We start from the raw sequence: 70,451 nt of genomic DNA, 5'->3' as shown, positions 1-70,451 counted from the left end.
TGATCATATTTTATAATTCAATTTTCATGACTTTATATGATATTATGCGACTGCATAAAAAAATTGAGAAGACGTGTTCAATTTTTTTCTGACTCTGTTTATAATCATTATGCTGTTTGTATGTTATCTGCTGCTGGCTTTATAAATTTTTGCACTGAAGATTAAATTCTTTAATTATTAATGAACAAGTTATCATGTTTTTCAAACAGATGGTTTTATTTTCTTGCACTGATGTTAATTTCTTATGGTTATGGTTTCAGCCTTGAAATATTCGACTGCAGTGCCTGTGATTTTTCTCTCTGCCCTTAAATATCACGTCTTCCCTGATAAGTGGACAAACTTTTATAGGCCTCTCTGGCTTCTGTCAGGGGTTGTGAACTCGTCATACTCCTTCTACTGGGATGTAAACCGAGATTGGGACCTAGGGTATGCCAGTGTTTCTCCTACTATGCACTTTTAATAGTGTCTTTTGAGTTATGCTCCTCACTGTAGAGATGTAGGTTGTACTGTCAATATTGTTTTTATATTTTAGCCAGACACCTTAAGAAATAAAAGAAATTATTATTTTTTAGAAGTGAGGCTGGTAGTTTTTTGGATTTGACGAGTGTCGTTTGACTTGCTATGATCTAATTTTTACTTTCTCTTTTCACAGTGGCTTCACTCGAATATTCAAGTTTAACAAGCCACATCTGTTCTCTCATATGTTACATGGAAGAAGATGGGTAAGTCTTGCTGTATGAGAATAGCTTCAGTTCAGCAATACTTTTTCCCTTGGAATTTATCTTTATATTGCTTTTTCAAGGTAAACAGTGGGGGAGCGAAGTTACACCGAAATGATTTTAAAGAGATCAAAATATTAACATTTATGGGACTCGGGCCCTTCAAGAAAAAAATATTGTGTATGAAGGCCAAGTATGTATTACAAAGCACGAAAATACGAAGATAATGATTTTGCAATTATAAAATTTTAAATAGGCCACGGAATCCTCAATTCACAATAAGCCACCCATTCTTGTAGGAAAAATCAATTCAACCACTAATGATAACTCTTCGTATGCGTATAATCTTATTAATGTGATTCTAGCCAGTTTACTGAAATTATGTAAACCCACATGGTAATAAAAAGAAAGTAATAGGGGAGAACTGAAACAAAGAACAGATTGTTTTCTCAGTGTGCTGAAGTGGTTTACATATACAGGTTTACTTTTGGGTGATTGGAAGCAATTTGATTTTGCGTTGCACGTGGACATATAAGCTGTCTGCCCATCTTCGTCATAATTACCTCACGGTGTTCATAATTGCTGCTTTGGAGATTTTCCGCCGCTTCCAGTGGATCTTCTTCCGTGTTGAAAATGAGTGGAACAAGATGAATTCCAAATCACACTCGCATCTCTCAGCCAAAGAAATCCCAAACGATGAAGAGGACTTACTTCATTCCATTAACTAGAGTGTATAGGCTAGATAGAGTATGATGCCTAATACTATGGCAGTATCATACAAGATATATTTCAAATATTTTGACGATAGGGGATCTCCATTCCTTACGACCACTGGCTTGGCTACCCCTGGTATTAAATGTCATTCTTTGTTAACCAAAAATGAAAAACAGTTCATTCTTACTGTGCTCCAGCAATATCTTATTCCATACTACAACGGTTTTATCATGTATAGCAATACTTCTGGTTGATAGCATCGTTGTTTTTATGGACCCGTAGCACCCCCAATATGTTGGGTGTTCATAAGAGTGAAAAGAAAATGTGATATCGTAAAACAATCCTTAAATATATAATAATATTATTATTACTGTTCTCTCTGGGTTAAAAGATGGCTGCATCACGGATCCTTAACCTACTCTACAAGCCAACACTAGCAAAACATGATTTTGCCCATGCCTTTTGGCCAGTAGCTATCATTTAACTATTATGAAGTAGCTGAATTAACATTATTTAGTCACTGCTTCGACATTTATGCTTATAAAAGTTCCTGCAAAGGGGCCTAGTATTTTGCAGTGTACGAAGATAGACCTCCAGTTTTGTTTTCACACGAACCAAGCGAGTAAAGTTTATGTTGCCAGGCTGTATTCTCGTGCATGGCTTGTTTTTATCCTCTGAAAGCCCAAGGGTGGGGTGGGGTCCCTCGATAAAGAATATTAGTGGCTCGAGTTTACAAGGTAAAGGATGCTAAACTTTCAATCGCAATCCTAATATTTGGTTTGTGATAGAGCCACACACGTCAGGTATACAGTCTGAGTGGTTTCCCCTAATTGGATAACGAACAGGTTTGCAACTAACGCCCCCCTTTAGTCTTTAACCACTCAAATAGTAGCCATGGGCATCTGCAATATAAGAACCTCTGGTGAAACCACCAAGAGATGGCCTAAATGTTAACAGCAGGTGAATACAGCAGCAACCATGGTCGGCAGCTGCTGCCGGAAACAAGTTTGTCCGAGCTGAACTTGCCCAGAGTTCTCTTTGTCCTGTCTTCCATGTTAGAGAAGCTGGTAGCTCGGAATGAAAAGCTTGTGGATGTCCTCAACCAGCAGCTAGATGGACTGGCCTGTGGCTCAGTAAGACTTGGTAACAGCTTGAATACTTTTCATGGCGTAAGAGCACCAAGCATAAGCATACCTAAGTACTTGGAGAGGATCTACAAGTACACTAACTGTAGCCCCTCGTGTTTTGTGGTTGGCTATGTGTACATAGACAGGCTCACACATAGACACCCCGATTCCCTTGTCACATCCTTGAATGTGCACAGGCTGCTAGTTACCAGTGTCATGGTCGCTTCCAAGATGCTGGATGACGAGTGAGTCCCTGCTCCATTTCTCCTTATTCACATTTACTTACGATATGATTTCATGCAACGTTTGCGTTTCTTCATATTGTGAGAAATTAAAGATAAGCGATTCCAGACAGTCTTTTAAATTAAAACATTGATGTTATGGATTTTCCTTAGGATGTGGTGTTTTGCAACACAGCTGAATAAATTGAAGATGAGTTTTAGTTTAACGAATTTCACTTGTCTTGTTATATAGTTTAATATCTTACACTTTCATGAATCCTTGAATTAGACAATAGACAATAGCTTTATTGTCTTTATTCCGGTTGTCTGCTATTGTGCCTTATTCTTTGCTTCTGTGAGTTGTAGACACTACAACAACGGCGTTTATGCTCGAGTAGGAGGAGTGAGCAATGCTGAATTGAACAAGCTTGAGTTAGAGCTACTGTTTCTGTTGGATTTTAGAGTTGTTGTAAGCTCTGGTGTATTTGAGAGCTACTGCTTTCACTTAGAAAAAGAGATGGCTGTGAATGGCACAGGCATAAAGATTGAAAGGGCATTGACACCAAAGGCTATGGAAGACCTTGAGGCTGAAATATCCATTGAAGATAAACAAAGCCCTTCCCCACCTCAAATTGTACACTGACATCATCGCTGGTTGTTTCTGGTCAATTTTGGGTCCCATATCCTTCTTTGTCCTTCCCTTCTTCTTCACACCCTCCCACTAATTGGATCATTCATGGCCCAATTTCGTTTCTTCTATCTCATGTCCATGTCAAAGCTTCTCATACCTTTTGCCTCCTGCAAAAAAAAAAAAAATAACAGTACCATATCAGTCATACCAACTGTATCAATACAGTTATCTTACTTTTTCTCTCTTTTTCATTTCTAAAGAAGCTTGTTCTTCTTCAAAGAACAAATATGTTAGCATAAGATTCTTAATTAAAATTTATTGAAAAATACAAATTTTAGTGATACTTATTTTCTATAATTTCAGTTTCACAGTTTTTAATAGTAAAAAAGTTGTACTGTTAACATATCCTGATCGAAAAATTTGAATGTTCAGTACATTTTGACAGAGTTGAAACCTAATATTGTATGGGATCAAATTAGGAAGTTCTTACATGTTCCAACGTTTTTATTATCGGATTTCTTTTAATTAGTTAACAAAGATGTTGAATGGTTGAAAAAGAGATCTTGAAGTTGAATTTGAGTTGAATCAGAATTTCAAATATCAAATTAATATATCGCTTGAACGAGAATTAAACTAAAATTATTTGGTCACATACTATAAATTACAATAGATAATTTGAAGAGTGCAATTATTACTCTATCAATTAGACATATAAAGGTCATTTGAGTAGTTTAAATATAATGTAATTTAGGTTGAATTCAACTTAAGAAGAAAATTCAAACCTGTTAGACCCGACCCGTTTCGAATTCATAAAAAAGTGAAAACTAATTTCATATTTCATTCCATAATATTCATCATAAATTTAAAATATTTTTTTGTTTAAAAACTTTTATTTAAGGCATCTTTAATTACAATATAATAATATATATTTAAAAATATTTACTTATTATAAAATTTAAAATTTATTTTATGTAATGTACAAACCAAAATACTATTTACCTTAATAGTACAATAATGTAAATAACTATTTTATTTATACATTCACTAAATAAGACAATAGTGAAATTTTACATCCCATAGTAGTTTTACGCCTAATAAATGAAAGGAAAAAATTTTAAAAACAAGATAATCTTTTTGATATATTATAAGTTTGAGTTTAAAATCATTTAGGCGTCCCTATTTTCGTGAGTTTAAAATCATTTAGGCGTTCCTATTTTCGTAAGTATTTCCAAGCCTTCTTTTAAACCTTTCCAATTGAGTCCTTATAAGTGCTAATTTCAAACAAATTAGCCCCTGCCGTTAAAAATCGTTAACAGTGTTAAAATTGTGCAGAGGTGGGTAGATGAAGTGGTTAAAATTCTCCTTTTGAGGTGTTAAAATTGTGCAGAGGTGTTAAAATTGTGCAGAGGTGACATGGTTAAAATTCTCCTTTTGAAGTGTTAAAATTGTGCAGAGGTGTTAAAATTGTGCAGAGGAGAATGGGAAATATTTGAACACCTCTGCACAATTTTAACATCTCTGCACAATTTTAACACCTCAAAAGGAGAATTTTAACCACTTCATCTACTCACCTCTGCACAATTTTAACACTGTTAACGATTTTTAACGGCAGGGGCTAATTTGTTTGAAATTAGCACTTATAAGAACTCAATTGGGAAGGTTTAAAAGAAGGAGACCAAATTGAGAATACCTTACAAAAATAAGGACGCCTAAATGGTTTTAACCTAAGTTTGGACAATGATACTTTGATAACATTTTTTGACAATATTTTAATATTATGTGTTATTCTGTGATTGGTTCAAAATTATACTACAATCAATTATGATAATCATAAACATAGAATGACACGTAAATGATGTTAAAATATTGTAAAAAAATGTTGTATATCCTATAAATTTTATGTGAAGTAGATTGTTTTTGTCTTCTTTGGTCTTATTAACTCATTATTGTCAAAAAGTTTTTTTGTTTTGTATGCTTCAACTTCAAAATAAATGTGCCGAAATTTAAAGACAAATTTAAACCGTTTCCGTTGCGTTTCACTCACACACTTGTTTTTTTTCTTTTAATTATAAAATATTTTATTTTATTTTATAGCGGCAAGTAATTCATCCAATTTATAAAAGAGAGTGTTTTACCACTTCAGGAATATAATATAGGGATCAAACTAATATATTTCTATCTTCAAATAATCTTACCTTTTATATACTTCTTGCATAGTTTCGACAACTTATAGGAATTGGTGACTGTCCCTACACATCTTTTCAGTGTGTTTTGTCTTCACTCACACATATTCTGAGAAAACTTCCCAGAAGGTCATCCTCTCATTCCGGTGTATGTTTGATTCTTCTATGTGCCCCTTCCACTAGAAGTCTCTCAGGAGCCGTCTTTATCTGTGCCTCTTGCACCGGCGATTCTTCCCGCCCTCATCAGTGCCCAAGTGTCACATGCCCACCAGCTTCCGCTTGGTTTATCCTCGAACCACATCGTACTGGGAGAGGCTATGCTCTGATACCACTTGTAACGCCCCAACAACTTATAGGGATTGTTGACTGTCCCCACACATTAATACGAGGCTTTCCAGTGTGTTTTGTCCTCACTCACACACTTTCCAAAAAAAGTTCCTAGAAGGTCACCCATCCCAAATTACTCAAGGATAAGCACGCTTATCCATGAAGTGCTTATGGATTAGACTACCGAAAAGTAGATGCATTTATTGATATGAGTAACAAAATCAATTTCTTTAAGTTATCCTTCAAACTGTATAGTCTCATACCTATACAATCTTTAAATTCCTCTCGTTCCAATGTCTATTCGATTCGATGTATGTTCGATTCTTTCATATATCCCTTCACTGGAAGCCAGGAGTCGCTCCTTAAATTACACTTCCAATTTTATAACAATTAGATTAAAGTTTCAATAAATAATAACTCAATCAAAATTTTGGGAAGAGCTGAGTTTTTTAAAATCCATCATCACTGGTATAGTAAAAATTCATTCTCTTAAAACTGTTATTATTATTTTTTTTGTTTTAGGATACGATTTTTTGGTTTAGTTAAGAAGTAGAAATAATTGTTATACTTACATAAAACTATATAAAACAATTCATGTTTAAAAGATAGCTATAAATACAATGAAAATCAATGAGTTTCACATGTTATCAAATAATTAAAAAATATAGTATACACAAGCTCTCAAATAATTTTGGAAATGAATTTTGAAATCAACATTATAAAAATCCTCAAGTTCTCGTATAAAATGCAGTTGCATGGAATCAAAATCACTTAATTAATTTCACGTTTTCAAAGTTTTATATATTTTTAATTAAATATTAAATATGTTTTCTTAATTAATTTTTTTAATTTTTTTCATACTTTTATTAACTAAATATTCAAAATTTGTATATTTTTAACAAAATATATATCATTTAATTTTTGTATTAATAAGTGATTGTTATTTTATTTAGAATCAAATATATTTTATTTATTAAATAAAAATAATAATGTCTATTCATTTTTAAAGTTTCACACTAAAATGTATTTAAATTTTAACATGGATAAATTTTAATTTCACTTGTAAATTAGAAATTAAAGATATTTTTAACTCTTTTATTTATTTATTTTCAAACATTAAAATTTTGATAATATAATATTATATAATTAATGATATTATAACTAATATATAATAATATTTTTTTAGTATTTTTATTAAAAATACATAAATATTGACGAGACAATAGTTTAATTATGTAAGTTAATTAATAGGAAAATTAAATAATAAATTTTAATTAAAAAATATAAAAAGTTAAGTATTTAATATGCCAAAAAGTTTAATAAAATTTCCTTTAAAAATACTAAATTTTACTGTAAACTTAAAAGTTCACTAAATAAATTAAAATTGTATCCCAATAAATAAGAAGTCTCCTGTAAGAAAAAAAAAAAATATATGTTAATTTAATCCATTTCATTTCCAATAAATAAATGAGAAATGTGAGCATGTAATTTGGTAATTGTTGCCAAACAACGTAACATTAAATTGTGAAATTTGGAGCAAATCGGTAAGCTCTGACGGCAGCTTATAGCGGTCGTTGACGCAGAGAAATAATCTGTTTGGGTTTGGCTTTCCAACATACATTCCTTCTTTTCTCGGCAAAATCCTCACACTGATCGCCGCTCAGCAATTGGACTTTCCCTCCGATTTCAGCATTCCGGCGACGGCGAGCCATGGCTACCGGCGGCAACGGTGACACCTCCAAGCAGGAGCTCATCCACCTTATCAAACGCTTCGGAGCTTATGTCACTTTCAAGATCTCCAATTTTTTCCCTGTCTCTCTCCAGAACCTCGTATTTCTATTCTCCCTTTCTCTCTCCCTCTCTGTCTCTCTCTGTACTCGCTTCCTTTCTTTAAGCTCAATTTTACTCTTTTTAAAATTCATTGATCGGCCCGTCTTTCGATTGGATCTGATTTGATTTTAAAATCTTATCCTTTTGCTAATTGTCGCTTGCCTAATTCGTAATTATTCGTTCCTGCTTTTCTTGTATTCATACTTTGTTTGAAGTTTCGATTTGGGTGCTTCCTTTGACCCTTTATCGTTGAATGAATGGGTGTGATCCGGGATTGTGTAATTATCAATTCTAGCTCTCAAAATTTTTTATCTGTGATAAAGCTCAACTGGGTTTTCTTTACCTAGTTTATTTATTGTTGAGTGTGGGTAGAAAGGGATGGTTTTTATGTTTTTGTCAAAATTGAAAGAAAAAAATAAAGTTTCTTCTGAAGCATCATAATAGGTTTGTTAAAATCGGTACTTTGGGTGCTTAAAAATAGAGTAGGGGAGATGAAAATGATTAGTATCTGGTGCTACTTATCTATTTCAGTGAAGGTGTATGGTATAAATGATCAAATTATTGTTTTGGCATTTGTTTTGAGCATGTCTTTTCCAATAATTTGGGCAATACTATGCTTGGTATTAGGATATACGCTCTTTTGGGGCAGTTGCTGGTCTTGCTGTTGCAATTGTTTTCACATGGAGGCTGTTGAGATCTCCTTCTGGGACTCAACGGAGGCAACAAAAACGGCAAGGTGCTTCATCTAGCAATCCTGGAGTCGCTACACATTCTAATTTGTCGGCAGTTCCTTCAAATGCTTGTTCACCCTCAGATGATTCAAGGGCACAAAATGTTGTTGACGAGTTCTTCCAGCCAGACAAGGTAAATGATTTTATGGCTTTCAATTTCGCAGTTGTGACAATGTATAAATGCTTTTGAATTAATGCAAAGACAAGTTTGGATGAGTTGGTAGCTTTAGGGTGGATGGCAATTCTGAGCTTGCTTCTTCTTCAACTTTTTCAGCCAACCTTGGGGCAGATTGTTAGACAGAAGTTGAGTGAAGGAAGAAAGGTAATGAAATATGCTTTTTCTGTTATTCTTGTGGACTAATAATGCCATGCACAGTTTTTTGTTGTTATGGGCATATAGAAATCAATGTTTCTTGTGATGCTAAGAAATATCTATCTTGGACAACCACTTAGATCTTAATATAATGAAAGCTTAACAAATCTGTCACAGCCTTACAGATTAGATTTGAATGACATTTACATGGGTTGGGCAATCACTTTTTGAAGTTCTGAGTGTGAATTAAAAAGGTTTTGGAAGATTGCTGTAAATTGTTTTTGTTGTTATTGCTATCCATTCTTACATAAACACCAACTGAATGAGAGGAGGACGTCAAGTGCTTTAGCCATTTTTATTAAATGTGTGCCCCCTGTCACTTTCTATTCTCCCTTGGATTGATAATCAAATGGCTTAATTATTGTGTGTGATTTGCATAAGGGGTTCTCAATATGCAGTCTATGTTAAGGTGGAGGTGGGCTAGTGATGGCATCAAATTACTCCGAAATAACACCTTGTTGATGGAATGAGCATTATTACTTATCAACAGTCTTTCAATTTTACTTTTGAAGTTCAATGGTTGTGATAATCTCCTTACTGAATTGTCAACACAAAACATATACTCTTTAATTTAATCTAAAATTTTAGGTTGCAAATAAAACTATTAGAAATAGAAGCTATTTCTTATGTTTACTTTCAGGTGAAAAATTTGTTCTTTATGCAACATTTTTTGTTATAATTTGGTTGACTCGTGATGAAATGAGGACATTTGTTATGCATTAGTGTTGTTAGTTATTAAATGTTGGCATGTGACTAATGCTTCCCGACTGTTATGGCCATTGCGTGTATGTACTATGTAGGTAACTTGTCGTCTTCTTGGAGTGATCCTCGAGGAAAGTAGTCCAGAGGAACTGCAGGTGATGAAATTGCCCCTTTTATTTATTATACTTTTGTTTTATGACATCAATGCGCAGAAAGATACTAATGTGATTCATTCGGTTCTTGGCAGAAACAAGCCACAGTGAAATCCTCTGTGCTAGAAGTATTATTGGAAATAACAAAATTTTGCGATTTATATCTCATGGAACGAGTTCTGGATGACGAAAGTGAGGTGTGTCATTTGTCAGCTTATACCAGTACCGCAATGTCTCTTATCCGTTGAATATAATGACATTAACACTTCACATTATATGCTGAAAACCTTCTTACTCTCTTGAAATGTTCTTTACAACCAAATGATTTTATAAAAGTGAGCAAAAATGTTGTATAGTTTGCTTGGGCCAACATCATTCATTTTAGTCCTCAATTTCAAATGAAGATTATTTTACCTATAAATTAAAATGTAATTTTCTGCAGCCAGTTCTTAAATTTTGTTCAGAAGATTATTTTTCCTATAAATTGAAATGTAATTTTCTGCTATGAGTTCTTAAATTTTTCGTATAGAAGATTATTTGAAATATCCACACAATGGTTATTAATATTATTTTTTATTTCTAAAATAACGCAATATATTGCTACTTTATGTGAAGGATTTTTATTTTTCTATTCGCTTGAGGGTTTTAAGGTCAGAAGGTAAAATGACTTACTTACATTTGTAGAAACTAAAGTGGGGTTAACTCTTATTTACATCATGTCATCATGCTAATGTTAAGTTGTTGAGATGGTACATATCTTATTGATGTTAGTGTTGGGTGCAAACTAAATTTTTTCTTAGCATGCTTTTGGATCCGCGGAAGTACTATTCATGTGGATTGATTTGTGGGTGAGACACTTGTTTGTTTCAGTGTATTTGCGAAGATTTAAGGGTGTGGAAAAGCAGTGATGTGAGTTTTTCATATCCTTGCTCAAATGCAAAGTTTTGCAAGGAAAGTCACCACAGCACCATATAATAACGAAAATATCCTTGCAGAGGCAATGGTTGATGGCAGAGGTTGAAAAAGAAACCAAAGAAGTTGAAAAAGAAAAACTAAAACGAAAAACCTGAATATAAAACTGAAAATAAAGCTGAATATAAAACTGAATAAAATAATAATAATTTGTTAATTTTAAATAACAACTTTAATTTCATTTTAATATAATTTTCACTATTTATATTTAAATCATATCTATCCTCAAGGATAAAATGGTAATCTTCTAATGTTGTCCATTAAAACATTTTTTTTAATCTATTAACTTCCATTTCAAATTCACTTAAATCACCGTCATCTTTTCCTTAATTCAAACAATCCTACCTTCACCTTTTTATTTTCAAATTCACTCTCCCAAATCTGTCTTAAAATCCAAGCACACCATTAGTTCTAATATCTCTCTTGCCACCTTGTAGTTTGCCTTATTGTTAAAATGTTTACACTTTATATCTTGATTATTTTTGCAGAAAAGAGTTCTTGTAGCATTGGAAGAGGCAGGGATATTCACTTCAGGTGGTTTGGTGAAGGACAAGGTATGAGAACGAGCATGAAGCAGTTACACTATTTTTTTTTTCTTTGTGAAACTTAATTACTTTCTTCTGTGGTATTTTTGGGCTCTGTCTCAACCATTTTTCTATATGAACAAATATTTTCCATTATGTGAACATCCTTTTGTATGCAATACCCATGTTGATGGACAGTATAGGAGTATCTTATTCATTTTTATTCAAAATGTATTAAAATTATCTTACAGAAATCTCCTCTCTGATTAAAATTTGTATTGGCAAACATCTTGACTAGATATGTTCTAAGGGACATCTATGCTAATCTAAAGAGTACACTTTGAGAGAGAACCTTTAGTTTTCTGATCTTTTCCCTGAAGAAGTTTGATTAATGTTGAGAAGGCTAAAGATAAATGGGAAAATATGATTCGGGGTCATACGATGCTTATTATCAGTTTTCTTCAAGAGGTCCATGAAGCCCTAATTTCTGAAACCATTTGTTGGGACCGTTTCTTCTTCCTCCCTTCAGAAGTTCTGAGTTAGTTCAAAAATCAAGAAAAAGGAGGACTCAAATGTTGAAAATTAGTAGCACAAATGGACATCGAGAAGTCCAGATTTGTAGCACACAATTGTCTTCTGGATATATCTTATGAATAATTTCAGTATCCATTAATTGAATTTAATGCTTAGTATCTACCTTGGATTTGCGTTTCTTAATAACTTTTATGTACTCTAGTTTGATCTCTGGCAACTCCATGCAGGTTTTGTTCTGCAGCACAGAGAATGGACGGTCATCTTTTGTTAGGCAATTGGAACCTGACTGGCATATTGATTCAAATCCTGAAATTGTCTCTCAATTAGCTGTATGTTGCTATATATATATATACATCTCAACTTTATCCATCAAGTCAATTTAATTTAGACTCTGATCAGTGATACTATTATTATTGTTGTTGAAGCAACAGTATCACCATGCTTAATTTTATCCTCTAACTATCAACAACGAATTATGTTGCAGAGGTTTATCAAGTATCAACTTCATGTATCTCCTTATAAAGCCGAAAGAACTGCTGCAAATGTGTTCAGTGCTCCATCTCTGGAACAGTTCTTTGGATCCATATGACTCTAAAACCACTAAAGATCAAATGTTATTCATAAATATTTCCTAGTTTGTCCCTCCGTGCATCTTGGTTATCACATTTATAAGTTCTTTTTTTCAGTTTTTTCTAGATGTATGAGAACAAAGTTAGATTTTTTTTTATTGAAGATTTAAGGTTCTCGTTCTAGTTAGGTGAAAGACCTTATGAAGATGCTTTCAAGAAGTTTAATATTTTTTATCTTTAGTTTGAAATTTGTGCCTTACATTGTATACCATCCAGACATTTTAAATCGGCAAGGCGGCAAGTTTCACTGGATGTTTGTATTTTATCATGTTTCATTACGAGATACCATCATGAATGATATCGGTAATTATCCTCCCAATGTCAGAGTGGCTATGAAAGAAGTTTGTTGATTCTTGGTTGTACACTTATGAAATTTATGCATAGTTGGTAACCAGAACAAACCTCATGACCAATACAAATCAATGGCGTGGCTCAAATAATACCATAGTTTATTTGATATCATTAAAATAAACTACACTGGCCAATGAATATACATAGTTTATGAAGCATATTTTTAAACTGTTTATTGTCAAAAGAAATCTTAACTTTGAACATAAAGTGGTCTTCATTAGCTCCCATTTACAAAAACGTGAGTCCTCAACTTCCATTTTTGTTCCTTCTTAAGAATTGTCAAAATGGGCTACTTGATCTAGTTCATCATGGATTGGTTATTTAGTAAGTCAATTTAATTTGGTTTACTTATTAGTGAGTTCAAAAAATTTGAACTAAGCTTGGTTTATCACAGATGAATGGATTAATCAGATTGACTCACTTAATTACAAGTTCAAATCTAGTTTAGTCCACTATGATCAAATGAACGTGTAAAGAAGCACGGTCGAAGCAACACTATCGCCATGGAAGTTGTTAGATATATTATCTTTAATTTATATTTATCTTTTATTTTTAATTTGTTTGTTCATATTTCTTATTTGTATTTTGAACTTAATTCATATTTCTTCTATTATAAATAGAGGACATGTGTATATATAAAAGGAGATTAATCCCATACATAATTTTCATTATCTTTAACATGGTATCGAGCCATGTTGTCTAAGTCTTTTTCTACTCTGTTTTTGTTGTCGTCGGTGGCCAATGCCATCGACGGCCTTAAAAATCTTATCTTTTTTGAAATACATCAATGAGTAATTTTGTCTCTCTTAGCCTCAAGATCAAGCTTGTAGTGCTTGACCTGGCCCTTCTTCAGTATTTTTGACAACAAGTTTCTTTTGTCTCGTATCATCTATCTGGTGTCGTCGGCTGCCACCACCGTCGACCGTTGGTCGCCATCGTCCACCTCCGATTGTCGCCTTTCGTCGGCCATCCACCGTCGGTCGTCGTCCACCGTTGTCTGCATCAACATAATTTAGTTAAGCGACCAACAGATCTAGATTGCCTCCTCGAGCGACGACCATCCCCGCTAATGCCAAAGACTAGTTCTCATCCACGCGCTCCACTACCGGCCTTCGAACTCGTCGGCCACCGTCACAGTTTCGTCTAGTGACCAAACATGTCAGAGTCAGAACTAGTTTCGTCTGGACGCGTGTTTGTCATGTGTCGCCTTCTTGGTGTTGGAATGACACTGCGTCGTGCTGGACCTTCATATCTTCCTCCATAACAACATCTTCGTTTTCTTTCCTTCTCACTAGATTCATCACTAGCTCAGCCTCAGATTCTCCTCAAGGTGTGTCAGCCATAGATTCCACCCATCGTACCTCGTGTTTCCACTTCATCTCATTAGTGAGGGAGTAGTGGCCAATCAAGTCGTGTTGTTGTTGTTCGTGCCTCTTCTGAAGGGCTTTCTACACCACCAATGGTTTCGGTGGTTGTAATTCAGACTTAAGGTTTGGATCCTAAGTCCTTTTCTTCTTGTTCAGATATAAATATTTTCACAAGAAACTGAATCCTTACTCTTGCGAGGGATAAACTGGTAGATGACTCTAGAAAGCCATTTTTTTGTTCTCAACAATGATGTTCAGTAGACCGCTCTTGACACCACCACGTCACTTCTTTCTTCGGTTGTTGATCGTTGTTGGTCACTTTCTTTTTGGGCTGGAGTCTAGTTTGTTTAACACGTACATCTTGTGATATAGTGCTAAGTATCACCATTTAGGAGTATTCAACAGAACCTTTGGACTTGTCTTTGGCATTTTAATGTCATCATAAGTCCCAATCTTTGTTCCTCAAATCTGTCATCCTTATGCTTTGTAAGTTGTAGTAGTTATGATGCTCCTGTTGGGTGTCATTTATTTACAAGTCTCCAAGGACAGTCGGTGGTTAACACCAAGGAATCTCAACACCAAGTCACCAACCCTTTGTCAGATCTAATTTTAGGTCCTTTGATGAATAAAGAAGACTATTATGATCTTCCACTTTCACGATTTGTCATCAGCGCGCCGTCATTTTCGTCGTTCGTTGTGAGAGGGAGAATGTTTCCAGCCACTGCAGGCCCCACTAGTCAGAAATGGTAGTCCCTGCAGTTTTGTCGCTTTCAGCCACTGTAGGCCCCATACTTACTTGATGGCAATCCAGTCCCTGCAATTTGTCGTTCTCTACCATTGTTGGTCATCATCCACTTTTATGGAAATCTCCTTTGTCAAAGTCATCCTACTTGAAGTTTCATGGTGCTAGTTGAAGTTTCGCAGTTGTCCACCACTATCCAATTCGTAAGTTGTTGTTTGTGATTGCACATCTGTTTGCTGCACACTCTTGAAGACAAATCATATATTTCAAATTGAGTTTATTAATTTCAAGCTTGGTTCATACAATTTGTATGCTCCAGCTTGAGGAGGAGTGTTAGATATATTATATTTAGTTTATATGTATCTTTTATCTTTAGTTAGTTTGTTTGTATTTCTTATTTGTATTTTGGGCATAGTTCATATTTCTTCTATTATAAATAGAAGACCTATGCATATATACAAGGAGATTAATCTCAAACATAATTTTCATTATCTTCAACATGGTATCAGTGCTATGGTTAGAGCCTATCCTAACGATATTTGTTGTTTGTTGAGCATATTGTTTCACTCGTTATCGGACCACCAATTAATGTCTAGTCTCACACTCGAGAAGTATATACCTTGGCGTGAGGAGGGTGTGTTGGAAGTACCACATCAACTAGAGATAAGGCCAATTTAGAGTATATAAGTGGGTGCAAACCTCAGCTTATAAGCCAATTTTGTGGGATTGAGTTAGACTTAAAGTCCACTTCTTAACAGAAACAACAATCGAAAAGAGAGCATACGAAGGAGCATCCAAAGGAACACTATTTGCTTCAAATTTGCAAAGGATCACTAATGGAGGAGCATGCAAAGGAACACAATTCGCTTCAAATCTACAAATAAGCATGCTCGGCGAGCACTGTGCTTCAAATCAAATCAACGAGAACATTTATGGTTTTCATTTTTTTAATATAATTTAATATTTAGAATTTTTAGGTGAATTAGTAAGTCAAACTCTTAGTGCCTCAGGTTCATTTTTAATCCTATCAAAATTGTATTTTTTTTTTAGCATAACCAACTCGAACCCATAATGATTGTACATTTTAACCCATTTTGATAACTCTACCTTCTTCTTCCACTTCTATCTATGTTTTCCACCTAAAGCATTTTAATTATTAAATCTCCCTTATTTAAATTAGTGGTAACCTTGAAAGAAAATAATAAAAGAAATAAAAACTTAACAAATCATACTTTGCACTTTTTCAAATTGCATTAGTTGGTTTACAATTAGGTCTTAATCCTGTTGATACATGATATCTAAGTATGAAACAACCCTTTCGATAATATTACTATACACAATAATAATAAATAAGTATTTTCACATTATTAAATTATATCTTTTATTATTTATGTCTTAGATGTGTTAAGTAATAAAGCTATAAATAAGAATAAAGGAAAACAAAAATATATTCCGGTACTATATTAAAATAGTAAAATTTAAATTTAAGAAAATAAAAAATTTAAATTTTATAAAACCAGTAAAATAAAAAATTGTTTCTATTAAGAAAATGTAAATAAATAATATGTCCTAAATAAGAAAAACATTTACTAAATTTTATATTTGATTTCATAAAAATAATCACCTTTCTATATGAAGAACAAGCTCAACCTTGAACATAATATTTATAATTTAAACTTATAATTTATATATTGTTTTGGGTATGGGTCGAGGTCAATGGTTTAAGCTGTGGTAAGTTGTTAAAAATTTGAATATTGTCCTAAAATCTAAGTATCAGGGCGAACCGACCTCCCAAACCATTCAGAGGGTACTTGTAGAAGATACTTCAATACCAAAGTTAGCTCAACATTGGTAGTTATGAATTAATAGCACAGTAAATGCAAATCACCTACCTTTTTGCCTCAAACCTCTGTTTATAAGTTTCAGAATAAGCTTTTAATTAACACTAGTCTAATTACGACCCAATTGTTGGTAATCATACTTTATCTTTAAGTTGATCAACATTAAGGTTAATGTGGCCTTACCGATAACTGATAATCCAAGATATGGTTAATCGCTCGATTTGTGGCTGTCGAACCCTCTCATGTATAGATCTTTTCCGATGGAAATGAAACGAGCAATATTTTTGGCATTGGGTGGGCTTATGACTTTGCCTCCTTATTGTTTCCTCATCAAGGTCTTGATTTTCTTCCTCTAGTCCTCCCATTCGGCTACAAATGTGGACAAGCACTCCATTGTTGGCTTCGTTAACACTTTCCTTATCACCATAGACAATTTCCCATTCTCCTTGTCGCTCACAAGCTTGGACATCATGTCTGCCCTTGATAATTTTTTTTAGCTTTGTTGAAGTACTAGAGGAGTTTATCATCCTTGATTTAGAATGTTCCATTCATTTGTTTGACCACTACCTAGGAGTCTGTTTAAAATCTACTCAATATGCTCTCAAAACCTTGGCCAAGGTGAGACCTCCAATTAAGGCCTCATACTCAATATGGTGATTAGAAACTTTAAATTTGAACGCTAAAGAGTGTTCTATCAATGTATTGTTCGGTCCTTCGAGTACAATACCAACTCCTCTACCCTTTTTGTCAAATGAAGAGAGAAAGAGATAAGGCAACCCGCTAGTCATGCACTTCCTTCAGGTTTTATGGGCTCCTCATCTCCTGAAAGGCTGCACACTTGTTTGGTTTTCCTCAATGTTCCATGCGATAAACATGAAGTCTTAAAACTTGTCTACTCCAAACTGAAAGTACACTTGGAGGGGTTCAACTGCATGTTGTAGCGCTTGTTCTGATCAAAGACCTCCTCCAAATCTCTTATATGCTCCTCAAACCGACTAGTTACTTACCACCATGCCATCCACATAAACCTCCATGCATGGGCTTATTTAATGGTGGCACTAGTACAAAAACAACATATAACGTCGAATATTTTTGGCCTTTCACGTCGAATTCAATAACGACTTTATATAAGGAGACGTTAAATTGACGTCAAATTTAAAAAATTCGACATTAATTTAAAGTTGAATTTTGTCAATATACAATGTTATTTAACGTCGAATTATGTCAATATTCGACATTAAATAACGTCGAATTTTGTCAATATACGACGTTAATAAATTCTTTTTATTTTTTTTAAATAATTGTGATCCTCTTTTATAGCTGTACGAGACCTGAAAGCAGAAAAAACAACAATTTTCAGTTTTTGGTATTTTATAAAGCATAAACTATGAACAGTAATATAGGATCAATCAAAGAACAATAACAAACAACAAAGAAGTTCAATCAAACATCAAACAATAATAACAAACAAGTTCAACCAAACAACAACAACATCAAACAAGTTCAACAAAAAAATAACAAACAAGTTATCAACAAATAATTTCTTCAAAAGGAAAACGAAAACGAAAATGAAAACTAACCTCGGTTCATCGGAATAAAGTGTTGTCATCAGTGAGAGAGAAAGCAGAATGTGCCTATGAAGGACAAGAACAAGAAAATAATCGGTGAAAACAAACGAAAGTCATACCTAAAGTTAATTAACATGCATTTGTATCTAATGAAAGAAAGATTACATGTGATGGTCGTCAAACTTCGTTTGAAAAAAGTTTGAGCAGAGAAAAGGGTCATGCGCGCTAAGATAAAGTGAATGAATTTTCAATCTCCCGCTCAATTTTTTTTTTAATTCACTAACCTTTTAATGTCTAACGTTGGGGCATTTGACATTTTATATTCTTTAACATCGAATTACAATTCTAAACGATGTCTAATAATTGCATTTATTTACAAAAATACCACCGGTCATTTTTAATGTTGGCTATTGAGTGGTTCGATGTTAAACGCGTGACGTTATAAGTTGTTTTTGCACTAGTATGGAAGATCTTGTCCATGAGTCGGTGGTATATGGCTCCAGCATTCTTTATACCGAATGGAATATCCTTATAACAATAATTTGCATGTTCGGTGATTAAGGTTGTTATATCCTTAACAAGATGGTACATAGGCATCTAATTCTACCTAGGATACACATATAGGAAGTTAAGGATCTGATGGCTTGACAAGTCATCCACTAGCCCATGAATGTTGGAGAAAGGGTAAGCATCCTTTAGACAGGCCTTATTTAGGTTGGTGAAGTCTATGGACATCATCCATTAATTGTTTTACTTTTTCAACATAACCACGTTCGTCAACCACGTGGTGTATGTAACCTCTCGAATGAAGTTGGCCTTTTCTAGCTTCTTCACCTCGGCCTCAACAACCTTCTTCTTTTCCTTACACTAAGCGACTTTTCTTTTGCGTCATCAGCTGAGCCTCCTTTAATAGAGCCAAGTATGGGGTTGAGGTTAACGGTCTAAGTTGTGGTGATCGTCCAAAGTCTAAATGTTGTCCTAAAATCCAAGTACTAAGTCGAACCGCTTATCTAAACTGTTCAGAGGATACCTGTAGAAAATATTTTGATGCCAAAATATGTTGGTAATTAAGAATTAATGACACACAAAATGCAAATTACATACCTCGTTACCTCAAACCTCTATTTATAAGTTTTAGGGTGAGCTTTTAATTAACGTTAGCCTAATCATCTAATTACTGGTAATTATATTTTATCTTTAAGTTAATTAGCATTAAGGTTAACCTGGTCTAACTTAAGATTCACCAATTTGTTTAGTGATCAAGATCCACTAGTGACTCGCTTAATAATATATATATATATATATATATATATATATATATATGATTAAATATTTCATTGGTATATGACGGACAATCATACGATAGATACATCTTTAATATTTTTTTTTTCAAAAGAAAAAGTTTTACGCAATGAGTAGGCACACTCATTTAAAGGGTTCATAATCTACATAATAAAGCATAAAATAGTGAGTAATTGTGTTAAAATTGTTATCATGAAATAGATAGTTTAGAAGAAATAATACAATAAATTGGACTGGCTTATAAGAAGTCTCAATGAGATTGAGTTGAAAATATTTTTCTCAATCTTTTTTTACCTTCACATAATACTCAGTTTTTCTTATTGTCCCTTTTTACAGAGTAAGTCTGCGATTTAATTCTTTACTTATCGATCATTTTCAAGGCTCTTTCTGGGGTGTCGAAACCGTGGCATGGCATTGTCAAGAATTTACCTTAAAATATTCGAATCAAATTAAAAACAACCGTAAAGAATGATTTTTTTAAAAAAAATAGTGTATTAAAGAATATAAAAACTACAATGTTTCTTATTCCTGCACATAATATTATTTGTAGCACAAACAGATTGGTATTTTGACATTGAAAACAAACAAGCCAATAAATTAAAACCTTCCGATGTTACTGTTATGGTTGGTACTATGTGGTTTTTGAGCGCCGTCATGTGTTTGTGACCCTTGTTGTGTTGCTGACATCAAACTCATTCTCACTCTCACTCTCTTCCAACCTTCAATGGAGCCTGTTTGCCCTATTGGGTTGGCGTGTGCCTCTGAAATCTCTGCTCTTCTCTCTCCTCCCTCACCTCTTCAAGTACAGGTAATCTCTTCATTCGTTTATTCATTTATGAGATACATTTCTCAACCCTCCTCATTTTTTTCTGTTCTTGATTCAGGAATATTATCACAACCTTTTGTCTTCAAGAGGGTGCTCTGGTATCTCAGTCAAACAGGATGGCAACTTTGGAAAAGGTTTTTTTTTTTTTTTTTCAGTAATTCGAGGAGCGTGTATTTCTATTATTTTCGCATTAAAAGTTGTTAAATGTATATATTTACTTCTTTCAATTTGTTTTATGAGTTGAAGTTGTATGCAAGTTTTTTGCTATGAAGTATAAACCAATTAGAAATAATTGTACATGTGACTCGGAAAAAAAAAATCAACAAAAACGATTTGTTATTCAATGACCACGTAAATTATTACTCTTGTTTTAAGATGTTTTACATTGTGTGCTTCTTCTGCAATTTGAAAACTGCAGGTGTATATGCAGACATGGACTTCAAAGAGGGAGAACTTGTTCTGAAGGACCCCATGTTTGTAGGGGTTCAACATTCCCTTAACAAGGTTTGTTTTATTTTCACTATTCTGTTTTTGTGTAGTCAAATTAAAGATGTTTGTTTCTGTCCCTTATTGTCTACCATTCTTTGCAGATTGATTGTTTGGTCTGTAGTTTCTGCTTTCGTTTTATTGGTTCCATTGAACTTCAAATAGGAAGGAGGCTTTACATGAAGCAACTAAGGGCCAATGAGAGTCATGGATGTGATGTCGGAAACTCTTCACAACACTTCCATGGAATGGATTCATCTGATGAAGAAGAGAATACTCAGCAATGTACTTCTGGGATTTCCAAAACTAAGGTTCCTCTTCCTGAGGGTGTTGTGGAATCATTAATGAATGGCCAACTGGTTTTGCCTTGCTCCGAGAAGTTCACCTTGTTGCCGGCTGTTCCATGCCCTGGAGGATGTGGAGAAGCTTACTATTGCAGGTAAGACTATGGTTGCTTGAAGGAGAAAAATAGAGTATATACAATGATTTTATTTTGTCAAAGTTTACTGCCAAGCCAAGCAGCAGGAATAAATGATTACTTTCAAGACTTGCTAAAATTTCTTTTCATTTAATTATTTAAGAGTGAAATTGATTATAGATTTGATAGTTTGACACTTCGCTACTGTACAGTTACCTCTTACCAGTAAACCCCCTCTATATACTTTAAAGCAAGAATATAATAAGAAACCTACTGAGAGCATTAATTTTGATACATCTTTTGTTTGGGATTGTATTAAACTCAAGAGTAAGCATACTGAATTATGTATTTATTACGGAAACAATTTGGTCATTGGGACAGTTTTACAATTCAAGACATTGACAGCACAGGTTTCCCCCTAACAAGGAGTCTCCTCCTTCTGCATTCAGCAATTAGTTAAACTACCCAATAAATAACCTCCCCCAAGCTTCATACACTTAAACCATCACACTATCTGTCATAACAATCTATAACTGTCTAAACAACTGCATAAATTCAGAAATAGTACACACACAAAAAATTACTTATGCTTATGTACCTAAATAATTGCCTGCATAACTACATAAAGACAAATACTGCACAAGCAATAACAATTCTGGCCTACTGAGTCTCAGACAGCTTTTTATCCATTCTCACAAACTTTTCAAGGTCCATTAGATTGAAAAAAGGATAAGACTTGGACTCCTTAATGATTTGCACAATGTTTTATGTGCCCAAATTTTACAAACAGCACAATATGGTATTCATGTGGTCTTTAAAAGATTTCCCATGTAATGGCTTTTCTTAACTTTAGCTTCCTGTGGTTACTGTGATATCTGTTGTGCACATTTTGCGTTTTGAAGTATGATATAATCTCTTCTGATGGCGTAGTCAATACCTGTAGCATGTTATGTGCAGAGGCTGATTGGGAATCCTCCCATTTGCTACTCTGTACTGGTGAGAGTTCTGATCCAGCTCGTAGAGAGGCACTCCTTAAATTCAACAAACATGCTAATGGTAAGACTCCTAGAGGGGTGAATAATTTTAAACATTCTAAATTTATCTGCTTTTCCTTTTTTTTTTTTTTTTCATTTCTTGCTCATTTATATCTTTCCTTTTTCTCCCAGAAACAAACGATATATTCATACTTGCTGCAAAGGTGAGGTTTAATTTTTCTCTGAATTTCTTAAGTATTGAATGCTGCTTGAAAAAATGCACACGCACATGTATGCTGTTTATGCACAAATATCTGATAACAACACCAACCAGGTATTATTGTCATTAGAGTTCAACAAGGTTTAGTACGTACTTTTTAGTAAATGCCAACATATCTATCAAATCAAATAAAAAACATTCTTGTGAAAATTTTACTTTCAAGTGTTCTTCCTCAAAATCTTGTGCTCCTTTTATCTATCACATATATCTTTCTGTTCTGTCTAAGGTGGTCTTTAATTTGATATTAGACGTACATGTGTGTAGTTTTAGATGCCCAACTTATGAAATAAGCTATTTTCACCAGTCTTGCATACATTTTCTCTATTTATCTGACATCTTGTTGGATTTTATGACTAGGCTATTTCTTCAACCATATTAAGATATCGCAAGTTGAAAGCAGCCAGTCTTGGAAAACAAGTGAAACATGATACATCCTGTGTTTCAAATCACCGTAGTTTATCTTTTCTTTTGGAAGCTTGGAGGCCTATATCAATGGGACACAAGAGAAGGTTGTTACTTACAAATTTTACATGTCTATACGAGGCCTTAATACAGAAGCTAATACTTTCCTAATGCATCATTGAAATCTTTGAGGAAAAGTATTTGACATATATACATGATTCCTGGCATACATTGCACCATGTTTTCAAGTAATAAAGGTTTTTAAAATACTATTAATATATATTTTACATCACATATTCATGTGTTGTAGGGTTGTCTAAATTGTATAGTCTTCATTGAGTTGAGCTGGAGAAAATCCAAGATATTTTCTTTTCTGACCTATAGTTTAATTACCCATTTTATCAATCTGTTGGGAGTGAATTAGGTCTTTTATAAAACTTTGATTTGCTATCACTGTTTCATGCAAGTATAGTTCTCATTCCAACAAACTACCTTGTAAAACTGATCTAATAATATATCAACCTCATTGTTCAAAAGAATAATTTTAGTTTAACTATCATTCACATATGATACTTCCGGGAAGAGAATGCCATGATCTTCTTGTTCCATTTGATGGTGAACATTGTAGTATGATTTATTTGAACTATGGACAACAAGTCACTTCGAAATATTTGTAGGTGGTGGGACTGTATTGCTTTGCCAGATGATGTGGATTCTTCTGACGAAGCATCATTCAGGCTGCAAATCAAAGAGTTGGCATTTGAGGTGAGATTCCTCAAAGTGCATGGTAGGACATGATATATTCACTGATTTTATGCTTATTGTATAACTAATTTTATGCATCTTAATTTGATGTTTCAGTCTCTACAACTTCTTAAGGCAGCCATATTTGACAAGGAATGTGAGCCATGTATCCTTACACATACTGATTTTGTGATCTGTTCTTTATGTGTATGCCCGGTGAAACAGTTTCACTTTTTTCTTCCTGAAACTTTAGCTTTAAATGGCTTAATCCTTGACGCTTTCCAGTATTCTCCCTTGAAATCTATGGACATATCATTGGCATGTTTGAGCTGAATAATCTGTAAGAGCATACTGTATAGAGCTTTGTTTTAGTTCTATTCTTCCAAGCTATATTTTATGTCTTGTTTGCTTCCATTAAAACAATGCTTGAATATTGCATTATAGGTATAGCCATTGAAGTAAACTGAGCACCTGAAATTATAAATTTTGGATCATACTAATATAATCATAAGTCTATATTGCCAGTGATTTGGTTGTGGCTTCTCCGGTGGAGGATTACTTTTTATACATTGATGATCTGACACATCCTAACAAGGTTTGGCTTTATTTCTCATTGCTATGATACATCATCTAAAAAAGAATTAGTTCTTTTTACTATTTTTGCTGACATTAATGGCAGGAAGAGGCTGAGAAAATTACGCAACCTATTCTGGATGCACTTGGTGAAGACTATTCTATTTGTTGCGAAGGTACTAATTTTATTATAACACTTCCAATGAACAGGATCTATGAGAGAAGGAATAGATTTGAAGCAAGGAACCAATAGCCATTATTCAATACAACAGAACATTAAGTGTTAGTTAGGTAACTAACCAAAGAAGGGGATGTTATAAAAAGGAAGCGAATCCAAGAGAGGAGGGTAGCTTGTCTTCTCAGGGTCGCTCAAATACCCCGAGAATGTACCTATTTAATATGATATAGTGCAATTTCGATTCTGTGTATCATTTTCCTTCTATCTATGTGGTGTATATCCTCATTCATTTTGATCTTTAATTTTAAATGTTGAGTGATAAATCTATGTGGTTGATGAATTTTATTTTAGGGACTGCATTTTTTCCTTTGCAAAGCTGCATGAACCATTCCTGTTGTCCTAATGCCAAAGCTTTCAAAAGAGATGAGGTACGTGGGGGCAAAACAAGCTTTATCTTATTTACTACTTGATTTGGTTTGAGTTGATTGCATTGCATTTTTTACTTCATTACATTTGATGTAAGAGATTATTGATTATAGTAATTTTTTGGCGTTATAAATCTATTATCATGAATCTGTTTTAATTTTAACATGAAAAAGAAAATGAGAATTCCCTTTATACATGTGCATGCCATGTGTGTTTACAGAATCCCCTAGCTCTTAATGGGTTGAAGTTCTCCTTTCATGCTTGCTTGGTTAGTTAAGCATGTTGCTTTTTCATACTATTGTAAATTACTTGCACAATATTGTTTTGTTTTGATAGCTCACATAACCCAAGAATATGGCTAAATTACTCATCAACCAGGAAAATTCTCCTTCCTGGAGTTGACTTTTACCAGATAGTTAGTTAGTCATGGTCCATTTCTGATAGTAATCTTATTATAACAATTGCTTAAACAACGCAGGTTCAGACTTCAGAGCATGCTATCAACTACTTATTTGTTGTTTGTGCCAATATTAAATTTATGTTTATTTCTCTATTGGATTCAACATGTTTTGTCATACTTATTTATGTAGCCTGTCAGTGATTTTCTTACAATGAAAAAATGCAGGGCATTTTTTCTTACCTCTGCTGTAATTTTGTTTGTGACATTAAACATAATAAAGATTTATCTTTAAAACCTTACACATTGTGCATACAGGATAAAGATGGCCAGGCAACAATAATTGCACATAGGTTCATTCGTAAAGGAGAAGAGGTAGGTGTATACTTAATACCAATATCTAGCAGGCCAGTAACTTTTAACAAAAGATTTAATGGGAATTTGGTATTTTATACTACCCAAATGACAAGGATGTTTATGACAATAAGCTATAGAAAAGGAGACAGCATATATGGAATTACCACATTAAATTTTATAACTTTTTGTATATATTGCCATGTTCAACTAATTAACTCATGGAAGGACTTGCAGATAACCATATCATATGTTGATGAGGACCTTCCATTTGAAGAAAGGCAGGCATCCCTTGCAGATTATGGTTTCAGATGCAGGTGTCCAAAGTGCATTGAAGAAGAGCCATAATTTTGTAACTATTCTTATGCAGAAGATTAAGTTGATATGCTAAGAAAAGCGAAGGAATGAGGAATTGAAAGGGAACAATTGTTAGTGGCTTTTGTTGCTGTCTTGAAATTTGAGTCCTTTCAAACAATAGGTCCACAGTTGTCTGCATGCCACATTTGTTACACCAGTTCTTTCATGTTACATCAATATAAACAATTGGAATGTGTTGTTGGCAGAAAGATTAAACAGTGTCTCTATCACAAGATTAAACAATGATTTGTTCACTGACTGCTGCATTTACTTTCTGGCAGGGTCGCAGGAAATAAAACCGTAGTTTATAATGTCAAAATTTAGAAAAATTGTATGAATAATTTTGAATATACTTATGTTAAAACTTGTGGCTACTATTTGTTATGTTCTCAAAATAAAAAATATCTATACTTTACCCAATAGAACTTTCCATTAGTTGGATAGTTACTTCAATGTGAAAAATGAAAAACTACATTCGTGATGTATTCAACATATATTATTTACACGCTCTTTATATTGAATACTATTTTAATTAATCGTGACTTACTATAATTCAGAATACCACGTTCTTTATTATTAAGTGGGAAATTTTGAAAATATGAATCATGTATTAAAATATCTTCACGTTTTAAAATAGAAACTTCAATTTATAATATGAGAATAAATTATCTTAATATAAAAGTAATGTTCACATCTCCATGTTCCTTTTATCTTAACTTTAGTGATTTTTGCTTGACAGTTTGTTTTTCTTTTTTGCTTGAAAAACATGTTAGTTCATTCACCAAATGATAAATGTTATTAATCAATAATCAATTAATCCATAACCAAGAAAAATTCAGAATCTGAATAAATAAATAAACAATCATCTTCACTTAAACAAAAATTGCATTTAATTAACAAAAAACAGTGAAAAAGTACATTAGTAATAATAAAAAAAAAAAAAAAGAACTACACAAAAATACATTAACTCTGCTGTGTGCAGCACAATAAATCCCCTCTAAATTCTGCTGCTTATTAGAAGAGATCTAGCAGCAAAGTTTGAAACAAGAATGACCATGAACCCACTTATTCCAACAAACATAAAAGTACAACAACCATGTCATAAGGGTCTTTTATCTGTAGACAACACATGACATAGCATAAATAACCAAACCCAAAATCAAACTATCAAGATTTACCAGGATTGTTGATCCATGAACAAGACAAGATTCTTAGCTATTTACAAATGCACAATGCTTCCTGATCTCTCCTTCTGTCCCTGTCTTGACCTTAATTCTTCCCATTTTCTCAATGGAGCTGGCAAACTCAGCAAAGAAATTTTCAATTGACCCTTGAAGCAATTCAATGATTTGAGACTTAGTAACTGCATTATTCAACAATGCAGCATCTGATTCGAATAGGCCCCTTCTCTTAATCACTTGTCTGTAGTAGTCAAGGTCAAATGTCTTGCGGCTTCCAGGGTCCATCTCAATCTTTGTAGTGTTCAACCTATTGATGTCATTGCACTTGAAGGTTTTCAGATTTTCAGCATATTCACTGTCCAATGAAGGGTCTTGATCACCCTTCCCAGTAAAGTTGAACAAGCGGTTTGATAATGATGAGCAATGAGCCACACCAATTGTGTGAGCACCTGAAATAAGTTGAACTCTAGGTCATTAATTACTGAAGATTTGAAACATAATTAGTAAATTCTTAAAAACTAAGCGATCCATTCAGATATTCTGCTATATTTCAGTAAAATAATGCTTAGGAAATTGTTTAATAAAAAAGTACCAGAGAGCAGGACCAAGTCCTTCAAATCAAGTCCTTGGTTGGAAAACAGTGTTTGCAGGGTGGTGATGTTGTGAGATGGAGCAGGAATGTTATCTCTGGCTTCCTCCAAGATAGAGACTACCCCATCTCTTCGACCTGTCGGAACTTTCCAAAAGGGTCCACCCTGAAAGCCATAATGAGTAATTTTTTGTTATCAAAATCAAAGTGTCAAGATAGAGACGAAGCAGAAGTCTTTTGTGCTTATACTTCAGCTTTCTTGATAAAGATTAAGCTCTTACTGTGGCTACAATGGTGTCTCTGGCTGCCAAAGTTAGGATATCAGCACAAGAGACCACGCCAGGGCATTCAGCCTCAACAAGGCTCTTTATTCTGTCAATGAAGTCAAAGCCTCTGACTGTGAGATTTGGAGGAGCATTCTTTTCAGCCTGATTGGTTGTTGAGTTCAGTAGCACTGATCCATCACATCCCTGAAATGCTTCATGTTAGGTACCTCCTTCACCCAACACAGTACATTGTAAAGTGAAAATTAAAGGAGCTTAGAGCATAATCGAACCACATACCCTGACGAAACAATCATGAAAATGCATTCTGATTAATGCAGCTGCTAGGGAAGGAGCATTGTGGATATGCTCATGAACAAACTTCAAGATGATTTGCTCAGCTTTTGGGCAGCTCTTGGCATAAAAACCAAACTTAAGTTGAGCTTGAGTTGATGCAACCAATGCCAAGAGGCAAAGGCTTAAAAACCTGAAGTGGCTTCCCATTTTCACGTAGCTAGCAGAAATCCAAGAAGCCTGGTGACTAAATATAATATGAACAATATATATATAACACTCAGATGCTTCTTGAAAGAGGAAATTGCATTTCTCTCTGCTGCTGTTTCCACAACAGTGGCCAGTGATTTATAGTCCTAAAATTTAGGGTTCAAGAAATATGACAAATCATAGAGATGGTCCATGCAGCTAACTAACATGTGCCACAAGGTGATGCTGCATGCACTTTACAATCCATTTGAATGTAATAATTGTATCTTGTATATAATAAAATAATGATTAGTTGGATGCACCCTTATAGGACAAACATAGCAAGTTCTCATAGTTGAATTTCTGAATACTTTAGCACACGTCATATGATCTTAGTTAGTAATTTAAAAGATAGTGAATGTTGATACGTTATTCAAAGATCCTATACCAATTATTCATCTTTGAACTATAAATATATTGCTTTAACCTTCTTGTATATACACTGATATCATATTAAACGCGAGATTAATTTGTACAAAATGTTTTTACATAACAGAAATTGACATTGTTCATAATAAAATTGTCAAATCTTGAAGGGTCTTTCCAGAAAAAGAATTCACTAGGAAGACAAAAAATACCAATGAGACTTGGGTTCAATATACATAGGAAATTCCATTCTTGTATAGTAGTCAACTTTCTCATGTCTACTTGTGTAAGACTTAGACTCACTATTTTTAATTATCTTTAGTGTAATACATTATACAGTATGCGATGGCTTAACAATAACACCAATTTTAATCTTAGCTTAGAGAGGAAATTTAGAATAAACAATAAACTTACCTGCTACTGTGTACTATTGTTCAATTAAATTAACGATGATGGCTACCTGCTGCCACCTATGAGCCATGACGTGCATGTGATTTATATAGTAATTAGTAGGAAAGAAAGTTGATTTGATATAAATCTCATTATGATCGTAAACATACTTTAAATTCGTCATGATACAAAGATAGAGACAGAAATTTTTGGTAAATCCTTTGGTGTATAGAAAGGTCAGAGTGGTTCCCACATGCTACTTTTGGGTAGAGTAACAATAAACCAGTGAAATGAACTGGTTTTAAGTTCTTTTTGTGCAGTAAAGTAGAAACATTCGTTGAACTCACATTTCCCAGTTAATAATATTACGAACTTGAGATTGCTGTTACCTCACGGCAAGTGTAGGTGAAGTTAAATATCAGCATTATCATTGTGGTGACCCCAAATCAAAATGAGTAATAGTATCATGACATACTTTTACATTCATTTGACATAGAATACAAAGATAAAACGGTCCAAAAAGTGTGAAGTTTTGTAGTTTTTCAAGAGAGAAGAAAGTAAAAAGTAAGTAAAGATAGTATCAAATGAATGTAAAAAATTTAGGTTTGTGAAAGAATCATTTCTCAAGCAAAATTACTATAAGTAGACTTAAATGGAGGATATGGAAAACACAATGATGATGGATAACAAAAGTTGCATGGATTGATGTGGTTGACTTGGTCAAATTTGAAATGGGTGTGAAGTGAATTTGATGGAAATAACTGCACTTAATTTGATATTGTGTCCCACTTTGCATAAAGCAAGTTTGTTAGTTAATTTAAAAGCAGATTCCAACTCATGTGCACATCGAACCCAGGATGCTTTGTTGAAAAGTAAAACCTAGAAAACCCCTAATCATGCAAGCTTTTTTATCAACCACGTTTTCGGTATTTCCTGTATAAATTAATGACAGCTCTTTTTGTAATGAAAATTGAAGAAAAACAAAGATTATTTCGTTAAGCCACGGTTTTCAATGAGTTGTTGGTCGATAATAGCTTGTGATCTGATTAAAACTAGTATAATATTCAAGGATTTTAGTTTGAGGTCCATTATAGCTTTTCATTTGTTAAAACTAGTATAATATGCTAGCTTTTTAATTTAAGCTCTTTTACTTTATCAAGTTAGTTAAATGTTATTAGGAATACAAACATAAGTTTGAACTTAAAAAAAAAAAGTATAAAAAAATCATAAATTTGTTATCTAAAAATTTTGAGTTGAAATTGATGTTATAGTTTTTTATGTTAATTTATTCATTGTAAATTGATATCAAATGTCGCTTATACATTTTTCCTCAAAGAGTCAAGAAAAATAGAGAGGTAATCAAATAACATGAGACCATCTTCCTCACTCCAAAAACTAAAGTTATAAAATATTTTTATTCATAAATAAGAGTATAAGTGGTTTAATGACATATTTGTATATTTGTTTAGATTTTTTTATAATTGGTATAGTTTTATTTATGTTTGATGAAATATGACATTTTATTATAGTTTTGGGGTAGTTTCTAATACTTTATATTCATTTTTTTTCTTTTTTATTTTAATAGATTTTTGTTAGAAATAATCTATGAATCTAAATCTTATATTGAATAAAAATAAAAATAAAATAAATTATATATAAGAAAAATTATTTATAAATTTAATATTTTGAAGTTTTATGTTAGAAGTGATGCTAATTTTTTATATGAATTGGAATTGGATAATATTTATATAATTTCTCTTATAATCTTAAAAATAAATTTTATCGAAAATATTATAGCCGATTTCAGATTTTAAACACCTGTAATATTATATTAAGAGATGAATTTTAAATTTGTTTTGATAAAAAAAAAGGAGATTATAAAATGATTCAATAATTATGAATTTTACTATTTTTTTCTCTTATTTTTAAAAGTATATAATATATAAAGAATAAGAGAGGAATAATTGTTTGTTTGCATTCTTGGGAGGATTGTTTTTTATGTTAATAATTTTATGGAGAGCATGAAAAGGTGTCGGCAGCAAGGTGAAGGCACCAGTTTGTGCATTGTCTGTCTGCGCTGCTATATATATTATATTCAAAACTTATCCTTTCGATTCCTGTAAATATTTGGAAGTATATATACAGAGATATGTTCATAAATAAAACAACTGTCAATTTCTTAATCATCAAATATGAATCACATTACCTGTTAAAATATCATCAGAGTATTATTATTCTTTCTTTAAAAGGATTTAACTAAATGATTGTATAATATATCAAAACTAACCTCTAATTTGTTTAATTCCACCTTCACTCAAGTATTATTTAAGATTATTTTACTTCTTTCATTACAAATAAATATGCATTATATATATGAGAATTTGATGTAACTTTCCAGTTCTTGTGAGAGAATATAATTATTAACATTAGTTTATGTAAAGTATAATTTTGACGTAAAGATTATAATGTGATGATTATTAGAATATAAGGTATTAAAGTTATTAGGATTATTTCAGAGTTATTAAACTTAATCCCTCTTTTCTCACTTCAAAAGGACATTTTGATATTTTATTAGAGTTAATTAAAATATCATAACAGGAGAAAAGTTTTGACTAGTGTTGACGGGATTAAGTTTATGAAAGAAAAGAGAGAACGTAACGTTTTCAGAAAAGACAAAAAGAAACTGTAACTTTGACAAAGAAAAAACTTGGCAATTCTAAATCATCAAGAAAACATTAAAGAGAAGTAGAGAAAAAAGAAAGAACATTGACGAGAAGAAACTATATAATAAATCTCGGTAAGTTCTCTTTTACTTTGTATGTAGTAATAGTGAGTATCATGAAAATTTAAGATAATATTTTGTTAATTTTCATTCAATTGATTGTTATTAAAGTATATATGGAAATTAAAAGTTTTCTTACACAACAAAAAGATAATAAACAGAAGACAGTCTCATACAAACTCATACACATAAACTCATCCATACAAACTCAATCACATAAACTCGATCACATAAACTTTAGACAACGTAAACTCGATCAACTTCAAAATAGACAACAACACTTTTTCAATATATATAACACTCATATTTTGACAAATATAATATATATAGGGGTTTGCTAACTTGCGTACGCCTGTTTTTCAGTTGGTACATTTTAGCAATGTGTACCGGGTTTCAGTAGACAAAAATATTCTTATATATCATGAATTCTAAGTTTTAAGTTTAAGGGTATTTTAATAATTTTCATTCTCAAAATTAAAAAAATAAAAAAAGAAACCCACAAACCCTTACCCATCTCTCTCATTCCTCTCAACCATCTCTCTTTCATCTCTTTCACTCCAACCAACCTTTTCTCTATCATCCCTACTCTAGCTCTAATTGAAAAAAAAAATCAAAAACACTTGCCTTATTTTAATAATTTTCATTCTCAAAACTAAAAAAAGAAAACTTCAAACCCTTACTCACCTCCTTCATTCCTCTCAACCCTTTCTCCTTCATCTCTCTCACTCAAACATTTTCTCTGTCATCTCTGCACTAGCCCCAACTAAAAAAACATTCATTATTATACGATTTACTTTTGTTAAGAGTTGAGTCATACTTACCTTTTGAAAAAAGTTCATTCAAAATCTCTTTAATTTCATTATCTTCACTGTATATATTATAGCCGACGGGCACAACATGCACCAAGACTTATGAGCATCCTTCCTTTACATTCCTTTACATTCTGAGACTACTACGTAACATTGTTCCGTGGCCATTTATTTTTTTGGTAGAAATTCATTAACTTGTTTTCCTTTACTAAAGAAAAAAACAAATCAAAATACAATAAAATTATCAATTATAAAATCAAACAATAAAAATTCTAAATCTTGAAATTTTATTTATAATTATATAAAGAAAAAATTAGGTGCTTTAATTTTTTTATTCATGGAAGTATTTTTTTTCTCTAACCATTTTATTTAATAATGAGTGTTTTTTTAGTTAAAGCTAGTGTAGAGATGAAAAAGGAAATGTGTTGAGTGAGAGAGATGAAGGAGAAAAGGTTGAGAGGAATGAAGGAGGTGAGTAAGGGTTTGAGTTTTTTTTTAATTTTGAGAATGAAAATTATTAAAATAAGACAAATGTTTTTGATTTTTTTCAATTAGGACTAGAGTAGGGATGANAGAGAAAATGTTGGGGTGAAAGAGATGAAAGAGAAAGGTTGNGAGGAATGAGAGAGGTGATAAGGGATTTGGGGTTTCTTTTTTTATTTTTTTAATTTTGAGAATGAAAATTATTAAAATACCATTAACCTTAAAACTTAGAATTCATGATATAAGGGTATTTTTGTCTACTGAAACCCGGTACACATGGCTAAAATGTACCAACTGAAAAACAGGCGTACGCAAGTTAGCAAACCCCATATATATATATATATATATATATATATATATTACAATAAATTTGGTGTATTTTGTTTTATTTTCTTGTCGGAATTTATTGAAATTGGTTGATTAAATTTATTTATTAACTTGCAAATTTAAATTACTTTGGTAAGTTCATAAATTACCTTTTTAAGTCCGTTTTTGCAAATCTTTCTGTAATTGAATTTTAAAAGAAAAATGTCAATAAAATATATTAGTAATTGAACTTTCTAAAAACCTTTCATAAAATTAGTTAGTAATTGATTTTTTTTTAAAATTTATCAATAAAATTATTATTAATTAATTTTTTGAAAAGTTATTAGTAAAATTCATGAACTATTGATTTTTTTTAAAAAAAAAATTCAGTAAATAATGAACATCAATATTTTTTTGCAATGTCATAACTTATATAAATTAATTAGATGTGAGTGAAAGAAAATAAGAAAAAACGTTGAGAGAAAAATATTTATCACTAATCAATGTTCTTTAATAATAAATAACAAATAGTTATTGACAAATTTTTTTATTAATAATCATTGATGGATTTTGATCCTCAATAATTACTAATGATTTTTTTTATCGGTTGACAAAATATTCATAACTCTTATGGTAATGATTTTATTTACAAACATAATTTTATTATTATTGATGGTTTTTTTTATTATTTATTTTATTATTTTATATTTTCTAAAAATTTTAATAGATCTTTTTATTATTTCAATTTTTAGTAAAACGTTGATCTTTATAAAATTTTATTATAATTTAAAATTTATAAAATACAAAAATAAAAAATTTAAATTAAATTTATACAACGAATTAGATAAAAATTTATTTTACATTTATCAATCTTTAACTAATTTTATTGAAAATTTTTAATGATATAAGATAAGTTTTTAAACTTGGGTATTTTGCTACATTTTTTTAGCTTTAAAGAAAAATTAATTTAAAAATATATTAAATAAAAATTATTATAAAATACATCCGGAACATTAAATAAATTAAACAAAACTTAGCTAAATATTAAATCTATATATTTTTAAAATTAAAAGATTAAATTAAATAAAAATTTTAAAATTATATTAATTTTAACTTTTACTAGTAAAAGTTAAAAAAATAAAAATATTTAATTTTTTTTAAATAAAAAATGTGGACTAATATGTTTGAATCTATCTAACTTTATTCATAAATAAGTGGTTAACTAACTGAAATTAAAAGTGATAATTTTCAACTTTTAAAATATGAATATAAATAAAATTTTAATATAAATAAAAGGTAATTGAAGGAGCATTAGGTGAAGTGATTAGGAGAGGGTCTCAAATAATCCAATGAGAAAGTGTAAGATATTGGCATATTCTTTAACACTTGCGCCAAAAGCAAAGCCAGTTGTTACTACCAATCAATCAATTTATTATAACATTTTTTTAATTCTTTAAATTTATTCTGCTAAATTCTCAAATATCCAATCATCGCATTCTATCCATTTTCAGCTTTAAAAAATGATGTCAGTTTCAAGGACTGTCTTCAAAGGAATGCACTTTACCAGACCAGTTGTACTTAAATAATCATATCTCAATCATTTTATCCCTTTCTTAAAAAAAAAAATCAATTTTAAAGTTAATAAATATTTATTTAGAGTAATTTGAGAATAATTTTATAAAGTCTTAATTTAGTTATTTGTAAATTTTACTGTTTCACATGATTTTTAGACTTTTTTAAAGTTAATATATATTTAGTTATTTGTTAATTCAATGTAACGCTCTTAAAAGATCTACAGTCTTTCTAATAATTGGTTTGACTGTTATAAAAAAATTGAAATAAAAATAATGATTTTTATTTTAAAATTTAATTTTATATGCTATACTTGCATATTCTAATGAAAAATCTTATGTTAATGTTATGATTCAATATATTAAAACATTCTATTAATAAACAAATAATTTCCTTATTTAACATATTAACCTTCTACGTCTTCCTTGCTATGAGTGAATATTAAAATGATGTGTTAAAAAATAAAATAAGCAAAAATACCATAAAAGTAATAGTAATAATAATAATAAAATTATGTATTCAGTATCTTAGAATATTTTACAAAGACATGAGATAAAATTTATTCTGTAGTGTCCAATAACAAACACTTAAGGAAAAGTTAGCTTAAAGTATAGAATAAATGATGTTTTAGTTCACTCTTTATCTCTTTATTCCATTTCATATTTTAAATTCGTCAATTATAAATAAAAAATATATATATCTTTTGCTCCATCTTTCTTACATAAGTCTAATATTTTGTGCTTACTTCCATAAGTAGATTCTGGCTGTAAAGTGTGAAAGGATTACCTTTGCCACCAATGGTTGGATGCAACATAATGGAATCTCTTCCAACAAAGACAGATAAATTTTTCAATAATGTAATTTTTTACATCCATTTTGTATATGAAAAATCATTCTTAGAAAAAATATTAGAAAGTAATTTTTAAGTCTAATTCAACCTGTCTGACAATGAGTGAAATAAAAATGTTTAAAACACAAGAAATATCATTATGATAAATTTTAACTATGACTCTGATACCATATTAAAAAGTAGACTTAAACCTAACTCATCCCACAAAATCAGTTTGTATGATAAGATTTACACTGTAATTATATATTATAATTTGACATTATCTCTAATCGATGTAAGACTTCTAATAAAAAGTTCTATCCTAGAAAACTTGGACATCACTTCATAAATTTTAATTAAATTTAATACATTCTTACATACCATCACTGCTTTTTAAGATTTTTTTTTTTCTATATTAATATTATCTATGATGTTCTGATTTAGTGTAAAATGAATTTTTATAAAACTGATTGAAATTTATGAGCTTTGGGAGCTAAACGTTGAATATTGAAAATTTCATTTGAAGATTATTAGTCCGACAGAAAAGAAAAGGAATAAAGTTTAATCGAAAGTAAAATATAATAAGTAACTAAAAATGATTAGCATTTTTATCTGGAATTAAAGCTAAGCAATGTGATATGAGATTTAGATATTTTCTAAAAGAAGCTTCAATAGTACGTTTTGTGAAGTGTGAAATAAGATTGATTATTAGGAATGGATGAAACCAAAAATGGTTAGCTCAGAAATTTCCTCAAGTAACATTACATGCCTCACAATTCCATTTCTGAAATATATGTTGGACAATAAACAAATAATAATTATAATATTATTATTATTATAAACATGACTCTCTTTTTTTTTAGTATACGTGTTGGCCCTCAAATTGATTGGTTTGAAATGGAACATGTTAGGAATTATTATATAGGACAAAAACATAGAAATAAATAAAATAAGTTACATTGAAAAGAAGAAAAAATGGAGATTAAAGGACAGAGTGGCAGTAAGATATTGTGTGAAAGGCAGGTGTGATAAATAAATAGGAATATATATTAATAAGTTTAATAAATATATTAAATTTAACCAATATAACCTTAACTGAATATATTTTATAAATGACAACACAGTTTTATAGTTTAATTTAATAGCTTTCTCTCAGTAATTAATAGTGAAATAGTAATATGTAGTATTTGTTGTTGATATATGATTAATAATATTCCATTCGTCATTTATTCAGGGTCGTTGTTTTTACATTATTACTATCAATTTAAGAAAAATGACTATATTAAAATTGAAAAATAATATATATAATATTGCGAGATATGTTATTAAACCTAATTTTATTGAACGTGTGAATGAATTAGTACATAACGCTTTAAAGTTGAAATTAAGACTAAACATATATTATTAGATTCTAAGACAAATTTAGACTAAGATAGATACATATATCAAACTTGTAACTAGGGATGAGAATTAGGTGGGGATGTGGATTTAATTATCCTATTCTTTATTATTAAGTATTTAATTGTCAAAAAGAATATATATATATATATATATATATATATATATATATATATAGAATATTAAGAAAAAAATTATAACTACATAAATATCAAACAACAATGCTAAATAAAATTGGATAATTATAAAGTAATTATATATAAAAAAATAGAAATGATAAACTAAATGTCTATAAAATAAGATATGAATTTAACAAAAAGTAATTAATACATGTTTTTTAGTCACTAATAGATTAGAATAAAAGTGTTTTATTAATTTAAAATAAAGACTAGAATGAACAGTACATTTTCATATATAATTTAAGAAACCAAATAACATTCATAGACATACTCATTAAAAAAACTTTATGACAAAATCATGAATATCCATGAAAATGTGTTCATATGTATATCTACTTAATAATTATCTTATTTAACATCAATACATTATTTTGTGTGTTCAAATAAAAGATTACATGTTTAATAAATTTATATCCTATTTATTAATTCAATAAATATACTATATTTATTAAATAAGATACTTTTTAATAGTACTAAATCAATTATATTTAATAATTGCATTAATTATATTTTGTGTTTTCATTAATTAGTGTATATATATATATATATATTGCTTTGTGATGTTACAAATTCTTACAAGTAGCTATAGGTTAAAAGTTGTTGCTATTGGATTCCTGCTGTCATCAATCACTTGCACTGGTATGTAACACACATTTTAAACTTATTTTTGTATTGTGCTTATCTATATGTTATACGAAAACTCTTTAATAATTTTTTATTGTTCTTAGTTTATAGTTAGTTAAATTAATTCTATTATATTGTTTAGTTTGTTAGCCGATAATATGGTTGTCTGATATATATATATATATATATATATATATATATATATATATATATATATATATATTCACTTTGCAGTTTTTTTTCTTTTTTTTTACTGAACTACTTTCAATATGCTTTCAATTGTTTAACTCTCAGAACTTGATCATGAATCCCTCTTTCAATCATACATATTTTTACACTTATTAATGATTTTGTTCTAATTCTTCAATGGGGAATAAAAAATGAATTTCTTCATCCTCATATGTTCTCAAAAGATTAACTGAACTGACAGTTACAGTTTTTTAAAGCATATGCTAAATCAATGTGGTTAGATGAAAAATATCAGTTGATACATATGAAAAGAAAAACCTGTAAATACTGAAATTTAAGATTTTATGTTTAAGGGAGTGTTAAAATTTTATATTAATAATTCATTTTTAGAGACAAAAATAAGTTATGTTAATTAGAGTAGAATGAATGGATGGAACAAATATAATAGAAAATGATATTTCTGATCAGGTTTAAAATCTATTTCAAAAGATTGTTTTCACAAATGTAAAAATTAATTATAAATCAACTTTTTGGAGTGTTTATGAAAACCTTTTATTATATTTTAGATGGTGTATGTTTTCTGAAAGAAAAATGAAATTATTTGGAAAGGTCATTGTCATTATTTTATTATAACAGATGGTGCATGAAGTAATTTGAGGGTGTGAAGAACAATCGTTTCATAAAAAGCCTAACCATGAAAAAAACAAGCCATTATCCAAGGTTCTCATCAAAATACTTAGGAATTTTTATATTGAAAGGTTATAACAAAATTCAATTTTTGAACAAAAGGATAAAGCATGTTAATTAGCAAGAATATTATACCTTCGAAGTTAAGTATACGCAAATAACATTGAAAATCCTTGAGTTCTTTTTCTTTTTGCAACTTTTTCCAAAAATCCCATGGAAAGAGAGAGTCTCACTCCAATATGAATGCACATTTATTTCAGTAATTAACTTTAAGCCCACCAGTATTGCAAAATTATATTGTATGGTTAGTCAGTATAGTTAGTTTAATATGTAGTTTATCGGTTAAGTTTTTTTAATCAACAAAATCAAAGTTCTTTTTTTCTCTGTTTGCAATACTTTCAATACTCCCTTTTTTTGGTTCTTTTTCTGCACTTGAGTACTTGACAAAAGTAGAACCATGGTAAGAAAATTGACTTGAAGTTCAGGTATGACTTAATAACAGAATGATTGCTGATTAATGGACTAAACTATGCAAAAATCTCAATGTAAATATGCTCCAAGTTTACACTAAAATTACAAACTTGTGAAAATATGCTCCAAGTCTTGCTTGATTATGATGTTTTCTTTGTGCATTACAACAAGAGAATGAGTAGTCAATTTCCGAGAATGCAGTTTTCAAAGATAGACATGAGAATATAGAGAGGTGTTTTTGCGTGAATTGAGCTTAAGCCCCACATTCTGTAAAGTTGTGGAAAGCTCATATCTTTAACATGTTTTTAACAAATTACATCCCTTTGCTTGCAGAATCTCATGAGCCTAACCAATCATTTTGATTGTCCTCATAGTTTGTTACTGACACATTGGAGGTACTATTTGTGCAAATTAAAGCTGCTCTAACATTCTGCTTTTGTTTCCCTTTTTCCTGTCCAAAAACATCAGGCTCCACAATGAAGGTTGCTATTGTCACAAGAGCAAACCAATTTTTCATTGAAGTTGGTGCCCAAGAAACAGTTGTAGCAATCAAGAAGAAAATAGAGCAACTTCATGGGGTTCCAGTGGCTTCACAAGTCCTATCTGTTACTGGGTGGGAACTAGTTGATGGATTAGACATGGATGACTATCCAATAGTGACTGAAGGTACAAAAATTGACCTCACCATCAAACCAGCAGAGCCACACCCTAACAAAATGCAAATCACTGTGAAATTTTCAGCTAAAAAGCTCAGCATTGAGGTTGACAGAACTGACACTATTCGTAGCTTGAAGGAAAAAATTCACATCATTGATAGCACCCCCATCAAAAGAATGACACTTTACTTTTCTGGAACTGAACTGGATGAAGATTTTAGAACCTTGAGTGAATATGGCATACGTGAATTTTCTGAGATTGTGGTCTTCCTCAAGACCATGAATCGATCAAGAGATGAACCTCCCACAAGGAAGTTAACCTTCGTTGTACAAACTTCTTCTAGCTTGCTTAATGAAGCCACCATTCCACTGGAGATGAGAGATGCAAACACAGTGAACGAGTTGAAGCAGTTACTGATAAGCAGAAAGATTCTGCCTGGTGATGACTATTTGTTTATACATAGACAGAGGATCATGCGTGATAGTTGTAGCCTCAGGTGGCATGGAGTTGAAAATGGAGACTGTCTCTATGTGTTTAAGGGAACAGTTAGCACTGGTGGGTTTGCATGAGTTTAATTCTAGGTATAATAACTATACAGTGTTGAAACATTTCTTTACATTATTGTTTGTTACATCTAGAGTTAAAAGAGGGGACAACATTCTGTGACTCTACAGGTTTTGTTTTACTTTGTTTGCTTGGTATGTCTTTTGAAAGAATTTGTCATTTACTGATATTCTATACTCACTTTGTTTTGCCATACTTTATTATCGGTAGTAATATTCAAAGAAAAAACATCATAGGAAAGTCATTAAAATTGATTAAATGAATGATAATCACTTAGTTTTGTGGGAATCTCTTCCATTCTGTTCAGTACAAAATGTCGCAATGCTAGTGATTCAGGATTTATATAAACTAAAAATCTTCATAATCAAATGAAGAGAGCCGTTGAGTGTTTCCCTAATTTTGCTTCTTCTGTGGATGAATTTCATGTTTACATTATTAGATAGAACGAAAGTCTTAAAGAGTCTAAAGAAGTGGTCAATCGTAAGTGACTGCTACCATTTTTAGCAATTTAGGCTTCTCTTCACCCAAAATATCTGAGGACAAAATAAAGAAAATCAGAATGGAGACAAAATAATTTCTTTTCTGGTATGTTCAGATGCATCCACTATAATTAAGAAGAATAATATGAAGATAAAAATAGTTAAATTTAACCAATATTCGGCCGAGATGAAACTTTAATAACAGTTGCAAACATTAATATTATTTTATTTTTTGTTTTCAGAATTCTCATACACGTTTTGTAGATCTCTTAAGCCAATTTCAGAATTGTAAACATCAGTGTACGATAAATACTGGCAAATGGCAACTGATTAAAAGGAATTGAATGGTGGGATAAATCTAGGCTAAATGAGATGTTTAATCCTACAAAATCAAATTATTTTTGGAAAGGAAAACACACACTCCTTTTGATCCTTAATACGAGACAAATGTTAGAAGAAATTAATGGTCAATTTTAAAAAGCATTTTATAATTTTTATAAAATATTATATTTATTGAGTAGGTGTGTTTATTTTTTTATTAATGAATAACAAGATAATTTTAAAAGTTATTAATAATGAGAAGAAAATTGGTACATGATAATGTTTTTTAACAAAATTAACTGAAGTAATCAATTTTATTGATACATTTGATATGCTAAAATTACTTTATATTAAAAGCAAGTAAAGTAGAATATAAGAATGACATGGTAAAAAAGGATTAACAAAATCTTCCATTCACTCATAATCTTTCTAGGGTCACCTTTCAAATCTATTGACATTATTAAGGTTATCATATTTAAGATATTAGCTGTTTTTATTTTGGTGATTTTTGGCCGTTTTTGGTGGACCAAGAGGGAAGAACTCAAGAACATGGAATGTTTGAATATGTGGAAACAAACCTTCAACTGAAGATAAAAGAAGCAGAACTAATGTTTAAAATCATTCCATTTAAAATATTATCTATTATATTAGTTGATCATCTTCCAATCTGGAACTATGATATATTGGAATAAATCTCACAAATGAGATGATCCCAGACCCTTCTATCATCAATGTTTCAATTTAAGTTTGTTGTCATCATTTAGGTCACACCACATGCAAAGTTTGTCAACTTTGTTCTTAGATAACTGCATTTTGTTTAAAAAAACTTCTCAACAATAATTTTTTTACCACAACACAAAGTCACAGATTTCTTTCAGCAAACTGAAACAATTTCATTTAAAATTCAAGCAACTTATTTATAAATAAAAACTAGTGCATGTTTTTCAGGTTAGGTTCCAACCTTAGAGGAAGCCAACAAATACAATCTTATTTCAATCAGGAGTCATAAATTATAACTAAACTAGTAGATAGTTGATAGTAAACAGGAAATAAACGATTCTGTAAAGAAAGCAATTCTTCCTTTTGATATTACAGCAATGTACATATTGCAAACATTTACAACAAAGGAAAAAATTTCCCGGAGGAATAATTATGGACTTATGATTACTCAAAGGAAAAAATTAGTCAAAGGAGAAAAATAATTGGGATCTTTGAATAAGTAGGACATGAAAATACCTTTTGCTTCCAAGCTGAGGAGCGGGTCCGATAAGTAGGGCACGAGATATAGGAACCAAATTTCTAGCTTACTACATGCAACGGAAGATTACAGCAAGATAAGAGGCACATGGATCCATAATCAGATATATTAGACAACCTTAATTATGCAAAAAAGCTGCAGCTGGAAGTAATGACATGTCAAATTTCGCCCTAAACTGTCCCTGACCTAGGGCCTGCCTCCGACCAGACCAACAATTCAACTTACTGTTGCTTTCAAAAGTTTGGTTCTGTAGTGATCCCAAAAATCCTAGTATTGGAAGGACCAGACAAACCTTGCAACTTCATCATATAATTATACTTTTTAGGCACAACGGCACCAGCTTTTGAGCACAGATCCAATACAGCTGGAGCATGCCCATAAAAATTTTTCCCTTCATTCACAAGTACAGGAGGATCATGAGGCCTTCGTCTCCACACAATCTTTGGAGGCACTAAGTCATCCACATTAGCTTTCACCCAAAAGTGAGGTCCTTTCCAGCTCTCATACGCGAAAATGCCACAGAGCCTAGCTTTATGACCAGATGGCCCAACATGAACCTCAGAACAATATTTACAAACTTTTACTGGATAAACCAACAACAACCTCTTCACTCCAGACCTAAGAGCCTCCCAAGCAGTTAATGTTTTATAAGCTATAGAGGCAAGATCGTGTGGTGACAAATTCTCGTTTACAGGCACACTTTCACTGGCAACCTCAAAGTTTGAGCTACTTGAATTAAGGTTTTCATCCGGGAGATCAGCCCCTGCTTGCCAGCACAGCTCAACAACGGCAGGAATGCGATCAAAGTCAAACCTTTCATTATGCCTAATAACACTTTGGAACATGTTGTTCAGGTGAAATGATTCAACAGGGACAAGTATATCATTCAAACCCCCTTTGATCCACTCATGAACCCGGTTTTTGGCACGATGCTTGTAACCCCGGCAGGTCTGAATTAAATGTCCCTGCTCACCAATATATATCTCTGGACAAAATCTGTAAATGAATAATATAAGATAAGGATACAAATGTACAAAATACTTAGAAAAACAACTTTTATCATTTTAAGTAGAAACAACCAACAGTCATTACTAAAAGCATTTAACATTTATAACGACCAGAAAAATACAATTGTTTGTTTGCTCACCTATATTTTAGCAAGCTAATGTTGTGAAACATCAGTTCTTTTACCAAGAAAACATCAGCCTTTTATTCCGTCATTTTACTACTTCAATGGATATTTAAACCAACAAAAAAAGAGAAGGATCAAAACAAGTCCTTTGTTAATCAATGATTGTATGAACAAGATTACAAATGTATTCGATGACATGTCAGTGCAGGCGAAGCTGCCTAATGCAAAAGCACCCAAATGAAATTGAGAGCAACAATCCCGAATACTAGAACTAAAATAAAATCGAGTTGAATGGTCCCTGTCGTTAACATCCCTTTTCAATATCATAATTATAGGACCAAAATCTTTTCAACTTGATCCCTATAAATATTCAATAGTTTTTAAATTCATTCACCTCATTTTTTCCATTATAAGAAAGTAAAGTTATGGAGTTGCAATAAAGTATAAGTGCCAAATTAAAAAATAACCATAATCACATTAAAGAACCAAAGAAACTGCTTAATCTTCTAATCTTTTTGGTCTTGTTTGTGACACGCAAATTCAAATTAAACTCTAACATAAACAAACAAATTGGAAATAATTTACCAACATTAGCACTAAATAAATAAAAAAAGGAATTTATTTAAATGTGTCTCGCAAAAACACTTTAAAAGTCATTTAAAATCATTTCGTTTTGTTAAAGATCATGGGTACTCTTTAGGAGAGGTAACATGCTCAAGTTGACTACTATCTTTATATATCAAAATTATACTCAATAAAGATGTGTATCAGTAATGTAAATAAAAATGCATTTAAAACCCGCTCCCAAAAAGAAAGGATAATTAACTCACTTGCAAGCCATGAGAGGAAGGAAGTTAAGGAGGATAGAAACGCCATGGATAAGAACATTCCTGTCTTGGAGAACCTTGTTGGCGACCGGAATCATTGAGCGAACCGGGTAACACTGTGCCCGATTCTCGATTCTCTTCAGAATCATCGGCCGAAGCTTTCTCAGGTCCGCTTTCGTGCCGTACAACCGCCGAGGGTTACAGGAGAACACGAAACCGTACCGCGCCATCTTTCTCAGACCGTCCATCCAACCTGCAATGGAAAAACACAAATTCTTCTCAGACGGGCATTTCATCGAACACTTGGACGTCATCAACAAAATCAAGTGGAAGTTAACGCCTACCTCGTACGACGTATAAGCGCTACGAGGAATCAAAGTCCCAGTTCAAGTTAAGTATTGTGGATCGTTTCTTCTTTGTCTGCGGATTGAAAAAAGATGGATTAGCCGAGTTGCGGATCACTGCTTCTTCTATTTAGGAGATGAAAGATTTTAACGTAGGAAATGTTTTGCCACATTTGAGAATAAAACTATAGAACATCTCTATTTTAATCTTGGAAAAATTGTTTTCAAACACAATTATAATGAAAATAATAATAAAAAGTAAAAGACAGTAATTCTATACTACTACTATGTAGAATATATTTTTTTTACGTCATCTTTTAATTATAACATTTTTCTTTTTAACAAAAAAAAATAATCTCCTTCTTTGAATAATTGAATATATATATATATATATATATATATATATATATATATATATATATATATATAAAGTATATTATTTTAACTTTTAATATCATATTCATGAGACTTTATATTTTTTAAATTTATACTATTTTAATATAATGTAAATCTGAATATTCGACGCATGTGTTTTTGTTAGTATTTTATTAGTATTAGATCATGAGTATTAAATTATTAAAATAACTTTTTCTTTAACTTAGTATAACATGAGACATAAGTAAATTTTAAAATTTGAAGAATTTTTTTTAAAATAAATATAGACTTAATATAATTAATGAAAATATTGTCTTTTAAGTCAAAATTAACATTTTAACCTAATAATATTAACTTTATTATCTTAACTAAAATCAGGAATGATTATCGAAATCAAGTATTGATTTTGATTTTAAAAAAATTAAATGAATTAATAGACCTGAACTATTTGAAATTTTTTTTAGTTACATCTTGAATTTAAACATGTATAATTAAGAATTACGTAGTTGATAATTTTGAATATGAAATTATTTTGATTTTTAAATTTTAAAAATAAATGAATATAATTTTTTTTTCTAATAATATTAAATTATTAAATAGTATTTTAGACTAATATTTAAATTGGAAATCAAATGTTATAAACAGTTAAAATGTTAGCTTAATATATCATTTAACATGTAAACTTAATTTAATTTAATTTGTTAGATATGTTTATTCATTTTTAAAGGAAAAACTGGATTTTGTAATAAGTGAAGCGGGTTTGGTGTTCTACTGGTGCTGTCTCCGTTCTCGTCGTTAAGAATCGGAGAAAACTACCATCAATTTGTTATGGCTCTAACGTTTCTGGAAGAGGAAGAAGATAAAGTTGACACAAATCTTTTTAAATTCAAAATTGACACGACATGTTAGTTCAGTGTACCAGGTATAAAAAAATGAACAGCTCATTTTGCCACGGGAGCAGTTGAAACGTTAAATTTTCTACGCTGTTAGTGAAAAGGATTAACTTGAACAATTTTTTCAAAAGTTAGGACCAATTGTTACTTTTTAAAAAACGTGGGACTATTTTGAACACAACTCCTCTTTCAAGGAACCAAGATGTAGTAAAAATGCTTACAAAATCTCGAACTACAATTTCTTGAGGCGTGTAGATTCACTGTCCTTAAGGACTTATTCGCGGTGTGTTGCGCAAGTCCCCCAGGATACAACAGGAACTTCTCGAAAATATTCGAAGATCACAGAACTAGCAAGAAACTCTGATAGAGTTTATAAATTAACCTAGAATATTTTTAGAAAATGAAAAGAAGAAAAGAGGAAGAGGAAAGACCATTTTTTGGTGTGTCTTGGAATGGAGAAATGACTCTCTATTTATAGAGCTAGGAAAGAATAAAATCAATAAAAAACAATAAATAATTTGATCGTTGCAACACTTAAAAATTTGACTGTTGGAATATTACCGTTGGAGCACTTAAGAAAATGAATTTGAATATTATTGGCAATTAAAGTTTTGAAAGTTGTAATCCAACGTTTTATTTTGCAATAATATAATCATTATTATAACAATCCCCCACTTATTGCAAAAGAAAATTGAGAAAATAACTTTTATCCTCGGTCTCATAGAATGTAATGCATCAGAGGTGGTATAGCAAGCTATATGAACCAGTCTTAGATCAAGAAACTTAACACACAGTGTAGTTGGTATAGCAAGCTATATGAACCAACGACACTTGACGTGTGTTAGAGGTTTATCAATCACAATACACCCCCACAATTCTTGTTGTTATCGCTGTGTTGCGCTTACTAGGCCATGCGTGTGCCCGGTATTCATGAGTGTTCTAGATATCATGCCAAGATCTCATGCAAGCGGCCCCACTCGACACTCATATAAGTGATTTCATCAATTGTATGCTGCAAATCATACACCACCCATAAGGAATATGAAAATCATTAAAAACTTTGTTTAAATAAAATTCCTTCACCACATAGAATTTTAATGACAAAGTTTAACCNCTNAANAATGCANTCTNTAGCACTTTCACACACACCATAGGAAGGGACATAATTGATTAAAATCAATTTAGTGCTATCAGAACTAACAAGTGACTTGTTTTTACCCATATGAACCTTATTCATGGGATCTCCAATCACAAAGGTTGGGTTACCATCACTTGTTTGTTTGCAAGTGGCTTAAGTCACATTCCCCTCGATGTTTCTAATATCATTTGTCTTCACAAGGGTCTTGTCAGAGGATCCGCTAAATTCCATTCTGACTTCACATAATCAATGGAAATAGTTCCACTCTTTAGTAGTTGTTTCAAATTGTTTCTCAATTGGATATCTTTCCATTGTAATGCTTGTTTTTAGCTATAACTATTGCCGATTGACAATCACAGTGTATTGACACCGATGGGGTTGGTTTTATTCCTAGTGGAATGTTTGCTAAGAAGTTTTTCAACCACTTAGCCTTACTACCAGCCATCTCAAGAGCAACAAACTCATATTCCATCGTTGATCTTGCGATAATAGTTTGTCTGACTGATCTCCATGTAATCGCACCACCCCCAAGTATAAATACATAACAACTAGTGGATTTTGTCTCGTCTGAATCAGAGATCCAGTTAACATCACTGTACCCTTCTAGTACAACGGGAAATCCACTATATTCAATGGCATAATCCACTAAACCTCTTAAGTATCTCATAAGCCTAACAAGTGCACCCCAATGTTCTTGATTTGGACATTGAGTGTACCTACTCAGTCTACCTACTCCATAAAAAAAATTAAAATGACATTTCAGCTTCATCTTCCACCTCCACCAGCTTTCCAAGCACGCCTCTCCCTCCCACTCTGATCTCGTCGGCTCCCACCTCCACTTTCACTCCGACTCCGATGAAGAGGGATACAAATATCATAGCAAAACTCTCTTATTTTTCACTCTCACACGCCGTAATCTCTTCGTGTAAAGAAACTCTGGAAACCTCAAATCCCAGAAACTCAGAAACTCTGGGAACCCCAGTTCCTAGAAACTCAGTCTTAGCTGAAAAATGGAGAACAAGCTTTATTTGAACCAAAACCTCGCCCAAAACCTCGCCCAAGAAGATGAGTAATTGGAACACCGGAGTGGAATTTCCTGTCGGTAACACCGCAGCTTCAACTTCCTCTTCTTTGGCTTTCAATGTCGGTAACACCACCACCACCACCACCAATTCTAACAAGAAATTCCAAGACTTTCCTGGGCTTGAGGACGATGATCTTGTCTCCACCGTGGTTCCCACTGTAATAGTTGTGCTAGAGGGTCGTTCCATCTGCCATCGCATCAGCCTCCATAACCATGGTAGCTACCAAAGTCTGGCCAAAGCCCTACGCGAAATGTTTGTGGAAAACGCTGGAGAGATTGATGATTTTGATCTTCCCAATGTGATTCCTGGCTACCTTATTGCCTATGAAGACATGGAGAACGATCTTCTTCTAGTCGGTGACCTTAGCTGGAAGTAAGCACAGCTCTAACGTTCAATATTTATTAATATTATTGCTACCCTAGTACTTCTTTTTCTTAGTTATGTCTTTTTTATGTTTCTCATTTACAATTACCTTTCATAGTTATTAATACTGTGTAGGCCACATAAGGAAAACGAACATTTCTTTTTGAACAGTTTTTAGATGACATTGGTTATGTTGTTTACAAGTTATTATTAAAATTGTATCTCAGTTTTTTTCATGATAGATATTTCCATTAAAAACTATGCAGATTGCTGGAAAAACAGCAAGAAAGTATATAAACTCATCCTTGATAATAATTATTATGCATTAACTAATTTTATATATGTATTATTAATTAGGGATTTTGTACGTGTGGCAAAGAGAATTCGTATAATTCCAACCAAGGCTAACTCAAGAAAAGGTTCAATAGGAGCAACATAAGCGATGATAACCTGCGACTATGGTACATGGGGGATGTTTTGAGCATGTATAGGAAAAAAAACATTGAAACTAATGAAATAGATTGGACTTCAAGTAGAAAATGTGTTTTAAGACCAGGAACCTGCGATAATGTTAGCAAGAAATGCTGGTTACTGGCTAATAGTCCAACTGGAAGTACATGTAAAGTCTTTGTGTTCTTGTACGAGTAAAAGCCCCTGTTAGCAATTCATGGTATCATGGACTAGAACTACTCTTTATTCTTAGCACTGAGAAAAAAATATTTTGGTTCTATAAATTGCTGCCAGTGTAGGTTTTCATAAAACAATTTTAATTTTTTTTACATAAGCACAAGATTGATATGTGGGTTTTTTTACAAGTCAAGATGAATTACAATCCAAAATTACATATTTGAATATCTTTTTAAAAAAATTATGAAAAAGACTAAATCATACTTATGGACACAATTTCCTTTTACAATTTGAATGGACCCAAATCATATGGAAAATACTTACATTGACTGTTGGGTGTTAGTTTGTTATGTCAACTGAGAGTAAATATATTCATCAACTCTCTGTTTTGCCAAAGCTACCTGTTCACAAATTCAAGCTTCAACAAAAGCTGTAACAGCTTCAAACCAAGAAAAAGGTAGAAAGAGAAAGGGACACTTTAATTCCATGTTAGTAGGACTTGCATGCTAATTCCATGTTAGTAGGACTTGTAGGCGATAGTTACGTAACCCATGCTTTTTATTGTGGGGAGGAGAGAGAGGGAGAGGGGGAGGAAGAAGGAGACAACAACCTCTAATGTCACCTGGGAAAAATCCTAAATTCTCGGTGAAGGTGGAAGATAAAGCAGATGTGTCATTTTAAATTTTTTTAAATATTTACACATTGTAACGTCCACGTATTCATCAAACTTGACAGCTCAGTAAGTTGCACCGTTAAGTTTTTAACGGTGTCAGCGAAAAGGACGGAATTGAACATTTTTTAACAAATTATGAGACCTTATTGAACTTTTTTAAAAGGTAGAATCATTTTGAACTAAACCCATAAAAATAGGGACCAAAATAAGTATTAAATCATAAATAAATCATGTTAAAAGTCATTTTTACTGCTTCTTCTTTTATTAGATGTCTAGGGATGCTTTTTTTTTTCCTTTTCATTTTTTTTTAATCAAATGATTTTTTTTTTAATTTATTTGGATGTGTCAATTTTAAACAAAATGAAAAACCTAAAGCTAAAAACTGTTGCTTAAGTGTTAGACAACGAATTTGCAATCGTTGCGTAGATGAATATGACCTATACTATAGGCAATGAATATGACCTATACTATAGGCAACGATTCTTTTCGTTTAGGCCACAAAATTGTAAAACCGTTGCCTATCATGCAATGTTGAAAAAACTATTGCCTAAGATATGATAATAAGCAACATTTTTCCAAGGCCCTTAACGCAACAGTTTTGTTCGTGTTCTTATTCTTTTAAGTCACAATTATATAAGTGTGGCCATGTATATTACAATATTATTTTTTGAATTTTATTTATATATTCAGACGATCCTATATTAAATGATATATTAATAATTTTATTTTAAAGACATTAATTAAATTAAATAGTAGAAATAAAATAAAATAATTAAAATTGAATGATGGTGACACAATTTCAACCTACATTAGTCTTTGTGGTTTACAACAATAATCGTGGCACAGTTTCCACCTTATTGGTTATATTTTAGACTCTTTCCAACCCTGCATTGCTGCTGATACATGATAGTTTAGTTTTTAGATCAGTAATTTACATAAGGACAAAATCTAAGTTTAAGTAGTATGAACTTACTTTCAGTACAGCGATACTATTTTTCACAAAGGATGATGATAACAATATCATTTTATTGGTTTATTTAAATTTATGTTTAAAAAAATATTTAAAATAATCAATCATAAGTTCACGTATGCATTGTCAAAAAATTATTAAAAAAATATTGTTAAAAGAACTTTTTTTTCTTTTGACAAATTGCTTCATTAGTTTTAGTTACAGAGACAATATCGGAAATAAAGCTTCAAAATCTACATGAGGCAAACCCAAGATTACATAGACTTGAGAGCAGTGTACAAATTCAAGTACGCCAAAAGATGGCAAAATAATGCAAATAATGTGAAGGCTTCTGAATACAAAATTAAAAAGTGATAACGTGAAACGTACATCTAAAAGAAAACTGCATAGCTACCAATTGGGATAAAACATATGTGATGAAAAATGGATTGTGAGACTAACAATTTAATAAGAATAATCCGTCCATATAACATAACAGAGCTACCAATTTTACCTGAACTAATATAATGTTGAGCCCGTTACAACCTTTTAGCTCGAAATGAAGCATCATTCTAGAAAGCTACGCAAGAAAAGCCAATGATGAGATAAGTGATAAAGGATCTATGAAAAACTAAAAGGGTTCAATTTTTTATTTCTTTAAATGTAGTTCATATATCTACAATGGTGGTATTTATGATTATTATTATTGATTGTGAAGTAATTTTGGATCAATCACAGAATGACATGTAGACAATATTCAAATGTTGTCAAAAAATTGTTGTCTAAATATCATTACTAAACAATATAAACAAATATTAAGCATCAAAATTCAGTACACTAAAACATTCACTAGTGTAGTCAGGGAAAACGATAGCAATTATTTTCACTGATAGGCAGCGGTTTCTGAACCAAGGCATATTCAGACGAGGTAAAAAGTGATAGACTTTATGTCTCGGTTCAAAATTAACCGAAACAGTAACATTTTTTATTTTTTTAAATATTTTTTTTTTCACTGGACTTTATGCCTCGGTTCTTGATGAACCGAGGTCGTTTCTCCCCCTCTCCTAAATCTCTTGTTCCTCTCTTACCTCTCTCTCGTCAACAACCAGTTCTCTGGTCCAATCCCTACCTCCTTCTTCGTCCTCTGCCATCTCAACCTCTCCAACAACACCACCTTCCCCTCCAACCTCACCCGCCTCACCAATCTCCAAGTCCTTGATCTCTACAACAAAAACATGACCTGTCCCCTCCCCTTAGCCATCGCCGCCATGTCCCTCCTCTGTCATCTCCACCTTGGCGGCAATTTTTTCTCCGACCAAATCCCTCCCGAGTATGGCACCTGATAGCACCTAACGAGCTCATGAGAAACATCTCTCAAAGCTTGGAAACCTTACTACACTTCGCGAGCTCTACATTGACTACTACAATGCTTACTCCGACATCATCCCGCCAGAGATTGGATAAGTTTGATCTAGTCAGCATATATCAATTCAAGAAAAAACCTATAATAGTAATATAAAATGACACTATTCATATGGTATAAATATTCACTCAATTATTACTATATATTTTTATCATATTGTATGTGTAACTTGAGCATTGTAAACACCTCTTGATCAAGAGATCCCAAATTAAATTAAGAAGATCACAAAGCAAATTAAGAGATGACTGAGACAACTTAATTTTTAACAAATTAATATATAAACAAAAATCACAAATTAATATATAAACAAATTAAGAAGATTACACCTCGATATAAACAAAAACTTTTATTATGATTTTAACTTATAGTAGCATTTAATTTTTACCTAAACTAATTTTACAAATTTAAAATTGTATAAAATTATATTACAAATTCTCACCTAATTACAATGCACTATATTTTCTATAACCACAACAAATTTTTCTATCAGTTATATTATAAAGGTGGACACCACAGTCTACAAAGTATCACCACATTGTGTTTTATTAGACTACTACACTATAAAATGATTTATTTTCTGCCTATTTGGATTCGAGAATAGCAAATTTTTCCTATAAATTTTTACAAATATCAATTAATGTCTTAAAGTAGTTAAATTTAAAATATAACTTTTTATAAAAAAAATGTTATTAATATCGTTTTTGTCATAAACTTTAATAGATTATAAAACTTTGTTCTTGAAGATAATGATTATTAGTATTTATTTAAATTTATATATTTTACATTAAGAAATCGTTGGTTTAGGAAGTGTTGAATTAGCTATTTGTGTAGTATGAAAAAAAACAAAAAACATACAATTTATTCAATATGTATCTTACATAATATGATTTTTTTTAGGAAGAGACTGTGTTGTCATACTTAAATACGATGACAAAGTTAATTTACTTCATGTCCTAAATAATTGAATAATTTTATTTATCTATAAAAACTATACAGTACAGTTTATAATAATGGGATAAAAAGAGAAAGAAAAAAAAAAGTAAATTGTAATAGGCCGATGAATAAAGATAATTGTTAATGAAAAATATTCTTTTACACGTATAAATCTTTTACATTCATTTAATGTTATTATTTTTATTTCTTTTTTAAAAAATAAAAATTTATATTTTTATAACTATTTTATGTTAAGATATGATCAGTCATTGTTAAATAAAAGAAACTTCGAAATAGTTATTCTTAATTACATCAGAAATTGACTTGATCATATTAAAAAATATTAAATTCTATTATAACAATTTTTAATTTATACCGTGCGTAACAATATATTATTACATCATTCTTTTTCTTTTTACACATTTTTTTGTTTGTTTTACAGCATTGTATTTCTAAGCTACAAAGTGAGCTCGGATAGTTTATTTTAGTTTTTTTTTCTTTACAGCATATAAGCAAGAAAAACTTAAGAAAATATTTATATTTTATCAATCAGGTAAATATAAAATGTTCTATAATCCGTTTAAAAATATTCATTAACAAACTACAAATAAAACATTATTTTAATAAGTTTAATCATGTTTCAACCTTTTGATAAATAAATAAATAAATAAATAAATAAATATATATATATATATATATATATATATATATATATTTAAAAATTTTAATAAAATTTTGTGATTTATTAAATATTTAAAATACTTTTTAATTGAGTTTTGATTGTTATTCTGATTCATTATATTGTTTATGTATATATTAAGAAAATATGAAATCATGTTTTTAATTTAAAATAATATTATAAAGTGATAAATGATTTTTATTAAAAATATATTAAATAAAATGATAGTTATGATTTCTAATTACTTTCACATCTATACAAGCGAGACTATCATTATTTCATTATTAATGAAACTATTCTTATTATCTGCTATGTTTTCAATAAAAACTACTTATAATTTTAAGTTAATCATAATTTTATTTTATATTAAGAACAAAATTTATATTTTCTAACATCATAATATTTTTTTTTTATATTAACAATAAAACCTAACATATTTAATACATTGAAACAAGTAAACAAGACAATATATAAGATAATATAATAATTACATCATTAAGATTATAGAAGATTAAAAAGAAAATATTCAATTAAAAGATATAAAACTTTTGAATACTCAATAAATAAATAATTTAAAACTTAACTAAGCCATTTTAATTAAAGCCATTTTAATATATTATAATATAAAATATTCATAATTATCATAATTTAAAACTTAATTAAGCCATTTTAATATTATAATATAAAATATTATTATATTTTACAATTTTCATTATTAAATTAATCTTTTGGTGGTATCAAGTAGTTGTTAAATTTATATCTTTATATCACTGTTTTAATATTCTATAAAAGAAAATTAAATTTATGTTTAAAATTTTCTCTGTCTGTGCAAAACACTTTAAAACTACACTCATTTCGGAATGTAATTAAAAGGCGAGTATATTTATTTTTTCTTATAGATGAGGCGAATAATATATTTCCTACCACCATTTGAAACATTAGTTAAAATCTAATATGTAAGTAGAAGTTTGTTAAACAAAGAAAGAGACTCGTAAACTTTTCTATAATATTTTTATGCTTTTAAATAAGATGTTTTAACTATTAGCTAAAATTTACTAAAAATATAAAATTATTAGTAAATGTCATTGAATAAAAAAAGATTTATAATTATTATTGAGTTTGAGAATAAATTATATTTTGACATTTTATGTTGTTTTTAAGTTTCATTTTGATATTTTATCTTTCTAAAAGGTTAGTTTTCTGTTTTAAATTTGGGGTAATTTGTTTCTTCCAAAATTAGAGCAGTGTCCATTGTAGAACACTTTTTATTGATTCAAAACATAAAAAATTGTTCCATCAAATTCGTCTGGTGAGATATTTAATTAATTTGAAAAGAAATCCACCTATACAAAAAAGTACTATTATCTTAAACAACAAAGAACTATTCATACACAGAAAAAAACAAAAAGAGATAATAAATTGTTATGATGAGATCCAATATTCACCCTCTTAAATCACCTGTAAGAAGATTTTCACTGTGTTCATGACTACTTATGTGTATCTATTCAAACATCTAAAAAAATAGTTAAAATAAAAAATAAAAAAGAATAAAATATTACACTTAACTGATGATATGCTAAGTAGAGAAGTAGTAGTTTTCAACTAACAATAAATTGTCCAACTACCTAACAAAGTTAAACTTAAATGGTCAACCTCCACCTCAACTTCAACTACCGTTCTTCTCTGTTTCTTTCCACTCCCTCCCAAATCTTCAACAGCAACCATTGTTCTTCTCCTTCTATTAATACCTCTCAACAAAACTCCTTTTCTTCAACACANATTTCTTCAACACACACCTCCTTCCAATGGCTGACTCCAATACCTCTTCCACTCAAACTTCTGGTATGTATATACATCATTATTCTACACTCTATCTACCAACTTTTTCAGATGTTGCTTCATGCAAAACAAATATTTCAATCATTTTACACTTTATTTGCTGGAATAATTATACTATGTATGTTATATCTCGTTAAACCTGCAAACTTGAGAGTACACACACCCATTAATCTTTACAGTTTTTTCCATGGAACACATACTTCTTTTGGAACCTAATTTCGCATTGCTAACTTTTCTAAGTTGCATGAGAGTTAATAGCACACTGTCTGGTGTACACTTCTGAAGTTGAAAATTGAAAATTTTTATAACTTTTTATAATTTCTGATAATAATAATAGAGAATGTGAAAAAAGATAACTTTTGCTAGAAAAAGGTAGTTAAACACACTCTAGAGTTTATGACAGACACCCAATTATTAACTGACATGCATATGGTTGTGGAAAAGTGGAAACTACTGCAATCATCATATATGAATGTGTTTACACTATCAAGTGATAACAATTTGAGAGAGTTAACAAAAAAATTGGTAGTTAGCTACTTTTCTCTGCATGGTTTTTTTGTGAAAGATGACAGAATATGTTTAGATTCAGGGAAGCGTGGATCTTCCAAGGTTGAATTTTCTGAAGATGAGGAAACTCTTATAATCAGGATGTATAAACTGGTTGGGAAAAGGTGAGAGAATTTTCTTGTTAACAAGCTTTTGAATCTTACTTACCCTTTTAAGCAGTGTACAGATGGAGCTTGTAAAAACAATGTGATTCTTTTTAGGTGGTCTTTGATTGCTGGAAGAATTCCTGGAAGAACAGCAGATGAAATAGAGAAGTATTGGACTTCGAGACTCTCGAGTTCTAGTAAATGAAGTGGCAGAGTACTACTTATTGGTGTTCAGTGTAGGATGAGCAACAAGATTTTGGGTGCAACATTAGTCTTAAGTTGTGGGAGTGATTTTGTGGGACATAAACTGAATTAAAGTTGGTCTTATTTATTTATAGGTATCTGTATTTGTATTGGCTATAAAAGAAAGAAACTGCAACTATAAAAGCTGGTTTGTGTAATAGTTTTCCATCTTCAAATGTTACTTGGTGGTTGGTCTTATCTCAATCGCATCAGCGTTCACTTTCTTCCTTTGTCTTTCTTATTCATTTACCATTTTGGCTATGTATCATGTGTCTCTGTGTATTAATTGAACCAGTACAATTCTTCATACCTACCACAATTGCATAGCTACTCGGGTGTCTCATTCTCGCATATCAACTATCAAAATCTAACTCTAACCAAGAAGCACCACTTGTTTTTTTGAAGCGTTAGATGAAGATTCAATCATCTTTTCATTTATATATATAGAACGGTGGTGGAATTAGGTCCCACATCGTTCGTTATAGGGTTGGGTGGAACACACCTAGAATAAAACAAAAGGTTTTAGTGGATAAATATGATGCTACATACAGCTCAAAACATTAGTTTTACCTAAAACTTTTTTTTTATATACATATGTTAAAACTTATCAAACAATGTAAAATCAGAAAAAAAAAATTAAATAATAGTTGAGATTCATTAAAATTATTAATTTTAATAAATTTTAACTAATAATAATAAGTATGTCTAAAAATTACTGCTGAATGAATTATCAAAGTTAAGATTATAAGTTTTTCTTTAAATTGTCACATCACAAATTTTGTAGAGGCGAAAATGCAGTGGATGAAGAATAAACAGAAATAATTGTCTTAGCAGTATTTAAAATAATGCGTCTACAAATAATTATGAGCACCATACTACTATTTATTTATTTTTATTTCAATATAAACTAGTAAAGTGATAATATATAATATATTAAGACAATAAAGAATGCTACAAACAACAAAATTTAAAATGAACTATCCCTTTCTTTCTCTTTCTCTTTCTCTCTCTCAATTTCAAGCACGAAAAGAGAAGGCGATCTGAGTGGATGAGGTGAGAAGTTGGGAGCTGATTCGCCGTCAAGGCAAAAAATTTCTGACCAAACATGAAATTAGTGTTTTTCAAGGTATACACAGCTTTATTTTATTGTGTTTTGTTTTTCTGATCCTTCCAACAAATCTACTTTTTCTAAATTTAGTGTTTCTCCATTCAATGTTTGTCTTCCTATGGATTCTGCAATATTTTCTTCACTTTTGTTTTACTAACCTTGAAATTGAACTAGATCTAATTCTTATGCTGTTCAGGAAATTCTGGATCTCGTCAATTACTCTATAGGTTTATACTCTATAGGTTTATACTTCGGATAATTTTCACGGGAGTTAACTTCTAGATAGCTCCTTTATATCCACGAGACACAGAGAGATTTTAGGATTTTAGGACAGGAAAGGTCGGTTGAGAACCCTAAACCGTGGAATTGGGTTAGCTTTTCCAAATTTGGTGTTGGATAATCTTCACTTTGCAGAAATGGGTTTTGTTAAATGTCAGATTGGTAAGTACAGAAGGTTTGTTTGAAAAATTGTTTCTTAAATACGAGTTTTTTTTTTTTATGAAACTTAGTATGAAATTTTCAAATCTGTACAAAGTTTTGTTCTTAGTTTAATAGACACGAGTTTTATATTATCAACTAATTTGAAATCATTATTGGTTATAGATGACGTTTTGAATTCATACGTATATTACTTTTTTAAACTTAAATTCAACTTTTGTTTTACTTTTGCAAACGGGAATTTCTGGGCTGTGCCATCATAAATCCTAACATGTTAGATGTCTGAGTTTGTTCATGCTATATTAGATTGCTCTCGCTGTACTGGATTGCAGGTATTGTCTGCTTCTTCAGATGACGAACATTGAGTTTCTATTGCCCCCTGTCTGTTATTTATAGAAATTGTGGATCTTTATGATTTCAATGAGTGAATTCAAATATTGGATATTGGCTGGTTGATGTTTGACATGTGGTTGTTTGTTGCGTGCTATCTTCCGATCCGGTCCCTTATCAAAAGGAGTATCTGCTTAACATGGTTTTATGATATTGATTGTTAGATAATATTAACATTGCTGTCTTAAATAGCATTATTCATGTTGTTTCATCTGCTGAACGCCTATTAAATATCATGGTAACAAATAAACTGTATACTGTGAAAACCCCAACCTTGGAAGTCATAACCCCAAGATAATATAAACTTAAAGAGTTAGGATTTCCTTTTCTTGAAATCCAGATTGATTTGAGTGATTAAAGTTGTTCAAATGGCTATACAGAACATGATTTTCTCTTACATTGTCAAGGAGAGATACGAAGTTCCGAAAACTTGAATATATATGCTTCTTAGCAACATGCCTAATTGAAAAAAAAATGTCGTTCTTTCTCTTTAAGAAATTTTAATTTAATGATGAAACTTATAAGAAAAAAATGCAAGTGAAATATGTTGCCATATAGCTGGAGGCAACATGCAATGGGTAAGAATAGACAGTTGAAATTGGGACCATTTGGTGAGTGGTGGATAATAGTAGCTTAGAGTTTTCCAGTTTTCCCGTTTAGTGTAATCTTTAGCTATATGAAAATATCAAACTCAAGTGTAGTTCATAGCTCCATTGCCTATCTAGTGTCAACCCTCTTGGCGACAAACTTGCAATAGCTACATGGTCTTTTTAAACACTGTGAGGATAATTAAGATAACTGCGATTGTTGAAATTCTCTACCTCCTATTGTTTCTGATTTGAGGATTTTCTTGACAATTATTTTCCCTGAGGTCTAGATGCTCTGCTGACAAAAGTTCCCATGATATTCCAACTATGGGGACAATAAGAGGTAAAGTTGTCAAGATTTCAAAGTATTCTAAGAATTAATGAGGACAAGTACCTTACATGATTAAAGTTAAATTAGTGCCGAATAATTTTTGGGGGAAATGATGAGCTCTAGATGGATAAGTATATAAAAGAAAAATAACTAACAGTTAGAAGAAGGCAGGTTCAATTTGAAGACATTGAACAATTCTCGGCTTCAGAAGTCATAATAAGAACATATACTTACATTCTTGTTTTTGTTTACTCTTGGTCTACTTTTAAAGTGCGTCATGAACTTTATCTACTCGAATTTATGGGAGTATACACCCTTATTTGCTTACTTTAGAGGGGGATTCTGCTGTAAGGAAGCTACAGTGATTCCAAAGATGGAAAACCCTTTATCTTTCCAAGACAGAAAGATGGAGTCCATGGAAGTTCTTAAGTTAGTCTTATTAACTAAAAAGAAAAAAGAAACAGCCAGTATGAAAGTAGAGGATTCTTGGTTTTCCTTATGACATCAGTTATACATCAATTGACAATTAGATTGTGTATACTATGACTTGTTAATATCTACATGGAAGAGGTGATAAGTTAGGAGCAATGATGGTATAACAGCTTCCCCCTCTACCCTAAAGAAGCTCCACCACTGAGCCAGTGTTTCTAAACAGTAATTGCGACCAAAAGATTAATAATTCTCAACCATTGTTCTTTATACAATCAATGACTAATTTAACATAATTCAACTATTCAAGCTTACCTCATATGTTTGCATACTCATCTTTTGAATGATTACCCATGCTAATTCTCCTGAAATCAAATCAATCATTTGTTTACCCAGGAAGAAGAATAGTACTAATCATTTACACCTCTCACACATCACCTCAGATACTTACAATATATCAACTAATGTACCTATTTAACCAATAATTACACAACCAGCTAACTTTAGTATTGGTAGTTAAATATGGGTAGATTTAACTAAAGTTTGGTAGCTGGCTAATCAGAGTGATGTATTGGGAAATGTTTGAGTTGCTTTATTTACGAAAAAGTAATGGATAAAAGGTCTTGCCCATGATTCAGTTTTAAAGAAAAATAGTGGACAACCTATTATGTATTAGCCGTGCAAGCGTACACTAAAAGCCAATTTGACAATGTAGAAGTACTACAATCAAAGTAACTACTGTAACAATTGAGGGTTTTCATACACTTAAAAGAAAATTAAATGTGAAATATCTGTAGTTCTGTTCATTGTATCTAAGCAATAAAATCACTTTCCTCTCTTCTGGTTACTTCTTCCATGGTTTCAAAACAGCGAGTACGATGATGAGGGCAATGGCCAGGAGCAATATAATGGAAATCATCATGCATTTTCTTGATTTCTTTTGCAAACTTTTTGCAGTTTGGAGAGCGTCGTTACCCAGTCTCACATGATCAGTTGCGTTTGTCACCTGTTCATTACAGAATGGCATTTTAAAAAGACATGATTAGCTGTCCGAAATAATAAATATTTCCCAGTAGTCCAAATCTTTTGCAATTGATGCAATCCAAACAATAAACATAGAAATGCTACTGGTGCAAATTAGTTCCTCCACTGTAAATAGCTAATATGATTATATATAGGTTTGATAGGAAATAATTGAAAAATGTCAATATTAGTTATATCTTTTCTGGGAGTAGTTTTATTAAATTGCTTTAATAAATCTGTTAAAAATTATTTAAATCAATGTATTCACATTGGCACTTTATGCATAACTGGTATAAAGTAATGGGAGGAACAATTCTATGCACAAGTAAAACAAAGTTACGCACGAAATGTACACAATAGTCATAACTATGGAATAAACTTTAGGTTTTTCTTCTGTTGAAAGCATTCATACTTTAACATATAATATGATGTGGCTACTATCACACAACTAACTTTTTCCTCACATCAATCTTAGTGCATTTGGTGCCTTTTGATTTTTACGAAAAAAGTGGCCTGGTAAATATAAATATTTAACATTTCATGGTTATAAGATAAAACAGTGAATGGTAAGAGTATAAGCTCAAAAAAATCAATTACGAGATCCATGGTAGAAATCTGAGGCCACAATATATTGGTTCTTTTAGCAGAGATTAAAAAGCACCAAGAGTAAAAGATTTGTATAATTCAAGTTTTCTGTTTCTTAGTAATGTAATGATTTTTAGCCTGTTTGAATGAGAAAAGGGCGAATAACGAGTGTGAAAATGGCCCAAAACTATAAATATGATTGAACAAGAATACCTATATTATTATCATGTAAGTTTTGTACTAAAAAGAATGAAAGAAACAAGTAGAAAGTGTAAGAGTTTTTGTAATAATAAACATTTGATGAAAAATTATACCTATATTATTATCATTCCTATTTCTATTTTTACCATATTTACTTTCATTTCTCTTTGACTAAATATGTTTAATCTTTACTATATTTTTTTACATGTTTCCACTCACCTTTTTCTTTCATGTACTCCATTTCTCAAATCCTCACCATACATAACCTGCTCGTAAAACTAAAAGGCATAAAGCAATATGTTGGGAAAATACCTTATTTCACTTTCACCCTCAACTTTTGGTATACCTCGTACTTAGCTTATTCATATGCATAAAGAAGGGAAATGGTAGTAAAATAATAATGTTATCACTTTCTCAAATTAGTAACTCTTAGCAATTGAAAATAAGTCAGTAGATGATGAAGTAAAGTTCAAGAGCTAACTAAGAATTCTAACAGATGCATTTTCTTTTGAAATTAAAACTGATATATTCATTGCAATAGCTCCAATCCAATATATAATGTTTATTACTATTCTACTACCTTATAAGATATTATAAAATATCTCTAAAATATTATAAAATGTCTCTGAAATATTTATAACAATTAATTATCAAATTTTATTATATCTTCAAAATATTTATAGATTATATATTTTAAAATATTTTATGATTTATTATATATTTTGAAATGTTTTATGATATAATAGTTGATTCTCTGATATATCCATTAAATATATAATATTATATAATAATAGATTATCATCAAGAGATAGAATCAGCAACCAGCCATGACAATATCAATTAATTAAAGTAAATCAAATCAATAAAAATAAATAAATTTGCTTATAGTAAAATATTAAATATATCCAAATATAATATTTGTAAACAAATAAAAATAATTAAAGCTCAATAATAAATACGTTTTAATTAGTTTGGAGGCATAAACAATGTGGTCAAGATCATAAAATAAATTAAAACAAGGTTAGGTAACCAATTAAATAAACATTAAAAAAAATAAAAGTGATAAATCAATTAAAATTAGTATTCACATGAAAAGGGACAAAGATGATTTATTTTTAGGAAATTAAAATAAAAAACATGTTGGTATAAAAGACAAAATAGATGGAATAAAAAATTAAGGAACCAGGAAAGATAAATATATATGTAAAAAAATTCAAATAAGGATAAAATACGAAGAAAAATCCTGGGAGATTTTTCCTAATAACAAAATTAGCTGTTCGGAGGAGGAATGTAATTCATAATTGTTTGAGAGAATAAAATCTCATTGACATTGAAGGTGAAAAAGTTCACAAAGTAGCTAGATAACTTTCTAATTTATAGATATAGAGGATATTGTATATTGATATCCACGTAAGTGCCTACAACAATAGTATTTATAATAATAATAATAATAATAATAATAATAATAATAAAAATGATGCTTATAAAATTATCATTATATGAAGAGAAAGAAGATGATGAATATACACTACAAAGAATTGGGATAAGAACTAAGATGGTAGTGTGAATATTTGGATATGTTAAAGATTAATATGTAAAAGTGAAACTTGGCACAACAAAAAAAGTTGGTGAATTGAAGCAAAGATATTAGAAAGTGAGCCTTTATTTTGGAAATACCTCACTCACATTTCCACATGTATTCACCAAACTATTTGCACCTTGACTCAGCCCTAGCAACGAAATTACATGGTCCATGCTAAAGTGAAACTCTTCATTACTCTCACGTTTATACAAAGGTTATTACGTACGCTAATAAAATAGTCAAGACAACCTTATATTTTGCTAAACTACGTAAATAAAATTGTTAAGACAACCTTATATTTTGCTAAACTACCGAGGAGCACTATCTTAAACCAGTTGACAAAAATGAGAACTAGGAAGTACCGACGAATGTTCTCTAAGGATGTACTTTCTTTCCAAGAAGAATATCAATGCGAGATTGCAACTAAACAATGACAGAAAAAACAGCTTTATAGAATAATACAAGGAAACACAAGACCCTGATAAACCTTTGAGGGCTACAAAGAATATGAATTTATATCGTCAGACACGACAATGAATGTATACAGAAATCAGTCACACCACACAAAACAAGCATCTCGATCATACAAAATAAGGCATATGAAAATCCCGCTCTACGATGTCCTTTTGACACAAATGCATATGTTATGGACAAAAGGTACAGGGCCACACACTCAAGAACCCTAGCTACTCTTCCAAGGTTTGAGAACACCCACAACTATGATAGCTACTATTATCAACAATATAATGATGGCAATGCACATCCATTTTCGTGAGTTCTTCTGGAGTTTCTTAGCATTTTGAAGTGCACTTGTCCCTCTCTGGACATGATCGACTGCATTGTTGACCTGATCAAGCCTCTCATTAATGCAAAATCAAACTAAATATGCCCTGTATTCGACATACACATGCATACAAACACAACATTAAGGGTGTGAGAGGCACAGAGTAAACAAACCTGACTTTCAATGTTATCTAGAATTTCTCCTTGAGCATCAACTAAGACTGCCATGTCAAGGTATATCTGATAAATAGTAAAATAGTAAAATAGAGTTAGACATACTATGCTATTATTACGACTAGATTAAATATTTAAGACTGAGATCTTCATGTAGGCAAACCTGATGTAAATCAAGAAGTTTTTTCTCAATCTCTTTCACAGCATCATGTCTCTCTTGAATTTCTTCTACTGTGTTCACTACCTGCAAAATCCAGGTTTTCTTATGTTTTAATTCTCCACACAAGTGAAGTGAAATCACAACTACAAGTTTCCAAAATGAAACAATTGAAATGTTTGACTACCCTTCCCCAACTCTTGGAAAAAAAAAAATGATTATCTTTGGCCATGAGATAAAAATGTGAAACCTCACTTTACTACGTAAAGTTAGTGTAGATAGAATAAAATCTACCGATTCAATCATGAATTAATTTTCAACTAAACCTTTTTTCCAGGTATTAAACAATCCTACTTTATCCAAGAAAAGAGGAAGACAGAAAAGATAATATAATATATTGAACTTTTCAAGAGGAAAAGATAAACTCCAGTTAAAAATCACAAACCAAGTACCTGTCCTCGGCCTGCTTCTAGGATTGCTCTTTGGAAGATTTGCTCACTGTTTCCAGTTTCTATCAGGCGATCAATAGTCTATCACAGTCAATGATGGCCAATTACAACAAAATTTATAGGTAGTGAATATCTCATCTCAAATCACAAACTCATGAGTTAAGCTCACCTCATCATCTGGCCTAGTCCCAGTAACTGTAAATCAAATCAAGAAATCACAAAGTGAACACCATTAAACACTTCACAATGTATAAGTCTAAAATAATAATAAAGAACAATGCTACTGCCAAGTGTACCACAGGGATGAAATGTTCAAACCTGTTATAACTCTTCTCTCCACAACCTCACGATATTCATCTTGTATTCTTTGTCTTAGAGTCTAAAACACAACACATTGATGAGAAGACAGACAAGAAAATGGAAAAACAGCTTCTGCTGTTAGGTGTTAAAAACTAAACATACCTGGAACTCTGTCATGAGATCCTTGAATTTTTTAGTCAAGGAACTGTGGTTTCAGGGAAAAGTAAAATAATTCAGTTTTCTGGGTCCTTTTATCAACTACAATGATGGAAATGTGTACAATCAACTTACTTTGTCATATTCATTCTTGCTCTGTCAATACCTGTTCCCTTCTCACAGCCAGGCTTTTGTCTATTAGATAGGTTCTGCACAAAACAATTCATGATCAAATAACTTTCATACTTGTCTGAAATTTTACAGTAAATTGACATCCAATAAAACAATATTCAGCCAATAGTTCAATACATCTCTGTTTATAGCCTCAATCTTTGTTTTGACACCATGAGCAATCTTTCCAACTTCATCAATATCTTTCTCCATCCTTTTCTTGATGCCTGAAAGTAATGTTATAGGTTACACTATTAAGTTTTGTTCGCATATATTGTAAATTCCAAAAGAAGTATATAAAAAAAATTCAATTTGACGCATGCATATTTTTGTAACTTGCCATTGCTGTGAAATTTACCATGTGTTTGTCTGGCTATAGCAGCCTGACAAACCCAAGTTAATATAATTTCAGCTCCAATACGAAAAATCCTTATAATGAAATTCAAAATGGATGGTTCAACTAAAGTATATCATTGCAATCGTAACACACACTTAATGACACATGCTTTAGTACCAGATTCTATTCATTGTTCTGAAGAGCATCAAATTTTAATATTGGCAACAAATGCAGTATATTAAAAAAGAATGTCACGTGTCTGGCTATAAGTGCCTAACACACCCAAGTTAATTGTCAGCACGTATACTACAAAATCTTACAACTGAATTCAAAATGGATGATTTCAATTAAAAACAAAACATTGCACTTGATGTAACCATAAAAATAACATAGCATTGTAACACACCTTTCATGGCAGATGCTTTTGTAACAGCTTTTGATTCCTCATTAGCTTCCTGGAAAAAGTACTTTTAGCTTATAAATGAGATCTTGCTGCTGGAAAGTAACAAAAGAAGAAGATAATGGATACCTTTAGCTTTTGAAGTAGCACCGCTAACTTATCGATCTGTTTATCAGCCTCATGGATCTAATATCGAAACAAAGAATATCAGTACGTGTAGGATGTAGGATATTAACTGCACTGTTGAGCAAACTACATGAAGAAGAAGGTTGACTATGGAAACAGCAAAACTTATCAGTTCCATTATCCCCTTGGACAACAATATCTTTTGACTTCCCGCCTATTCTAAAATAATAATATCCGCACAACAAAAAAACCCTACAACATCTTAGGTAATAAATTCCTATCTTAAATAATCAAATGCTCTAAAATTTTAAAAAGCGTGTACATTGTGTACCTGCTTATTAAAAGCTTCCATCCCCATATCAGAGTTGCTTCTCGGAACCTGTCCCATTTCAATGTCACTTTCTCTAGAAGGCCGGCCATTACTAGCTTCACCAACAAATGAATCCTGCAAGAAAGAATGTCAAATAATAATGACAATAACAAAAAGAAAAACAAAACTACCCTTAGACTTTGATCTTATAACCCAACAACATTGTACTAAACATAACCCGTTTCAAATTAATTAACAGTAACAAAACCAAACAAAAACACCAGAATCACTATCAGAATAAATCCAAAACCAAAAGTTATGCCACAAACAAAATAACCACCTGAAATCTAATTTGGGATTAACTATGATTTGAGTTAAAGCAAGACACCGCCTTTCGAAAATTTTCCACTAGCCATATAGTGATTCAGCGATGAACTGAAATTTACGGCTTACGATGTCAGAACATGTTGATTCCTATTCGTATCCCACTAGAATCCAAGGCAAAAATTTGGGCACCTCTTAATGTCGTTTTTTCAAAGAAAGATAAAATGAAAATAAATGAAACAGAGTATGAATCTGACACTGTGATGGCAGAAAATTAGAACAGAAAAACAATCACTTTAGCAACCGAACTACAAGACCCAGTTATCAAAATCGAATTTTGGAATCGAGAGAGGGAATTGCAGATATCAACTTACAGTGAGAAGGTCGTTCATCGTGAGTTGTCAAATCAAACTGTCGGAGAGAAGAAAGAGATGTCCAAAGCAGACAGCGAAACGGCAATAATTGTTGTGTCTTTGGCCGGCGAAACGACAGCGAAGCAAGGCAGGGCAACCCACGAACTCTCTCACAATGCATTTTGTTTTGTTTTGGGAGATGTTATTTTGACTCTCCCTCTTGACAACCGTGAGGTGGCAAAATGTGATTATGTGTGAAAGGGCAAAATCGGTAAAAGAAGAAACAAAGAAAGGGCAAAAACGGTAAAGGCATAAACCACAAAAGGACAAAAACGGTAAAGGAATAAACCACAAAAGAAACAAAAAAAAAAAGTGAAATCAGACGGGAATTTCAAAACTGAGTGAAAATGAGAAGAAAACTTACAGTGAAGCGTGGGAAGGGGGTTTTGAAGCCGCTTGAAGGAAATCTAGAATTCCTAAATCCAAAAGAAAAGTGAAAGCTTTTTTTGCCACTATTGGAGTCGCCGGTGCCGCCGTGGTGGATGTTGAGAAGAAGGAGGGAGAAGTGCGATTTGAGGGGTGGAGGGTTTTTCGTCGGCAGTGGCGGAATTTGAATGAGGTGCGGTTTGTTTTGCCACTGTTGGGGTCGCCGGTGCCGCCCTGGTTGGTGGTGGTGGGAGAATTGCGGTTTGAGAGGTTACAATTTCTAATTTGGGAATAAAGATCTACCCCTATACTTTTTAAAAATTAAAAAAAAAAATGGTCGCTGAAATTACATATTTGCCCTTCAGTGACATTGTGAACTGGGGCCCGCATTTAAAACAACAGTGTGCTACATGTTTTTGTTCTTTCTTTTCTTTTATCTTTCAAACAATTTCTTTAAAAACAATAAATGCCTCCATTTCTTCGTATTGTCTATTATTTACTTTTAATTTTTTTAAATTATAAATTGATCATCTCGGTCTTAACAATTTAATATTTTTTAAAATATAAATAAAATTTACAATTTTAATATTTTTTAGAATATAATTAAAATTTACTAATGGTATAATTCTCTTTCAAAATTGATTATAAAACGAAAGTAGACGTCAATGGAAGGTCTTAAACAAGTATTTCAATTTCAAAAACTGTAAATAGAAAGTTATTTTTCCTTCCACAAATTTCAGTTATTAATGAAGTTAATTATAAAATATTCTGTATCAAACCAAGTTAATTGGTACAAGAATTCTGTTAATAAATATCTCTTTAAATATCTTTTGATTTTCAAAACTTATCTCTTTTGCTCTTGTTTATCGATAATTTATTTTTAAGAAAAATAATCTTTTACATATTACATATATGTTAAAGTTAAAGGAAAGAGGAAACAGAGTGACCAATAATATGTGAAAATTGACATTATGGTTTGGCTTTTGGACAACCTGAAACCTCTGCAATGAATGCGGAATCAACGTCACTTTTTTTCTATTTTCTGAGTTGGTATCAAGTTCGAATAAAACAAAATTTTTTTTTAATTAATAATAATTTGACACACATAACTTCTTTTTTTAATTCATTTCGTACTATTTTTTATTATTTTTTCTTTTATAAATATAAAAATTTATTTTTTTATAATTATTTTACTTCTGCAATATATAAATTATTTGTGAATATCTCTCACTGTACCATTATTCAAATTTTAAAACAAAAATGAAAACTTGCCTCCGTTGTATGCTTGAGATTCCATGACTTTTGACTTGTGAGCACCTTTATTCAGAGGTTTGGCACATGACACCGTTGCTAGAGAAATATATTTTTTACTATGATATTTTAATAATATTTTTTAATAGATTCTTATATATTTGAAATTGAGTAATCATAAACTTATATTTTGATTGTAAAAAAAATGTCAAAAAAAATTATTAAAAATACATTTTTCATATTGTTATAGCTATTAAATTTATCAAGTGCATTTTTTTCCTTAAAAAGATGCAATTAAACATTTCATTGTTCATCTCTAAACCAGAAGTTTGAAAATAATGTTTAATATTTTTTTCATGTAAAATATTTATCAGATTTATGGATGATTAGTTTTGGTAGAAAGTCATATCATCGTTTTCAAAGATTTTCTGTTTTAAGCTCATACCTAATTTAGAGTTAAGCACAGATCTTTCATAACAAAAAATAAATATACCATATATATATATATATATATGGGTTTGTTAACACGCGTACGCCTGTTTTTCAGTTGGTACGTTTTAACAATGTGTACCGGATTATAGTAGACAAAAATACCCTCATTTATCATGAATTCTAAGTTTTAAGGTCAAGGATATTTAAATAATTTTCAATCTCAAAACTAAAAAAAAAGAACCCCCAAACCCTTACTCACCTCCCTCATTCCTCTCAACCCTTTATCTTTCATCTCTCTCCCTCCAACATTTTCTCTGTCATCCATCTTTACTGTTGTCCCAATTGAAAAAAAAAATCAGAAACCCTTTGTCATCACAGATATTTTCTCTCTCATCTCAACATTTTCTCTGTCATCACTCCACCATTTTTTCTCTCATCTCAACCCGTGGTGGTAATTTGAACTAGAGATATTTTTTAAAAATTGAAAAAGTTTACTCTTTTATAATCATTTTATATTTATTAATGTGTGTAAAATGAATATAAACTTTGTCACTTTA

The 70,451-nt window shown here is 31.1% G+C and overlaps 9 protein-coding genes and 1 long non-coding RNA gene across 15 annotated transcripts in view; 7 read left to right on the top strand and 3 right to left on the bottom strand.

Moving 5' to 3' along the window:
- The window catches only part of LOC106762806 (SPX and EXS domain-containing protein 1), a 7,658-nt gene extending 6,029 nt beyond the window's left edge, over positions 1–1,629 (top strand). For all 3 annotated transcript variants that reach the window (XM_022781586.1, XM_022781587.1, XM_014646878.2), the window contains 3 exons: positions 261–426; positions 653–722; positions 1,199–1,629. In XM_022781586.1, coding sequence (XP_022637307.1) covers positions 261–426; positions 653–722; positions 1,199–1,447 — 485 coding nt within the window. In that variant the 3' untranslated portion in view covers positions 1,448–1,629. The remainder of the gene's footprint in view (positions 1–260; positions 427–652; positions 723–1,198) is intronic.
- A 177-nt stretch (positions 1,630–1,806) lies between these two features.
- LOC106761062 (cyclin-U1-1) lies at positions 1,807–3,757 on the top strand. The gene is made up of 2 exons (XM_014644556.2): positions 1,807–2,805; positions 3,148–3,757. Exons 1-2 carry the CDS (start codon positions 2,381–2,383, stop codon positions 3,422–3,424), a joined length of 702 nt encoding a protein of 233 aa, XP_014500042.1. The 5' UTR covers positions 1,807–2,380; the 3' UTR covers positions 3,425–3,757.
- Positions 3,758–7,408: 3,651 nt separating this feature from the next.
- On the top strand, positions 7,409–12,688 carry LOC106762700 (peroxisome biogenesis protein 22). Of its 2 annotated transcripts, none has more exons than XM_014646734.2 (8): positions 7,409–7,752; positions 8,380–8,616; positions 8,758–8,805; positions 9,657–9,713; positions 9,806–9,907; positions 11,171–11,236; positions 11,968–12,069; positions 12,225–12,688. In XM_014646734.2, exons 1-8 carry the CDS (start codon positions 7,633–7,635, stop codon positions 12,327–12,329), a joined length of 837 nt encoding a protein of 278 aa, XP_014502220.1. In that variant the 5' UTR covers positions 7,409–7,632; the 3' UTR covers positions 12,330–12,688. The 2 variants fall into 2 exon arrangements, with proteins under 2 accessions (XP_014502220.1, XP_014502222.1); XM_014646736.2 differs by lacking the exon at positions 7,409–7,752 and adding an exon at positions 7,866–8,030.
- A 7,410-nt stretch (positions 12,689–20,098) lies between these two features.
- Positions 20,099–26,213, top strand: LOC106759956 (SET and MYND domain-containing protein 5). The gene is made up of 15 exons (XM_014643360.2): positions 20,099–20,348; positions 20,425–20,500; positions 20,785–20,870; positions 20,957–21,291; positions 22,214–22,326; positions 22,437–22,468; positions 22,882–23,033; positions 23,604–23,691; positions 23,788–23,836; positions 23,956–24,010; positions 24,196–24,265; positions 24,350–24,419; positions 24,773–24,849; positions 25,563–25,619; positions 25,836–26,213. Exons 1-15 carry the CDS (start codon positions 20,265–20,267, stop codon positions 25,944–25,946), a joined length of 1,455 nt encoding a protein of 484 aa, XP_014498846.1. The 5' UTR covers positions 20,099–20,264; the 3' UTR covers positions 25,947–26,213.
- Positions 26,214–26,817: 604 nt separating this feature from the next.
- LOC106760986 (peroxidase 39) lies at positions 26,818–28,625 on the bottom strand. Its single transcript, XM_014644448.2, has 4 exons — positions 28,289–28,625; positions 28,007–28,195; positions 27,729–27,891; positions 26,818–27,585 (listed from the first exon to the last, which is right to left on the bottom strand). Exons 1-4 carry the CDS (start codon positions 28,490–28,492, stop codon positions 27,167–27,169), a joined length of 975 nt encoding a protein of 324 aa, XP_014499934.1. The 5' UTR covers positions 28,493–28,625; the 3' UTR covers positions 26,818–27,166.
- Positions 28,626–39,891: 11,266 nt separating this feature from the next.
- Positions 39,892–41,088, top strand: LOC106760661. Its single transcript, XM_014644073.2, has one exon. It carries the CDS (start codon positions 40,093–40,095, stop codon positions 40,840–40,842), a length of 750 nt encoding a protein of 249 aa, XP_014499559.1. The 5' UTR covers positions 39,892–40,092; the 3' UTR covers positions 40,843–41,088.
- A 157-nt stretch (positions 41,089–41,245) lies between these two features.
- Positions 41,246–45,367, bottom strand: LOC106761350 (APO protein 4, mitochondrial). Of its 2 annotated transcripts, XR_001375681.2 has the most exons (4): positions 45,199–45,367; positions 44,858–45,107; positions 42,874–43,891; positions 41,246–41,370 (listed from the first exon to the last, which is right to left on the bottom strand). XR_001375681.2 is itself a non-coding variant. In XM_014644896.2 (3 exons), exons 2-3 carry the CDS (start codon positions 45,100–45,102, stop codon positions 43,129–43,131), a joined length of 1,008 nt encoding a protein of 335 aa, XP_014500382.1. In that variant the 5' UTR covers positions 45,103–45,107; positions 45,199–45,367; the 3' UTR covers positions 42,698–43,128. The 2 variants fall into 2 exon arrangements, 1 of the variants encoding a protein (XP_014500382.1); XM_014644896.2 differs by lacking the exon at positions 41,246–41,370 and having other exon boundaries at positions 42,698–43,891.
- Positions 45,368–48,287: 2,920 nt separating this feature from the next.
- Positions 48,288–49,555, top strand: LOC106760660 (auxin-responsive protein IAA33). The gene is made up of 2 exons (XM_022780356.1): positions 48,288–49,061; positions 49,410–49,555. Exons 1-2 carry the CDS (start codon positions 48,670–48,672, stop codon positions 49,489–49,491), a joined length of 474 nt encoding a protein of 157 aa, XP_022636077.1. The 5' UTR covers positions 48,288–48,669; the 3' UTR covers positions 49,492–49,555.
- Positions 49,556–58,028: 8,473 nt separating this feature from the next.
- Positions 58,029–60,061, top strand: LOC106762686. The gene is made up of 2 exons (XR_001375833.2): positions 58,029–58,197; positions 58,376–60,061. It is a non-coding gene; the product is annotated as an uncharacterized LOC106762686 (long non-coding RNA).
- A 4,115-nt stretch (positions 60,062–64,176) lies between these two features.
- On the bottom strand, positions 64,177–68,474 carry LOC106760825 (syntaxin-132). Of its 2 annotated transcripts, XM_014644255.2 has the most exons (14): positions 68,210–68,474; positions 67,807–68,004; positions 67,130–67,243; positions 66,802–66,858; positions 66,679–66,727; positions 66,074–66,162; positions 65,900–65,973; positions 65,771–65,813; positions 65,627–65,687; positions 65,478–65,503; positions 65,312–65,389; positions 64,866–64,946; positions 64,703–64,768; positions 64,177–64,592 (listed from the first exon to the last, which is right to left on the bottom strand). In XM_014644255.2, exons 2-14 carry the CDS (start codon positions 67,822–67,824, stop codon positions 64,428–64,430), a joined length of 921 nt encoding a protein of 306 aa, XP_014499741.1. In that variant the 5' UTR covers positions 67,825–68,004; positions 68,210–68,474; the 3' UTR covers positions 64,177–64,427. The 2 variants fall into 2 exon arrangements, with proteins under 2 accessions (XP_014499741.1, XP_014499742.1); XM_014644256.2 differs by lacking the exon at positions 68,210–68,474 and having other exon boundaries at positions 67,807–68,059.
- Between the last annotated feature and the right edge of the window lie 1,977 nt (positions 68,475–70,451).

Source organism: Vigna radiata, chromosome 5, assembly GCF_000741045.1.
Source record: "Vigna radiata var. radiata cultivar VC1973A chromosome 5, Vradiata_ver6, whole genome shotgun sequence".
Classification (NCBI taxonomy): Eukaryota; Viridiplantae; Streptophyta; class Magnoliopsida; order Fabales; family Fabaceae; genus Vigna; species Vigna radiata.
This window is presented reverse-complemented; position numbering and strand designations above follow the sequence as displayed.

Bases quoted from the DNA above. Each gene is read 5' to 3' on its own strand.
- LOC106761062 (XM_014644556.2), top strand. From the start codon at position 2,381: ATGTTAACAGCAGGTGAATACAGCAGCAACCATGGTCGGCAGCTGCTG. The intron at 2,806-3,147 runs GTGAGTCCCTGC...TGTGAGTTGTAG, and splicing joins TCCAAGATGCTGGATGACGA to ACACTACAACAACGGCGTTT.
- LOC106760661 (XM_014644073.2), top strand. From the start codon at position 40,093: ATGAAGGTTGCTATTGTCACAAGAGCAAACCAATTTTTCATTGAAGTT.
- LOC106760660 (XM_022780356.1), top strand. From the start codon at position 48,670: ATGAGTAATTGGAACACCGGAGTGGAATTTCCTGTCGGTAACACCGCA. The intron at 49,062-49,409 runs GTAAGCACAGCT...ATTATTAATTAG, and splicing joins GTCGGTGACCTTAGCTGGAA to GGATTTTGTACGTGTGGCAA.
- LOC106760825 (XM_014644255.2), bottom strand. The intron at 65,974-66,073 runs GTATTGAACTAT...TGTTTTGTGCAG, and splicing joins TTGAGGCTATAAACAGAGAT to AACCTATCTAATAGACAAAA. The intron at 64,947-65,311 runs GTACTTGGTTTG...TGGATTTTGCAG, and splicing joins TAGAAGCAGGCCGAGGACAG to GTAGTGAACACAGTAGAAGA.
- LOC106760986 (XM_014644448.2), bottom strand. From the start codon at position 28,492: ATGGGAAGCCACTTCAGGTTTTTAAGCCTTTGCCTCTTGGCATTGGTT. The intron at 27,892-28,006 runs GTAAGAGCTTAA...TATGGCTTTCAG, and splicing joins GAGACACCATTGTAGCCACA to GGTGGACCCTTTTGGAAAGT. The intron at 27,586-27,728 runs GTACTTTTTTAT...AACTTATTTCAG, and splicing joins GGACTTGGTCCTGCTCTCTG to GTGCTCACACAATTGGTGTG.
- LOC106761350 (XM_014644896.2), bottom strand. From the start codon at position 45,102: ATGGACGGTCTGAGAAAGATGGCGCGGTACGGTTTCGTGTTCTCCTGT. The intron at 43,892-44,857 runs GTGAGTTAATTA...ATTCATTTACAG, and splicing joins CTTCCTCTCATGGCTTGCAA to ATTTTGTCCAGAGATATATA.
- LOC106762700 (XM_014646734.2), top strand. From the start codon at position 7,633: ATGGCTACCGGCGGCAACGGTGACACCTCCAAGCAGGAGCTCATCCAC. The intron at 8,806-9,656 runs GTAATGAAATAT...TGTACTATGTAG, and splicing joins AGTTGAGTGAAGGAAGAAAG to GTAACTTGTCGTCTTCTTGG. The intron at 12,070-12,224 runs GTATGTTGCTAT...ATTATGTTGCAG, and splicing joins AAATTGTCTCTCAATTAGCT to AGGTTTATCAAGTATCAACT.
- LOC106759956 (XM_014643360.2), top strand. From the start codon at position 20,265: ATGGAGCCTGTTTGCCCTATTGGGTTGGCGTGTGCCTCTGAAATCTCT. The intron at 23,034-23,603 runs GTTGTTACTTAC...AAATATTTGTAG, and splicing joins TCAATGGGACACAAGAGAAG to GTGGTGGGACTGTATTGCTT. The intron at 24,266-24,349 runs GTTTGGCTTTAT...CATTAATGGCAG, and splicing joins ATCTGACACATCCTAACAAG to GAAGAGGCTGAGAAAATTAC.